We start from the raw sequence: 72,089 nt of genomic DNA on the forward strand, positions 1-72,089 counted from the left end.
GCAGGCCTTCAAATCAGCTATAGCGGGCTATTTATGAAGACGGTCGTTTAGCAGCACCCTGCTGAAAAGGCTATAGTGGAGCTATAGCTATAGCCGGCTATTTAAAACTATGACTAGTATGCACTATGAAGGTAGTATCATACAATAGTATCATATGCATGATACTAGTATATGACACTCCCCACTATGAGTAGCCTAATGAGGAGAGAGGTGTTTAGGGTAACATACCACTATGCATGTGCTACAAAATAATTTTAGTGGATGATGACGTGACATATTTGATGATATGAAAGGTTGCATGTTGAAAAAATTAGAGTTAACAGGGATCAACTATTTAAGTATTGGAGATTATAGATCATATAGCACAGCCCAAAGCTCATTGGTAGGGTCGCATAGTTGCATGAAATAAAACTAGAAACCCGTACAGGCTTCCCCACGTGATTCGTCTAACAATATTGTTTTTGGGTTAAAGATAGTTAAACAAAGGGATCTATAATTCAGAGCAATACGGCTCTATTCCTCAAATGATAGATGTGTCATTTACAAGTAAATAAGAAATAATGTCAGGGATCGAGGTGTTCCAAAAGCTAGAGGATCTAGTATAGGAAACTTTCACAAAATCATGGGTAAGATGATTGCATTCCATGGTGGTTGCTACCTCCGTTCCATGGTATACATCCCGATGCTGTATAGACTCGACAGGAAACTGTAATTTGATAGCAATCAACTCGACAAAATGAGTTCAAAAAAAAAAATCGACAAAATGAGCACTCAAATAAGGTAAGAACCATGTTGTTGCCGCTATGAAATTCATTCGATCGTCGCGAGCAATAGTACCAGTTGCGCCATCAAGAGTCTCCGAATAGAATGAAGCATCCATATTGATTTTGACTACCTCGTCTCAACCTATTCCGCATCAGATTACTCATTCGATCAGAACTTTTAGGTGTTGAGGCTTGGATAAAATTGCTCGCTAGAGCCTTGATTGAAAGTGTCGTTCTGTCAGGCGTTTGGATTTTCTCAAAATTGAGAGTAAATTGCATAAAATCTTCACTTTAAAGGCTAAGTTTGCAAAAAATACTAGGATACAGTTTCTTTGCAGAAAGCATCACGTTTTGCATAATTCTTTTGCAAAAACCACTAATCGGCGGATCGGGTCGCGTTAAGTCAGTTTATGACAGTTGGAGCCCATTTTTTTGCCTACGTGCAATAACATTTCATGTCAGATCAGTGTTATTCCAAATTTACAAATTGAGTCCTTAGATTTTACACAGACACCCCTAAATAAAAAAACATAAACGCAATCCCCTTCCCAGGTGCATCAACCCCGATGCCGGCCCTCCCCCCCCCCCCTCCTGCGCCTTCTCGCGCTCGGCGGCGAGCGACGACGACCATGCCTCACCGCCATCCCCTCCCCAGGCGCACCAACCCCGACGCCGTCCCTCCATCCCGCCTCCCTGCTTCCTCGCGCTGGGCCGCGAGCGCCTCACCACCGGGAGCTTCAGCGAGCCAAAGACGATGACCACCAGGACCCCGGGCCACCAGATCCAGCCGTCCTCTGCCGCCCTTGCTCGTTCCTGGCCGGATCCCGCTGGTAGAGCCCCGTCCCTGCTGCCTCCTCTACATTGGCCGCCACCTATGGCCTTCTCTGCCTCGTCCTGTTCTGGATCAAGGAGAGCGACGACCCGATCCATCGTCCTGTTCTGGGGCCGCGCCGATGGAGGCTTGGGGCGGCAGATGAACCTCGCCGGCGTCGAGGTCGAACTGCTCCTCGGCCAGCAGGCGGCAAGGGGAGGGCCATGGGAGGCGTCCTCTGCCTCGGTGCAGCAACGGCGACGGCGGCCTCTGCCTCGTCTGGGGTCAGGATGGGGGCTGCCAAGGTTGGAACGGGTGGTGGCCGTGGTCGGGAGGGGCGACGGCGGTCGGGGTCGGGTTGGGGGCCGCTGAGGTTGGAATGGGTGGTGGCCGGGGTCGGGAGGGGCGATGGTGGTTGGGGTCGGGATGGGCCTGCGACAAATTCTTTCGGCAAGGAGAGAAATTTGGGTGCTTTTTTGCATGAAACTTAAACTGTTATGCCACGTAAGCGAAAAAAGAGCCCCAATTGTCATAAACTCACTTAACACGGCCCGATTCGCCGATCAGTGATTTTTGTAAAAGAATTACGCAAGACGTGGTGCTTTTTGCAGAGAAACTATATCCTAGTGTTTTTCGCAAACCTAGCCCTCAAAGTGATGGTTTTATACAATTTACTCCAAAATTGATGGCGCTGCGACCAAGTATACCAGGCAGCCACAATTGCAAATTCTGGTACCAATATTTCACCGGAGCCCGGTTCCAGCTTTGACAGGATGTCCATTGTAATAGAACCCGATCTAACTTGCATCATAGCTTATGGAATAACATCGATCAAGCCCAGCTCGGTCCATACATCCTGCGCTCGATGGCGGAGAAAGAAGCATGGTTGAATGTCCTCCACACCAATCGAGGCATTGGGGAGTGCATAGAATGTGTCGACCTGGAAGTATTCCATAGCAGGGGAGAGCACCTCGCACCACCTTCCAAAGGAAGTGTTTGATCTTTCTTGGGAGCCTCAAGTTCTGGCTGTTCTTATAGACGGGATTTAAGTGTGCATTCCCCTGTCCATCGTCACTCACTAGTCTAAGCCCATAATGATGTTCGAGCTTCCGATGATACACTAAACGAACAGAGAAGGTCCCAGATTGGGTACTCATCAAAACCTTCAACATTAAGTGGAATTTCTAAAATTCTTTGAATATCCACCGGAGAGAAAATATCTCGCATAAGAACCTCATCCCATTGTCTTTAGTACGGGTCTATTAATTTTTCTACCTTTGTCAACATGGTTGCACCTCTTGGTGTGAGGACTTTGCATGATAATAATGGTTGGAATCCAAGGAGATACATCTGTATTTAGACAAATTTAACACAAGAATTTTGAGACGAAGGAAGTATTAATTTGTGGTCCAGTCCCAACTCGCCAAATGCAGCCCCTCCGAAAAGTTTCAATCCCGGCGACTATGCTTAAGCTTTCTCAAGTGTATGAGGATCCCTTTTTCAGTCATGATTTCAAGATATTGCCATTTGGATAACATTTTATACACTCAACACATGTGCACACAGAGAGTCATGGTTCTAGATTAGTCGTCATCACTACTTCACTAACATAGCAAGTTTAAAACTGTGAAGGTCCCTAAACACCAACCCCCTTCCTTCTTCAGAATGCATAACTACCACGAAGAAAATCAATGCATCTTCTTTTTATTTCCCCACCAAAACCAGCAATTTCATCAATAATTAACTTGCAAACTCTCTTTGATAGTTTGAACACTGACATGGCATCACTGTTTTAAATAGCCCGTTATAGCTCCGCTATAGCACGCTATAGCATTTACAGAAGGTCTTGTGCTAAGAGACTTTGATCCAAACAAATGAACAAACGTTTTAAATAGCTCGCTATAGCATTTAGAAAAGGTCCGCCGCTAAGAGGCTTAGCGCGCTATTTAAAACTATGCATGGCATACGATGGAATTTCTTGAGAAATAGATTTAATCAAAATCTCCTTTATTTCCATAGGGAGGATCTTTTTTCTTTCCAACCCTTCAGCCGCTGACATACTCTATCAATAAGATGTTGAAAGCAACACTCCTGTCGACCCGTACCATAGTAGGAAGTCCCAACTACTCCCTCCGCCCGTGAATAAGTGTACATCTCTCTTTTGTCTTAAGTCAAAGTTTTAAAATTTAGACCAACTTTCTAGGGAAAAGTAGGAGCATTTATGATACTAAGTTAGTATCACTAGATCCGTTTTCAAATGTACTTTTACAATATACCCATTTAATGTCATATACGTTACTATTATTTTTTGTTAAGTTGGTCAAAGTGTTAAAACTTTGACTTAGAATAAAACTAGATGTACACTTATTCGCGGAGGGAGTAAGTGTCAGAGAGAGCTTCCATGACAAAGTTCAATTTCTGCACACATTTTCTCTGACACAGACATTAATTAGAATTAGGGATGAAAAAATGCTAGACTTAGCGGTACTCACAAGTTGCCCAGAGCTAGTGCAATATGTGTCGAGCATCCGTTTCAGAGTGCTTGCATTATGAGCCTTTACTTTCATAAAGATCAGAGAGTCATCTACAAATAAAAGATGAGAAATAGATGGTGAGATTCTGCATACTCGATACCTGCTACTCCACCCACCTCCTCTCCATGAGCCAAAGTACTAGCAGAAAGAGATATGGGGATAGCAGGTAGCCCTGTCGAAGACCTATAGAGGGTGACCTTCTCGGTCAGTATCATTAAATCGAACTCTGTAGTTGGATAAGGATACACATTCCATGATCAATTCAACACACTACAAATTGAAGCCATCTTTAGAATCATCAACTTTAGATTATCCCCACTCAACATGATCATAAGCTTTGTTCATATCCATTTTAACTTCGCAGTAACCATAAGACCCACGGGGAGTTCCCTCCCTTGACTTTGTGTTCTTAGGTTGGTGGGGAGTTTCCGCAAAAGAAAAGGCTGGTGGGGGGTCTCAAGCACATGTTGTTTAACTAGAAAATATGATGCAAGAATCTAATTCCACCAGTTTATTAATAGGGGTACGCACTGAGAAGTGGGTGATGATTGTTTGAGAGAATATCTCAACCTCTTACCATAAGTCCCGTTATCATCCTTTTAGGTAATCCTAATGAATTTATGCTAATCGAACAAATGAATAAACTTCTCTATCAGTTCTTAGACATAATACTCATTAAAAACAAATAGAGAATTGTGACTAAAATTCGACATCCCATATCTATTCTCTCTATAACTACCTTCTCTAAACACCTATTCCTCTCCCCAATAGTGACAAAATGTATTGTAGGGTTAACCTGAAATGACATTTTTAGATCCTGAAAACACGCTTTCCGTTGGGCCAACTTGAAGTGTTGGAACATGTCTATAATTCATAATATATAATATTTTTGGGAAACGTAGCATGCAATTTCAAAAAATTTCCTACGATCACGCAAGATCTATCTAGGAGATACATAGCAACGAGAGGGGAGAGTGTGTCCACATACCCTCATAGAACGAAAGCGGAAGCGTTAGATTAACGCGGTTGATGTAGTCGAATGTCTTCACGATCCAGCCGATCCAAATACCGAACGTACAGCACCTCCGTGTTCAGCACACGTTCAGCTCGATGACGTCCCTCAAACTCTTGATCCAGTAGAGGGTCGAGGGACAGTTCCGTCAGCACGACAGCGTGGAAACGGTGATGGTGATGTGATCCGCGCAGGGCTTCGCCTAAGCACTACGACGCTATGATCGGAGGAGTAAACTATGGAGGGGGGCACTGCACACAGCTAAGAGAAGTCTTGGTGTGCCTTTGGGGTGCCCCCCTGCCCACGTATATAAAGGAGGGGGGAGAGAGGCCAGCGGCCAGGAGGGGTGCGCCATGGAGGGAGTCCTACTTGGACTCCTAGTCCAAGTAGGATTCGCCCCCCCCCCTTTCCTTTCTTCACCGGAGGGAATAGGAAGGAGAGGGAGAGGGAAAGGGAAGGGGGACGCCACCCCCTCCTCCTTGTCCTATTCGGACTCCCTAGGAGGGGGGCGCGCGGCCACCCCCCACGGGCTTCCCTCTCTCTCCCTTAGGCCCATGTTGGCCCAACACTTCCCCGGGGGGTTGCGGTAACCCCTTGGTACTCCGGTAAAATACTCGAATCACTCGGAACCATTCCGATGTCCGAATATAACCTTCAAATATATGAATCTTTACCTCTCGACCATTTTCGAGACTCCTCGTCATGTACGTGATCTCAGCTGGGACTCCGAACAAACTTTGCTCACCAAAACACATAACTCATAATACAAATCATCATCGAATGTTAAGATTGCGGACCCTATAGGTTCGAGAACTATGTAGACATGACCGAGACATATCTCCAGTCAATCTCCAATAGTGGAACCTAGATGCTCATATTGGTTCTTACATATTCTATGAAGATCTTTATCGGTCAAACTGCATAACAACATACGTCACTCCCTTTGTCATCGGTATGTTACTTGCGCGAGATTCGATCGTCGGTATCCTCATACCTAGTTCAATCTCGTTACTAGCAAGTCTTTTTACTCGTTCCATAATGCATCATCCCATAACTAACTCATTAGTTACATTGCTTGCAAGGCTTATAGTGATGTGCATTACCAAGAGGGCCCAGAGATACCTCTCTCCGATACACGGAGTGACAAATCCTAATCTTGACCTATGCCAACTCAACAAACACCTTCGTAGACACATGTAGAGAATTTTTATAATCACGCAGTTACGTTGTGACATTTTATAGCGCACAAGGTGTTCCTCTGGTATTCGAGAGTTGCATAATCTCATAGTCAGAGGAATATGTATAAGTCATGAAGAAAGCAATAGCAATAAAACTAAACGATCATAATGCTAAGCTAACGGATGCGTCTTGTCCATCACATCATTCTCTAATGATGTGATCCCGTTCATCAAATGAAAACACATGTCTATGGTAAGGAAACTTAACAATTTTAGATTAACGAGCTAGTCAAGTAGAGGCATACTAGGGACACTCTGTTTGTCTATGTATTCAAACATGTACTAAGTTTTCGGTTAATACAATTCTAGCATGAATAATAAACATTTATCATGATATAAGGAAATATAAATAACAACTTTATTATTGCCTCTAGGGCATATTTCCTTCAGTCTCCCACTTGCACTAGAGTCAGTAGTCTAGATTACGTTGTAATGATTCTAACACCCATGGAGTATTGATGCTGATCATGTTTTGCTCGTGGAAGAGGCTTAGTCAACGGGTCTGCAACATTCAGATCCGTATGTATTTTGCAAATCTCTATGTCTCCCTCCTTGACTTGATCGCAGATGGAATTGAAGTATCTCTTGATGTGTTTGGTTTCTTGTGAAATCTGGATTCCTTCGCCAAGGAAATTGCTCCAGTATTGTCACAAAAGATTTTCATTGGACCCGATGTCGGTGTCAAAACCGGATGATCTCGGGTAGGGGGTCCTGAATTGTGCGTCTGAGGATCGAAGATAACAGGACGCAGGGGACACGATGTTTACCCAGGTTCGTGCCCTTGTAATGGAGGTAATACCCTACTTCCTACTTGATTGACTTTGATGAGTATAGGGGTTACAAGAGTTGATCTACCTCGAGATCGTAATGGCTAAACCATAGATGTCTAGCCTATATGATTATGATTGCCTCTACGGACTAAACCCCCCAGTTTATATAGACACCGGAGGGGGGCGAGGGTTCTACAAAGTCGGTTTACAGAGAAAGGAAACTAAGCGACTAGCCGCCAAGCTTGCCATCCATGCCAAGGAGAGTCCCATCCGGACACGGAGAAAAGCCTTCATCTTGTACCTTCACGACCCATTAGTCCGGCCCATGTCACATAGCCCGACCATCCGAGGACCCCTTAATCTAGGACTCCCTCAGTATCCCCCGAACTTGCCTTCAATGACGATGTAGTATCCGGCTTATGTCTTCGGCTTTGCAAGGCGGGTTCTCCATTGTACTCCTGACTGACGATAGTTCGGCCGCACATTAAATACCATTTTCTATCGTTTCTTTGCTACCGTTGCCTTGGCTTCCACGTGTCAAGCGAATGTGAATAGTCTAGGTGTTTCTTTACAAATAACCCCTTGACCATGCGGGAAAGGCACCTATTTAAAGAGATTAGATTTCAGAAACCATTCCCCACCCCACAGAAATCCTTAGAACTCGCCATAGGAAATCGCCTAAACATGGCTAGTGCTCCTAGCTCTTCCTCACGCCCCAATGGCCCTCAAAAAGGCGGCTGGGAAAGTTGTTCGGTATCACATGCCCATCTGAGAAAACTTCAGACGCAGGGATACCTTCCGCCCGCAGATCTAGTCTCCGTTCAGGCTAGATTAACTTCCATTGACGGCGAAGCCCTGGAGGAAAATTTCCCCAATCTTTCTAAAGAGGATCGGGTGTGCTTCGTCTCCTTCCTCTTGAGAGGCGTACGATTTCCTATTCATCCTTTCCTCAGAGGTCTACTGGAGTATTATGGCCTTCAACTGCACAATCTGACACCGGGCTCCATTCTGCATATTGCTGGTTTCGTTGCTCTCTACGAGCTGTTCCTGGGCGGCGAGGCCCATTTCAAGCTATGGCGGAAATTTTTCTGCCTCATCCCTCGCTCCCAAGAGGGATCCATATTTGAGGTGGGCGGCGCCGAAGTATGGCACATAGCCGGGACTGGATACCCGTCCGACACTCCGAAGAAGGCATCCGAAGAGTGGCACTCGGAGTGGTTTTATATTGAAGACGTCATTCTTCCGGACCCATCCAGCGTGGTCTTCCCGAATTCTCCAGTGCTCCTTTAAATAAGCGCGCCAGCTGGCGTCCCCGAAGCCTCGAAGAAGAAGATAGTGCAGAAGTTTCGAGACTAGCAAGTAAGACCAGAGTACTTGCCAACTCTGGGCTATCAATAATTGAGGTAATGGCAATTTCAATAATGCGATGCGTTCAGCCGCTCCAATCTAGGGGTTTTCCCATGTGGCATTACAACGGGGAGGATGATGCATCCCATTGTTTACGCAAGGGTCTGGACAACTTTGCCGCCCTGGCCAGCATCTTAGCTGATCTTTTCAAAGGGGAGAAGGAAGACTTCACTTGCTTGAAGTGCTGGGAAGGTTTTTCCATGTACAATCCCATCGACTGGGTAAGTTTTTGATGATCGGCTTTACTTAACCCTTTTCCAGAGTTACGCTAGTTGAATTTAATTTGGCTTCTTCTAATAGGAATGGAGAAAGATCGTCGAGGGGATCTACAGCCCTGCTCTGCAGCCAGAGGATCATAATCTGGACCTAGATCCTGGATATGAAGAGATCCGGACATATACTCAATTCATCTATGAAGGTCAGAAAATAACGATACCCGCCGCGAGCTTCAACACTCATCGGACTGCATACATCAATATGTATTATTTCCAATAAGTCAGTTGCTCGCTCCATTGTTCCGGAGAACGGAATCTTATTAGTCATCTTGCCCATGAGGCATGGTTCGCAAGCATCAAGTGATTCATAATCAAGTGATTCCAAAAGCCCATCAGCATGAGGTTTCTTTATGCGCTTTACACCAATATGATCTAAACAGCAGTGCCACAAATAAGTTGCACTTTCATTATTAACTTTGCATCTTTTGGCTTCAATATTATGAATATGTGTATCACTATAATCGAGATGCAACAAAAATAGACCACTCATCAAGGGTGCATGACCATAAAAGATATTACTCATATAAATAGAACAACCATTATTCTCTGATTTAAATGAATAACCATCTCACATCAAACAAGATCCAGATATAATGTTCATTCTCAACACTGGCACTAAATAACAATTATTCAGGTCTAAAACTAATCCCGACGGTAGATGTAGAGGTAGCGTGCCGACGGCGATCACGTTGACTTTTGGAACCATTTCCCACGTGCATCGTCACCTCGTCCTTAGCCAATCTTCGTTTAATCCGTAGCCCCTGTTTTGAGTTGCAAATATGAGCAACAGAACCAGTATCAAATACCCAGGCACTACTACGAGCATTAGTAAGGTACACATCAATAACACGTATATCAAATATACCTTTCACTTTGCCATCCTTCTTATCCGCCAAATACTTGGGGCAGTTTCGCATCTAGTGACAAGTTCCTTTACAGTAGAAGCACTCAGTCTCGGGCTTAGGTCCAGACTTGGGATTCTTCCCTTGAGCAGCAACTTGCTTGATGTTCTTCTTGAAGTTCCCCTTCTTCCTTTTGCCCTTTTTATTGAAATTAGTGGTCTTGTTAACCATCAACACTTGATGCTCCTTCTTGATTTCTACCTCCGCAGCCTTTAGCATCGCAAGCTTGAGAATTCTCTTTCCCATCCCTTTCATATTATAGTTCATCACGAAGCCTTTATAGCTTGGTGGCAGTGATTGAAGAACTATGTCAATGACACTATCATCAGGAAGATTAACTCTTAGCTGAGTCAAGTGGTTATGATACTCAGACATTTTGAGTATATGTTCACTAACATAACTATTCCCCTCCATCTTGCAACTATAGAACTTGTTGGAGACTTCATATCTCTCAACTCGGGCATTTGCTTGAAATATTAACTTCAACTCCTGGAACATCTCATATGCTCCATGACGTTCAAAATGTCTTTGAAGTCCCGATTCTAAGCCGTAAAGCATGGCACACTGAACTATCGAGTAGTCATCAGCTTTGCTCTGCCAGACGTTCATAACGTCCGGAGTTGCTCCTGCAGCGGGTCTTGCACCTAGAGGTGCTTCCAGGACATAATTCTTCTATGCAGCAATGAGGATAATCCTCAAGTTACGGACCCAGTCCGTGTAGTTGCTACCATCATCTTTCAACTTAGCTTTCTCTAGGAACGCATTAAAAATCGAGGGAACGGTAGCACGGGCCATTGATCTATAACAACACAGATATGCAAAAACTATCACGTACTAAATTCATGATAAATTAAAGTTAAATTAATCAGATTACTTAAGAACTCCCACTTAGATAGACATCCCTCTAGTCATCTAAATGATCACGTGATCCATATCAACTAAACCATGTCTGATCATCACGTGAGATGGAGTAGTTTTCAATGGTGAACATCACTATGTTGATCATATCTACTATATGATTCACGTTTGACCTTTCGGTCTCAGTGTTCCAAGGTCATATCTGCATATGCTAGGCTCGTCAAGTTTAACCTGAGTATTCTGCACGTGCAAAACTGGCTTGCACCCGTTGTATGTGAACATAGAGCTTATCACACCCGATCATCACGTGGTGTCTCGGCATGACGAACTGTTGCAATGGTGCATACTCTAGGAGAACACTTATACCTTGAAATTTAGTGAGGGATCATCTTATAATGCTACCACCGTACTAAGCAAAATAAGATGCATAAAGGATAAACATCACATCAATCAAAATATGTGACATGACATGGCCATCATCATCTTGTGCCTTTGATCTCCATCTCCAAAGCACCGTCATGATCTCCATTGTCACCGGCTTGACACCTTGATCTCCAATCGTAGCGTCGTTGTCGTCTCACCGACTATTGCTTCTACGACTATCGCTATCGCTTATTGATAAAGTAAAGCAATTACATGGCGATTGCATTTCATACAATAAAGCGACAACCATAAGGCTCCTGCCAGTTGTAGTTAACTTTTTATAAAACATGATCATCTCATACAACAATTTATATCTCATCACGTCTTGACCATATCACATCATAACATGCCCTGCAAAAACAAGGTAGACGTCCTCTACTTTGTTGTTGCAAGTTTTACGTGGCTGCTACGGGCTTCTAGCAAGAGCCGTTCTTACCTGCGCATCAAAACCACAACGATTTTTCGTCAAGTGTGTTATTTTAACCTTCAACAAGGACCGGCCGTAGTCAAACTCGATTCAACTAAAGTTGGAGAAACAGACACCCGCTAGCCACCTGTGTGCGAAGCACGTCAGCAGAACCAGTCTCATGAACGCAGTCATGTAATGTCGGTCTGGGCTGCTTCATCCAACAATGCCGCCGAATCAAAGTAAGACGTTGGTGGTAAGCAGTATGGCTATTATCGCCCACAACTCTTTGTGTTCTACCCATGCATATCATCTACGCATAGACCTGGCTCGGATGCCATTATTGGGGAACGTAGCATGCAATTTCAAAAAAATTCCTACGATCACGCAAGATCTATCTAGGAGATGCATAGCAATGAGAGGGGAGAGTGCGTCCACGTACCCTCGTTGACCGAAAGCGGAAGCGTTAGATTAATGCGGTTGATGTAGTCGAACGTCTTCACGATCCAACCGATCCAAGTACCGAACGTACGGCACCTCCATGTTCAGCACACGTTCAGCTTGATGACGTCCCTTAAAATCTTGATTCGGTAGAGGGCCTAAGAGAGTTCTGTCAGCATGACGGTGATGGTGATGTGATCCGCGCACTACAACGCTAAGCACTACGACGCTATGACCAGAGGAATAAACTATGGAGGGGGGCACCGCACACGGTTAAGAGAAGTCTTGGCGTGCCTTTGGGGTGCCCCTGCCCATGTATATAAAGGAGGGGGGAGAGAGGCCGGCGGCCAGGAGGAGGGGCGCACCATGGGGGGAGTCGTACTTGGCCTCCTAGTCCAACTAGGATTCGTCCCCCCTTTTCCTTTCTCCACCGGAGGGAATAGGAAGGAGAGGGAGAGGGAGAGGGAAGGGGGGCGCCGCCCCCTCCTCCTTGTCCTATTCGGACTCCCTAGGAGGGGGGCGCGCGACCACCCCCTGCGGCTTCCCTCTCTGTCTCTCGCTTAGGCCCATGTTGGCCCAACACTTCCCCGGGGGGTTCCGGTAACCCCTCGGTACTCCGGTAAAATATCCAAATCACTCGGAACCATTCCGATGTCCGAATATAACCTTCCAATATATGAATCTTTACCTCTCGACCATTTCGAGACTCCTCGTTGTGTCCGTGATCTCATCCGGGACTCTGAACAAACTTCGGTCACCAAAACACATAACTCATAATACAAATCGTCATCGAACGTTAAGCGTGTGGACCCTACGGATTCGAGAACTATGTAGACATGACCGAGATATGTCTTTGGTCAATAACCAATAGCGGAACCTGGATGCTCATCTTGGTTCCTACATATTCTACAAATATCTTTATCGGTCAAACCGCATAACAACATACGTCATTCCTTTTGTCATCGGTATGTTACTTGCCCGAGATTCGATCGTCGGTATCCTCATACCTAGTTCAATCTCGTTATCGGCAAGTCTCTTTACTCATACTTTAATGCATCATCTCGTAACTAACTCATTAGTTACATTGCTTGCAAGGCTTACAGTGATCTGCATTACCGAGAGTGCCCAGAGATACCTCTCTGATATGCGGAGTGACAAATCCTAATGTTGATCTATGCCAACTCAACAAACACCTTCGTAGACACCTGTAGAGCATCTTTATAATCATCCAGTTACGTTGTGACGTTTGATAGCACACAAGGTGTTCCTCCGGTATTCGGGAGTTGCGTAATCTCATAGTCAGAGGAATATGTATATAAGTCATGAAGAAAGCAACCGCAATAAAACTAAACGGTCATAATGCTAAGCTAATGGATGGGTCTTGTCCATCACATCATTCTCTAATGATGTGATCCCGTTCATCAAATGAAAACACATGTCTATGGTCAGGAAACTTAACCATCTTTGATTAACAAGCTAGTCAAGTAGAGGCATACTAGGGACACTCTGTTTGTCTATGTATTCACAAATGTACTAAGTTTCCGGTTAATAAAATTCTAGCATAAATAATAAACATTTATCATGATATAAGGAAATATAAATAACAACTTTATTATTGCCTCTAGGGCATATTTTTTTTCAAATATTTCATTTATATGGAAAGCGAAATGCTTGAATAGAGCATGTAATCTTAGTTGTGTTGTTTTAAGCAAAAATGCAACAATAATTCAGATGCATGATACACATGAGCATCATATACACACAAGAGGTCATCCGCACTATCTTATGCAACCTATCCACCTCAGCAAGTCTGCCACATCAACATTTCGTCACCGGCTTACGGATGGGCCCGTCAAGCACAACACCCCTGCCAAATCACTATCCGCTATCGTTTGACCAACAAATAGAATGGACCTCTCTCTCCTTCAATAGCCCTCTCGCGAGTTGCAACCCATCCCTCCTTTCTACAGAAATATTTCCCATGGCTACAGTAGAGTGCAATGGTTGGGATCCATCTCTGCGTGAGGCCACCCCCTCTGGCACCACTGTCTGTCCGACTCCCCTCCATATCACGATTTCCCATCAATGACAGAATCAACAAACTGTGTGGGCCGGAATCTGCAACCATCGATGGCTGCGCGGCGGGGGCACAAGCTGGCAGTGCGGTGAGGTTAGATCTATCAGCCAGAGGATGCTGCAACTGGCCACCAACATGCTACTACGGGCTCCACAAGGAGCTGCAACCAGCCACCGAGTGTGCTATGAGGATGGCGCGAGCTACGAATGGTCATCGCCGACGCACATTTTGGGCGATGTTGTGCCCAGCGGCCGGCGATGCTACGACACCCATCACCTGCTTCTGCAAGGTGCGTGGCGAGGATGACAGGGTGCTACGACAATCATGATCAATACCGCGACTGTTGCGGCCACAGGGTCTGCGACGAGAGTCTGCGAACAGCGGCGCAGGATGCTATGTTCGACGAGAAGGTGCGGCTCGCTCAAAGTCAACGTTGTGCTCCTCTTGTCTCTGTTTTGGACGAAGCGAGTGAAAAGATGATCATACGGAAGAGATCAAATGGTTTTAATTGGGCCCATCGGACGTCACACGTGCGACCAGCCAGACGGTCGCCCCGATCGGCCAGTTTTTCTGGACGATTCTCCTAGAATCGTCCCCCTTCATAGCTTCTTTCAGAATTGTCACTTCATTTTTTTTCTTCATAATCCTAACAAATTAGATCTTAACTAGATAGGTTTGTAAAAAAAATGAAGTGACGATTCTAGAAGAAACTGGGGAGGGGGTGGGGGGGGGGGTGATTTGGGAGAATCACCCAAAAGAACTGGATGTCTCAATCGGCAAGACATAAACCGGCAATCTCCAGTGAATAGTAGGCGCAGACAGATCGAATGGTTTTAATTGGCCCAATCTTACTACATGCGTGCGACCTGCTATACGCTCGTGCCGGTCGCCAACCAAGAAATAAACCGGCAAGCTCCAGCGAACAGTAGCCGCAGATGCTCCAAGCGGACTCCGCCGTGTGGCCGTAACCAAACCAGATTTTTATATTCGGAAAACTCTGCCTATCTTTCTACCAACAAACCGACGAGGATACCCAGTTCTAACCCTAATGTTTCTAGATTCTGGAAAAGGGTTAGATCTATCATCACTGATAGATCAGTCAATCTAGTTTTACACAGAAAGAAAGTTGTAAACATTTTTCAAAATTCTCCAACTGAACAAATGAATTTGAATTAAAGCAGTGCCGATCAGGCTCCTTTATTTCCAGAGCCTGCAGCAGTTCCGCTCCTACTTCCAAAGGGTAAACAGGAGTGCACCGGCACAGAGTTGCCCTGCGTGCTATCGCTTGGCACCAGTATATGCTTCGCCCCGGGAGTGAGCTTCACCAGTCCTGATCTCTCCTGCACACCCCGACCACTCGATGAATTGTTGGAAACTTCTTGAATTACATGGCCTGGATGGCTGAGTGTATAACTCACGGAGTTAAGAACGCAAACAGACGAGCTTGTTGAATCTACAATATGTTGCCGAGGCAAATTGGCATGGCAAACTGAAGATGGTGCCCCATGCTGTCCGGTTATAGGCAAGAATGGTGCTGCCAGTGGTTCTTCCCCAGGGATAGGATCAGAGAAATAACCGCGAGAAGGCGGCGAATTCAGCTGATAGAATGCTGCACCATAACTGGGAGGAGGTGGACACCCCAATAGAAAAGGCTGATTGGTCTGCAAGTTTGGAAAATCACCATACCTGTTTTCATATGACAGTTGATCTCCAGAAGATACATGTGCTGTAGGAAACAGGCTACTGGAATCATGTGGAGTCATGTATTCAAACTGTGCCTGGCTTGTGCTTGAATGATATGTTGAAGCTTGAATTGTACTGGTAGAATTTACTGCAAAATCGGGAAACTTTGAGCTTGTAAAGAGAAAAAAAGGCTGTCCTTATCGCAAGAACACATTTGTCTTTATTTACATATAATAAAGCCGGGCGGAAGCCTGTTTCGAAAAGTACCTTTATGTTTCTGTGCAGTCTCGGTAAACGATTCACCTCTGGTCATGCAAACTTCGAGATCTTTGCCCATCAAACGAACTGTCTGTCTCGTAGAAGGACTAGTCTCACCGAGTTCTCTTAAGCTCAGTGGTGGACCAACAACATCCGCGTCATAAGCTTTGTTTGCCTCTCCATGCAAAAATGTGTCTGCCGATCTTGAACTCCTTATTCTTTCCATGTCAACAGCAGGTGGCTGGTTTTCCGGTTTCTGTGAACTGGAAGACAAATTCATCCAGTTTTCTCTGCGATCAAGCAATTCAGCCTCTGAATTAAAAGTTTCACCATGTGTATTTTCAAGATTGGGCACCTCCAAATTCGAATCATAGGTGCAGTCCAAATAAGTACATTCCGGTGGTGCCATATTCAGATCAATCAATGGAGCAGACATCTCTTTGTTACTAAGCTCAGCAGAGTCATCATGATCGTCTCGCTTATTTGCTTCATTAGTTTTGGTGAATGCTTCCTTGGGCATATGTGAAGTACTACTTTCTATAGCTACACATTTTTCTTCTCCCATAGATGTGGATGAAGAAGTAGCATCCGACAACAGTTTGCACAGACTTTGCTGTTGAGGTAGCTCACAACTATGCATCTTACTGCCAAGTACACCATCTGCTTCCGAGAAGTTGACATGGTTCAGTGATTTGCGACAGAGTTCTAGTACCTCCTTCTCCTTCGAATTGCCATGTTTGCGCCTTGTGTACGTTAGAATGCACTTTTTATTATTATCAATGCACTTTTGTGTGTCAGCCTTCTTCGCATCATTGATCTCCTCAGATATATTTTCTGTCTCTTTTCTGTGATGCTGTGAAGTCTCAGGTTTCTGTGATCGATGAGTATCCAGTCCATCAGGCAAGTTTGGACTTTCAAGTGTGTCCTATGTACATAATTGAGCAGCGTTATTTCAAAACATAAGATACATATTAACCGTGAGTACGAAAAATAAATACTATGAAAGTGGACATAACACATCACATTTGCACATGTATACCTTCAAACAAATCATCAGGAAGGCAGAACGAAAAGTCATTGAACATATCTTGTTATTTTTTCTGTTCTTCTTAAATTTGGCTCACGGAAATTTAGCACAAGTGTGTTATAAAGAATTCAGCTGGTCTTGCATATTTTTTTTAGAGAAAAGGCATACGCCCGACTTTATAAATAAAGCCACCAGGCAGAGTTCTGGTCTTGCATATTTGCAGCTAGTAGGTGAAACATTCATTTACACGCACTGCAAAACTAACAAACTCAGATGTTCTTCTCTAAATACAACTTGTTAGCTAGTGTCAGCCTCGGATGTCATCACCATGTTTAGGAAATACTCCCTCCATTCCTAAATATTTGTCTTTTTAGAGATTTCAAATGGACTAGCACATACGGATGTATATAGACATATTTAGAGGGTAGATTCATTCATTTTGCTTCGTATGTAGTCATCTGTTGAAATCTCTAGAAAGACAAATATTTAGGAACGGAGGGAGTATATAGCTTTTAAGTTCCTAGTAACGTAACATTTCTTGTAACCTAATGATAGACACACACACACGTGCATATATAGGTGCTCTAATAAATGACTAACATGTCTCTAACACTTTGCGTAAGAATAAATGTTTGATCCATTTTGATGCTGGAAACAATTGATATGGACACATGCACTAGTGGACTTAAAGGTGAATTAGATGAATATGCGTGTGTGTGCGTGTGTGTGTGTGCGTGTGCGTGTGCGTGTGCGTGTGCGTGTGCGTGTGCATGTGTGTGTGTGTGTGTGTGTGTGTGTGTGTGTGTGTGTGCGATCAAATATCCATATGGATTATTTAATTGTCAGTTTGAATTTTGGACAGTGAATAGTAGAATCTCCTGTTGGACACATAGTAATGGATTCATACAGACTAACTCATACACCAGATTGGACAGCTCTACATAATCAAGTCCAGTTGAATAGACCAAGAACATTGCAGAAATAATATGCAAAAAAAATAACATATCTTCCATTTATGCAACAGCTAAAGATATGCAGAATTCAAACGGTAAAATGAATGCAATAATAGAACATTTGTGTAGTTTATTATTATTATTATTATTATTATTATTATTATTATTATTATTATTATTATTATTATTATTATTATTATTATTATTATTATTATTATTAGTAGTAGTAGTAGTAGTAGTAGTAGTAGTAGTAGTAGTAGTGTATATATATCATCACATAAGATAAACAATTTAAGGAATGAGTACTGTGCGCAAACTACGGAGTTTTCTAAATCTTTCCTCATGGTACATGAAAATTCTGCCAAAAGTGTATTTACTGTACACAACACAGACATAAACCACACCGGAGACGAGGTACAAGAAGTCCAGGACGAAATCTAGGAATAAATTGCCAAGATGTAGACACACAAATATCCTTAAAATGAACTGGTATGTGCACATGTCAGATGATTTGGGCCCAAATGTCAAAGCAAAGGTTGGGTTATGTAAAAGTAACAACCAGGTGAAAGCAATTCTTTTTATAGAATAATCCAATCTTACATGCACAAATTCACAACCATGTTAGTTTACGCAGCTAAAATCACATACGACAACATGTCGTCACTCAAAAGATACTTCATGGGATGGATAAATATACTTCATGCACATACCTAGTATCATGTTTAATACGAATTCAAATCATGAAAAAAAATTCAAATACAACCGCAAATAAATAATCACTAAATTTCTAGTCAAGTAGAAAACACAAAGAAACGTGTTCTCGTCCATTTCTAGACAAAGGATGGAAAAACAATGGTGGTTACTGTTGGTTCTATAGTTTTCCACCCCTAGTTCATTGGTCTATACCTTCCCAGCTTTTCGATCTCTCAAATACATCTTCTACTTAGATAAGAATTTGTAATGCATGTTCCAAAGTACAAACATCATGATTGAAATTTTATCAGAAACAAGAGAAGAAAATAGAGACATTTAGAAAACCCTTTTCTACCAATGCAAATTAAATGTATATATAGGCTAGTTTTCTATATTGTGATCGGAATGGTCAAACTGTAGATGTATATAGTACCCGAACACGAACCATCGGATGGACCAAGATTTGGGTGCACCAGTGATCCCAAGCTTGGTGCAGACTGTAATATTTCTTATATTTTCTATTGTTCCCTAAGTTTGTGGAAGCGTTTTTATTATGGTTCTTTCGTTACATTTAGAACTTTCTATCACACTAGCTTAAGAATGAAAATTGGTACACTACAATGATTGCAAATAAGCACCTACTTCAAATGCATAGCGAGAATGCAACTCTCCCATTCAAGAATTGAGCCCATGTGCAGGCTTGTAAAAGTATACATTATATCTAGCTATCAATACATCGTGGCTGAAATTATCGTGTTTTCTTGAGAGAGAAGACCCTACCATGCGATGTAGTTGTTTTGTTCAATAAAAAGATCACATCCATGGTATTATAAAAAGTATTATTTTAACAAATATCTTATATGGTGATGATAAACCAATCATATTAACTTCCAAGTTATGGTAATTTATGAATATGCATGCCCAATTTTATCCAACATAGTGTGCACAATGTGCAAGTCCACCTTAAACGCAATCCATATATTAATTAATATACATCTATTTTATTAAGACATGCCCAAGTAAGAATTTGTATACCCAAAAACTAACGACAAAAAGATAGTAAAATATATATACAGAGAACATAATGTCTAGCTTGTTGTGTGGCTCTTGATACATATTACATTAATAATCTTGGAATAAGTTAGGAAATACATCGGTGCACGCATATAACAAACTCAAAAAAGGTGAGACAAAACACAACCAGAACACACAACTGTCAGAACCAAGACAAAACACAGCATTTCCTTTACGAGGCAAAACTTTAGTTTGCTTTTTAATTACATATGTTCAACACACCTGCTGGCCCATTGCACCTGGGGAAAAGAATACAAATAATCCAGCACTAACAAACAATGTCATCACATCCAGATAATCAATGGTCTAGCATACTGCCATCAATACCATGGTTGGAATGATGACGGCAATAGATGTGGCAACAGCAATCAAATATAGGAATTTGGGATGATTAGTTTCCCTCTTAGGTTAAGTATAGTTATTTCCTTCTCTTTCTAAGCTATCGTATTACACATCTTTTCAAGCAGTATAGGCACACACACCTCTACATAAGATGAACCAGCATTTTGATCATCAAGCAAGGAGTAGTGATAGATCCCTCTCTCTACTATGTACCCTCTTCTTTCAAGCAGCTGTGCCATCTGGCATTCTTTCACAGTACTCACCCATTGGTCAAACTATCAAAGTTCATAACATGAACGAGGAAAACAAGCTATCAAACTAAATCGGGACAGTGGTTATTGGGGATACTTGTTGTAGAACATAGCGATAACAGTTTTTGAAGAAAAGTAACATGTTTTGTGACCAAGCTGCTGATAGAACTATGTAATCAAGTGATATAATTTTAAAGAACAAATTCATAATCTAGTCCTTAGAGAGCAAATAAATGGGCTATTAAATCTTAAAAGGTGCATCACATGATGAGCCTTGTATGCAGGCATGTACTATGGGTGTATGCATATTACGAGCATTATCTCTATGTGAAATGTTAATGATTTATACAATGCATAAATTTTTTAAGCACTATATATCAGATGTGAAGAAATGAGGCTTACATTCCCACACACTTGAAACTTAGGTACAAGTTTGGAACCTAGGTGTGGATGGGTTTGCCCCATCGACATCGTACATGTTAAATTTCTATCCTATTCACTACAGGAAAAACACACTACGCTGGGTGTAGAAATCACCCGGCGAAGGATGAATCTACCTCGGCGTACCGTATGCCATGTGCGCCACTCGGCATCAATTACTCGGTGTACAGTTCATCGGTATACAACCATAAGCCGAGCGTATTATGTCGGAGTCCTGACGTACGGATAGGCCGAGGCAAAAACAGCAGCACACGGCCAAAAAAAAAAGCAACTAACGGCCAGGTCGTTGTGGTGTACCACACGGTCAGTTCACGGCGTAGAGGCATGTAAGCCATGTGGCCGATATAAAACTCTTGGCGTACTGGAAAACACAAGGCAAAAGATGACTTCCTTGTAGTGATTAATCTCCTCAACTAGCTAATTATTGGAACTCCATAATAGAGTACAAACAGCAGACCATGCATCATGCCAAACATATGGTGACAGGCTGACTGTTACATATTGGAAAGTGCCACGCGTACACCATCTTCAAAACATTGTTCCTATGCATGCCTAAGGTGTCTTGAAACATTTCCACACCAGCTATCATCACATAGATTCACATATTAAACACAACTCACCATGTAGTACAAGGTGTGAGAAAAAGGCAACACGATAGACCATGCCATATACTAATAATACTATAAGGCCATCTACAATGGGGGCGCTAAGACTGGGCGCCAGGGTTATTTTCCTGGACATTAAGTGTGATTCCCGTCCCAAACTAAGATATTGCTAGTGCATGCATATCTAACGAGTTCCAACGATCACACATGGTCTAATCAGACGGGAATATCAATATGCAAACTAGGATATTGATAGTGCGATGGTACAACTCTAGTTAGATTATTACCACTCATCAGTTAAGCAAAGCAACCAAAAACCGACCAGCAGATCAAAAGTAAAAAAAAACAGGGCAAAATAACGTAAGGATAACAACAGATGACATCATTGGGTTGACAGACAGGCAGAGGTGGGTTGTGATAGCGATGGACTGGATCACGTACCTTTGTAGCCGCGAAATTCCCCTCAGTCTCTCGCCCTCCGGTGTTCTCCGGCGTTGCAGTCGCGGCCGCCTCCTCCCCCAGCCGTCTCCGCTTCCACTTCTCCTCCTTTGCCTGCCTCACGATGGTGCACAGCGCCTCGTCGCCGTCCACCTGCGTTTGCTCCTTGCATCCGCTATCACCGCCGGGAGGCACGTCCAACGCTGGCGCTGGGTCAAAGAGGTCAGAGATGGACCGCTTTTTCGGCGGCTTAGCCGCAGCAGCAGCAGCCACGGTGGAGGCGAGCTCGTCCGCCCACCACGAGAACCTCGGCGCCTTGATAGGCGGCAGATCCTCGATGTACAAGGGAGGACGACCCTCCGCCGCTCCCTCGACCCTCATGCTCTCCGCGTACCTCCTTCGGATAAATCACAGCGGATAGATCACAAACCTCAACACAAGTATTTGTATTAATCCACAACTACCCACTAGCATGACTCTAATATCAACATCTTTATATCGCAAAACTATTGCAAGGAATCAAACATATCATATTCAGTGATCTACAAGTTTTAGGATTTTATGACTAACCATGTGAATGACTAATTCCTGTCATCTCTCTAAATAGATATAAGTGAAGCAAGAGAGTTTAGTTCTTTCTACAAAATATATTCCCATGCTCTAACAAGTATAAGTGAAGCAAAAGAGCATTATTCTACAAATGGCGGTTTTCTATGTAAAGAGAAACATGCAATCCAAGCTTCAAATGATATAAGTGAAGCACATGAAGCATACTATAAAGCCATACTCAAAAGATATAAGTGAAGTGCAAAGAGCATTCTATAAATCAACCACGGACCATCTCATACCAGCATGGTGCATAAAATAAAAAAAGAAAACTAAACACAAAAGACTCTCCAAGATTCCACATATCGCATGAACGAAACGAATCCGAAAACACACCGATACTTCTTGAAGAAAGAGGGGATGCCTTCTTGGGGTGCCTTGGGCATCCCCAATCTTGAGCTCTTTCCTCTCTTCCTTCTTCTCACATCGAGACCTTCTCGATCATCGACCACTTCATCCACAAGAAACTTCAACAGAAAACTCGGTAAGATCCGTTAGTATAATAAAACAAATCACTACTCTAAGTACTGTTGCAAACCAATTAATATTTTGTTTTTGCATTGTGTCTACTGTAATATAACTTTTTCATGGTTTAATCCACTGATATAAATTGATAGTTTCATCAAAACAAGCAAACTATGCATGAAAAACAGAATCTGTCTAAAACAGAATAGTCTGTAATAATCTGAATATTCACCATAATTCTGATACTTCAAAAATTCTACCAAAATTAGGAAAAATAAACAATTTGTATATAAAGACAGTGCAAACAGAATCAGAACCATTTGACGTTCCAGCTAAAAATGTAAAATCGTGCACTACAGCCAAAGTTTCTGTCCTGCACTGTACAAACCATCAAGCAAATGTAGACATCCTAAAGGAAAACATTGGCACATTATTTTTATAATACAATTGAATTGTACAAGGGGATAATTATTTTCATTGAAAAGTTTCTGTAATCAAGATTCACAAAGTTGCCGTGAGCATGAGCAAAGTTCAAGGAGCTCTCCCACTTCAACAATGCTTGTCTCTCTCACTTTCACTTTCCTTTTTGAAAAAGTTTTGGGTTTCCCTCTTTATTTTTGTTGTTTTTAAACTACATGAAAGCACTCAACAGAAATAATGACTCTCTAAAACTTCTAGGTTGTCTCCCAGGCAGCGCTTTTTAAAGCCATTAAGCTAGGCATATAGTGCTCAAGTAATGGATCCACCCGGATCCCAAGGTATATCAAAGCCAATTTTAATTAACAATGATTTGTAATTTAGTAGTGAGCACAAAGTAACATATATCATGCAACAACGAAGTCTAACTCTCTTCCTATGCATCGGCATGTCATAAAAGAACAATTCATGCACACAAAGTAAAGGCCAATGCATAGTATAAACAGTTTCTTGCAATTTTATCATGTGGGAAACATAGAGAGGTGGAGATATAGTTCCTTTCTCATAATAATTGCAAGTAGGAGCAGCAAGCACATGCATATTATATCTATCAAAATCATCATGTGTAATAGTAAAACGCAACCCATCAATGTAATCCTTAATAAGTGCAAACTTCTCTGATATAGTGTAGTCGGGAGAATTCAAAAAGATAATAGGGCTATCGCATGGGTGCAATAGCAACAATTTCATGTTTAACATAAGGAACTATAGCAAGTTCATCTCCATAAGCATAATTCATATTGGCATCTTGGCCACAAGCATAGCAAGCATCATCAAAAAGGGATATTTCAACAAAATCAACGGGATCATAGCAATTATCATAGCATTCATCCTTCGGTAAGCACGCAGGGGAATTAAACAATGTATGAGTTGAACAGTTACTCTCATTAGAAGGTGGTCACGGGTGATCAATCCGCTCTTCCTCCTTTTGTTCTTCGCTCTCTTCCTCATCTTTTTCATCCAATGATCTCACAGTTTCATCAACTTCTTCTTCCATAGATTCCTGCAAAATATTAGTCTCTTCTTCGACAGCGGAGACTTTCTCAATAAGCGCATTAATTTCATAATTGTATTCATAATTCTCATAACAATATTTCAGGATAGCTAAATTTTCAGGTCTATAAACCGAATCATCAAAATCTTCAAACTCTTTAAACATAGATTCAATTTCATAAGCACCCATAAAAGCAACAAAGTCTTCTATTTGTTCCACATCATAGTAATCATATATACCATTAGCATAAGAAGCTAAGGTTTTGTTATCATTAAATTCGCATAAAAAGGGAAGGTATGGAGCCTTCATCCTAGAGCAACAAGTATAATCATATCTCAAGCATAGTTGCCTAGCATACCAATTCAATATATGAATTTGATCCCATAATAGTTTCCCTTTTTGTGTAAAGCGGTAATCCCTAAAGTATTCACGTTGATCCAACGTTACTCCCATTACATAATTGAATGGGGTTTTCTTAGGATTATTAAAGTAGTACATAATATCTTTCACATAACCAGCATCGGGAGTTTTAGAAGGTTCCCCATCTCCATGAGCAGAAAGTACACCTAATTGTTTTGGTATTTCGTGTTCCATATCCATAACTAAAGATAAAGAACAACTAAGAACAGCAAATGAAAATTACTTAGTGATAAAGCAAACAAGCACACACGAGAATATTCACCCCACGCTATTGCTCCCCGGTAACGGCGCCAGAAAAAGGTCTTGATAACCCACATGTATAGGGGGTCGCAACAGTTTTCGATAAGTAGGAGTGTCGAACCCAACGAGGAGCTAAAGGCAGAACAAATATTTCCTCAAGTTCTATCGACCACCAATACAACTCTACGCACGCTTGATGTTCGGTTTACCTAGAACAAGTATGAAACTAGAAGTACTTTGTAGGTGTTGTTGGATAGGTTTGCAAGATAATAAAGGTTACGTAAATGAAAAGTAGGGGCTGTTTAGGTAAAGACACAACTAAATTAGTTTTAGTAAAGAGCTTTTTGTTACGAGAAAGTTATTTGTCCCTAGGCAATCGATAACTAGAGCGGTAATCACTATTGCAATTTTCTATGAGGGAGAGGCATAAGTTAACATACTTTCTCTACTTGAATCATATGCACTTATGATTGGAACTCTAGCAAGCATCCGCAACTACTAAATATCATTAAGGTAAAACCCAACCATAGCATTAAAGCATCAAGTCCTCTTTATCCCATACACAACAACCCCCTTACTCGGGTTTGTGTTTTAGTCACTCACGCAACCCACTATAAGCGAATCATGAACGTATTGCAACACCCTACAGTGGGGATCCCTCACGCTTGCGCGACACGGAGAACACCATAGGACAACACCAATAATAAAACATGCAACTCAAACCAATCTTGATCATCAAATAGCCCATAGGACAAAACGGATCTACTCAAAATCATAGGATAGCCATACATCATTGGGAAATAATATATAGCGTTGAGCACCATGTTTAAGTAGAGATTACAACGGGTAAGAGAGAGGTTACACCGCTGCATAGAGGGGGGAAGAGTTGGTGATGATGGCGGTGAAGTTGTTGGTGAAGATTGCGGTGATGATGATGGCCCCCGATGGCACTCCGGTGCCACCGGAAGCGAGGGGAAGAGAGCCCCCCTTCTTCTTCTTCTTCTTCTTCTTACTTGACCTCCTCCCTAGATGGGAGAAGGGTTTCCCCTCTGGTCCATGGCCTCCATGGCGTGGGAGGGGCGAGAGCCCCTCCGAGATTGGATATGTCTCTCTGTCTCTCTCTGTTTCTGCGTTCCCAGATTCTTCCCTTTCACCGTTTCTTATATTCCCGGAGATCCGTAAATCCGATTGGGCTAAAATTTTAACACGATCTCTATCCGGAAATTAGCTTTCTTGCAGCGAAAGAAGGGCATAAACTGCCTTACGGGGTGGCCACGAGGGCCAGGGGCGCGCCCCCTGCCTCGTGGCCCCCTCGGGCACTGTCTAGCGTGGATTTCTCTTCCCAAAAATCATATATATTCCAAAAAAAATATTTGTCAGTTTTTATCTCGTTTGGACTCCGTTTGATATGGACATTCTGCGAAACAAAAAACATGCAACAAACAGGAACTGGCATTGGGTCAATATGTTAGTCCCAAAAATAGTATAAAAAGTTGCCAAAAGTATATGAAAGTTGTAGAATATTGACATGGAACAATAAAAAATTATAGATACAACGGAGACGTATCAATGAACACTGTTGGAAAAGATTTGAGAAGCTCAGAAAGATGACAAAGATATCACTGAGATAAAGGAGAAGATGAGTGAAGGGAAAGCCAAAGGGTTTCGTGAGGATGAGCACGACACCTTGTGGTTTGAGGACCGTATATATATGTGCCCAATAATGTAGAGATCAGGAAGTTGATATTACAGGGAGCTCATGACTCGCCATACTCGATACACCCCGGAAACACCAAGATGTATTTGAATTTGAAGGAGCGTTTCTGGTGGACTGGTATGAAGAAGGATATTGCCGAGTATGTAGCCGTCTGTGATGTATGTCAGAGAGTGAAGGAAGAACATCAGAAGCCAGTAGGATTGCTATAGCCTATGCCAATACCTGAATGGAAGTGGGATAAGCTTGGCATGGATTTTATCACCGGATTGCCCAGGACCAAATCAGGATATGATTCTATATGGGTAGTAGTTGAACGCTTGACGAAAGTGGCTCACTTTATCCCTATAAAAACCACGTATACAAGTGCGAAGTTGGCCAAGATATACATGACCAGGATCGTATGTCTGCATGGAGTTCCGAGGACCAACGTGTCGGATAGAGGAACGTAGTTTACTTCAAAATTTTGGCATCAGTTGCACCAGACCTTGGGTACCAGACTGGAGTTCAGTACAGCTTTTTATCCGCAGACAGATGGACAGACTGAGAGAGTCAATCAGATTATGGAGGACATGTTGAGAGCTTGTGCATTAGACTAAGTATTTAGTTGGGACGATAATTTGCCCTACGCAGAGTTCTCATACAACAACAACTACCAGGCCAGTTTGAAGATGGCACCGTTCGAAGCATTGTATGGGAGAAGATGCCAAACACCGTTGATATGGGATGAAGTTGAAGACCGCCAGTTGTTTGTACCAGATTTGATTTAGGAATCAGAAGGGAAGGTTAAACTAATTCGAGATAGACTGAAGGTAGCTCAGTCCCGACAGAAGAATTATGCAGATTCAAAACGCAAGGAGGTAGTCTATGAAATCGGAGACAGAGCGTATCTGTGAGTGTCACCTCTTCGAGGTGTTAAACATTTTGGTGTTAAGGGGAAATTAGCCCCGAGATTTGTGGGACCGTACCATGTTTTGGAACGCATGGGAGAAGTTGCCTACAAGTTGGAGTTACCCGAAGGACTGTCAGGAGTACATGATGTGTTTCATGTTTCCCAGTTGAAGAAGTGTCATGCGGGGATGGTCGATATTCCTCTAAGAGATATGGTGCCCCTGGAAGCAATTCAGTTGAAAAGTGATTTGACGTATGAGGAGAAGCCTGTCAAGATTCTAGAGTTTGCTAGCCGAGTTACTCGCAGCAAGGTTATCAAATTTTGCAAAGTTTAGTGGAGCCACCATACCAAGGATTAAGCCACCTTGGAATGAGAGGATGATCTTCGCAAAGACCACCCACACCTATTTCCTAGCCAACATGAATCTCGAGGGCGAGATTCATCTTAAGGGGGGTAGGTTTGTAACATCCCAAATATTCAATTTGGAATGTTATACGTAGGTCATTCATGCATATCATATTCTATTTGATTTTCGTTTCGCGATCCTCGAAATTCTAAGCAACTCAAGGACCCTCGGAGAGAGTTGAGGATTTCACGCTTTTCATATTTGAATTTTATCAAATATCGAAACGAGGATCAGTTGTTTTATTATTTTTCTCTCCAAAAATATTTCATATTAAAATATATGAGAGGAGATAATATGATTTCTCCAAAATAAACGAAATATTGGAGGAAAAATATTAAAATCAACCTTTTGATTTTATTTGGATTTTATTGCTATTTTTATTTGATACGAAAAATATGCATTTTTCAAAAATTGCATTTTAGGCTAAGAAAATGTTTACCTTGTTCTAAATATTCTATTTAGACTGTGAAAATTTGTTTTGTTATTTTTAGATTTTTTAATTTTTTAGGATTTCTTTTCGGCGGAATATGCTAAAGAAAAAGAGGAAGCCCGCCGGACTGAACTGGGCCGCGGCCCAGCTGGCCTAGCCAGCCCCGCGCCGCCATCGTCTCCGAGCCGGACTCCTCGAGGGAGTCCGAGCCGCCGCCGCCATGGCCTCGCCCCCTCCCGCAAGCCGCCTCCCCTCTCCCTTTAAAAGCCGGACCCGGCGCCCCCTTGGAGCCCCAAGCTGCCACCGCCGCCCGCCCCCGCAGGCCGCGCCGCCAGCCCCGCCGCCGCTCACCACCTGCTGCTGCGCCGCCGCCAAGCCTTTGCCGCGCCGCCCTCCGCCGCCCCACGCTGCACCCCGCCGTCGCCCGCGCCGCCGCCCGCTCGTCGGAAGCCGCCAGAGCCGCGCCGAAGTTCGAATCACCCTAGTTACGTTTTTTAGACCGAATTGTTGGTTTTCTCGATTTAGTTTATTCAGCAAACATTCCTCCGTACGTTCGTTTTAACGAACGGTTTTCGCCCGTTAGTCACAGACAACGAACGTTCATTCGTTAGCCTGTTCGTCGTTTTTCTTTTTCTTGGGTTTTTCGAGATTATTTTTTATCACGATTTCTGATCCGATTTTCGTTTTAGTTTTTCTTTTCGCTCGTTTATCGAAATAAGGCGATTCAAGCGCCTAGATCTTCGTCTCGAAGCCCTCTTTCCGTTTAACCAACTTGAACAAGATTTTGGTACTATAAAATTAGACTTTAGTCCAGATTAGTAATCGGATCTTGTTTCTTTCGCAGTTTGTGTTTCGTTGCTCCGTTTGATTTGATTCTTTTTGCAAACCGGAGTTCTTAAGTTGAACTTTCTGGTTAGATCTTCTTATTTGAGTTTTACCTGTGCATCTTTGTTTGATTGTTTATGTATGCTATTGTTTGTCTGCGATAGAATACCCGGAGTGCGAAGCGTGCTACTACGAGTCTCTAGGTTTCACGGATCATCAGCAAGGCAAGTAACACTTTGATCATACCCCTTTATTACCCAGTTTTTATGCATTAGTTCCAATCCTCAAACACTGCATGATTAGGATGTGATTAACTTGTGCGTTTGGGAAGTAGATGATGAGGTAGAACCTATTACCTGTTTTATTATCAAACCCTCGGGAGTTACCTCTAGTTGCTTATATTGCTATGCTATGCTCGTAGACGTGGATCGGGTTTGAATGTATCCATGACAGATGTGAGATTGTTAATTAACGGTTCAACTTAAGGTGGCTACTTTAATATACATCTGGGTGGATTGCTTGTTTTGGCACCTGGAGAATCCAGTGTTGTCCTAGGATATCCCAGAGTACCCGTGTGATCATCCTACGGTCCGCCACCCAAGCTCAAAGGGATCTTAAGATTATTCATGCTAGAAACTTCCGTGTGCAGCCACAAAGCCATTATGGGCTCTGGCATAGTATGAGTAAGCTATGTGACCTCTTTCAGTGATGGGCTAGCAGATGTAGAGGGAAAGTAGGTGTAACTGTCCACCCAGAGTAAAGAGTAAATGCTTCTGAAAGACTGTGTCTCGGTCATCCGTTTCTCAAACATCATGTAGTGCGAGAAATCCAACGGAGGAGATCGAGTCTTGCGGGAAAAGTGCACAAACCTCTGCAGAGTGTACAATCTAATCATGGTTAGTCGTGCCCCCGGTTATGGACATCTTGAGTATCTAGTACTTGAATTTTCCTTTTGTATCTCATCACTCTAAATTAATTTGTTGGGTTAATGAACTACTTTAAATGGGATTGAGTTAGAGGAACCTTCTCAGTGATGTTTCAACTACCATGATAGTTAAAATAAAACTTATTCTTTTGTTGTAGAAAAAAATTGGCTTTTCGCAATAACATTATAACCATACAGCCTCCACCAGCAAGATATGCATATAGTGTTAGCATTATTTCTGTTCATTGCTCTATTATGTTACATTGCCAGTATATTCCATGTGCTGACCCATTTTCCGGCAGCAACATATCACGTTGCAGACTTTTCAAACGAGGACTAAGGTTCGCTAGGTCGTTGCCGTGCAGCTCAGCTATGTCGTTGGAGTTGATGGACTCACTTTATCTTCGGAGCCTTCCGCTGTTATTGTATTAGATGGCCTTAAGCCATATTTATTGTAATAAGTTCTCTTTTGAAGACATTCGACGTAATAAGTGTGTGATTGCTATACTGTTATAAATCCTTCGAGTACTGTGTGTGTCAGCATTACCGATCCAGGGATGACACTGAAGTACAGAGACTTGACCGTTTGAGGTCGGGTCGCTGCACGGAGTTCGGGTGGAGAACACCCTACGAGTGTGGGCGATCTCGAGGTGGAGGGGGGCAAGGGGGCTGACCGAGTACTTCCTCTCCGCCGGCTACCGCCACCTCCCGAGGGGCACTCCGGTCATGTTCCGAGTCGAATAGGTCAGTAACAACGGCTATCCTATCGGGCTCATCTAGTAACATCCATGTTTTTTCTGTTAACAATATAATTTTGTCACAAAGTAAAAAACCAACAGGTAAACTATCATGGGTTAAACTGGGCAGCAGCAAAAGCCGGTCGAAGGTTGTCTCATCCCATGTGCAAATTGTTCGGAGTTGCCTGCAAGTGGGTTGATGATATGCAAGCGGACAGCGGGTTGCGGTTTAAAAAAAAAGAAATGAAAAGTGCACAGTGGGCCATCCGTGATGGTACCAGGACCTTGCTGTCGGCTAGCCTAGCGGGTGGCCACTTGGATCAGTAAGTAGCTGTCTGGGCCCTCTCTCTATCTCCTCTTTTTCCTCAATTCACTTGTCTGTTCTCCTCTCTACCCACCGGACCTGGCCCTGCCCCACCCTCTGCATGTGACTTCGATCGAGTGCTTTTCTGCTTTTCTCGTGTGCTGCTTCCTGGTTTGAGATTCTCGTGTCGTGCATGTGACTGGGTGGGCACGCAAGATGAGATCTTGCACGGACGTGCTGTCTGCTGATTAGGCAGTACTACTAGTAGTAAGTGTTCTGCGTAGAAAGCTCTAGTCGTAATACTATAATTTAATTACCACAAGAATGGTACTATAATTTAATTAGCACATGTGATTTGGTAGCTTGCCGTAGTTGTTTGAGTTATACAAGTGATAATTCATTAATTATAGGTGATAGTGTGAGTCTGTTCTAGCAGGTTAGTGCTGACAGCTGCTCTCTATGTTGTTACTATATTTTCTTTTTGCGGGGGAGGTTGTGAATATATTTGATAGTGTGATAATTCAGGCAGGCGTATACATAGGTATATATAGAAGACTAGTGCGAGTCATCCCTTGTGTGGAGGTTTCCCTTGCTGCGTATGCGTTTATTGTACCAATAGTTCGGAAATAAAAGAGAAAAGAAGATCAAGTCAAGCGTCCTTGGCCAAGAGTTTTATTTTCACCTGTTGTTCACGGTAACATTGTTGTGATCAGTTTTTAGGGTGAAACCCAACATGTGGTGTCAGAGAAAGGCTAAGATTTGAAGCCACCCTTTAACCTAGAGAGATAGACGGTCATGCTAGCGCCTCAGCACCGACAACCCTCATTTAGGAAAATGGCAAGGAGACGACAGTGAGAACGTTGTTGTCAAGCAAGCAACATGGCAATCGCACATGTTGGCCGAGGTGCCAAAGAGAGGCACCAAAAAGACCATCGAGATCGTCTTTGGGGGACCAAGGAGGCGATAGCAGTTGCAAGCGGCCGTCAATGTGTGCACTTGAGGGCTAGAACACTTTGTTGCTTGGAGTTTTGGAAAAGTCAGCTTATGTTGAAGAAAGAATATAAGAAGATAGAGAGTTCTGAGTATACTACCAGACCACTGTACTCTCTATCTTCATCTTCCAATGTGGGGACACATGAGTATTAATTTTTTATGTAGATAAGTGGTTTCTGAAAGGATGCATGCAATTAACCGTACTACGCGCGATCAGCAGAATTGTTGACAGCTTATGTCTTAGGCTAGTCATAGTGAAAGTAACTTAGCTAGTAACATAACACATCCGAAGACAAATTTGCTTGTGCCAATTAGCTAAGGCTGACCATAGTGGTAGTATTTTAGCCGGTATCATGCACTCAGGAATAGTAAACACGCTGATGTGGCAGAGAATTAAAGAAGAGAGAGAGGGTTAGAGTATTCCCTCTCTCCCAGTTTACAGAGCGTGCGCGTACCCCTAGATCGTTAATTTGACTAACCTAATACAAGTCATATATTACAAAAAATATACCAATATAAACTTCAGATGTTCTATTTTCAAAAGATATAATTTTGTGGTATATAGTTTATATTAGGCTGATAAAATTGGTAACCTAGGTATACGCGTATGACTTGTAAACTGTGATGGAGGAAGTAACATAGATTGATATCATATCATATTAAATGCTATACTACTTTGTGTCATGCACGGAAATAAATATGATCATTTATGATACTACTCTATGATACTAGTATCAATGTTTTAAATAGTGGGCTATGGAAAATAGCGGCAGGCCTCCAAATCAACTATAGCGGGTTATTTATGAAGACGGTCGTTTAGCAGCACCCTGCTGAAAAGGCTATAGTGGGGCTATAGCTATAGCCGGCTATTTAAAACTATGACTAGTATGCACTATGAAGGTAGTATCATACAATAGTATCATATGCATGATACTAGTATATGACACTCCCCACTATGAGTAGCCTAATGAGGAGAGAGGTGTTTAGGGTAACATACCACTATGCATGTGCTACAAAATAATTTTAGTGGATGATGACGTGACATATTTGATGATATGAAAGGTTGCATGTTGAAAAAATTAGAGTTAACAGGGATCAACTATTTAAGTATTGGAGATTATAGATCATATAGCACAGCCCAAAGCTCATTGGTAGGGTCGCATAGTTGCATGAAATAAAACTAGAAACCCGTACAGGCTTCCCCACGTGATTCGTCTAACAATATTGTTTTTGGGTTAAAGATAGTTAAACAAAGGGATCTATAATTCAGAGCAATACGGCTCTATTCCTCAAATGATAGATGTGTCATTTACAAGTAAATAAGAAATAATGTCAGGGATCGAGGTGTTCCAAAAGCTAGAGGATCTAGTATAGGAAACTTTCACAAAATCATGGGTAAGATGATTGCATTCCATGGTGGTTGCTACCTCCGTGCCTTGGTATACATCCCGATGCTGTATAGACTCGACAGGAAACTGTAATTTGATAGCAATCAACTCGACAAAATGAGTTCAAAAAAAAAAAACTCAACAAAATGAGCACTCAAATAAGGTAAGAACCATGTTGTTGCCGCTATGAAATTCATTCGATCGTCGCGAGCAATAGTACCAGTTGCGCCATCAAGAGTCTCCGAATAGAATGAAACATCCATATTGATTTTGACTACCTCGTCTCAACCTATTCCGCATCAGATTACTCATTCGATCAGAACTTTTAGGTGTTGAGGCTTGGATAAAATTGCTCGCTAGAGCCTTGATTGAAAGTGTCGTTCTGTCAGGCGTTTGGATTTTCTCAAAATTGAGAGTAAATTGCATAAAATCATCACTTTGAAGGCTAAGTTTGCAAAAAATACTAGGATACAGTTTCTTTGCAGAAAGCACCACGTTTTGCATAATTCTTTTGCAAAAACCACTAATCGGCGGATCGGGTCGCGTTAAGTCAGTTTATGACAGTTGGAGCCCATTTTTTTGCCTACGTGGCATAACATTTCGTGTCAGATCAGTGTTATTCCAAATTTACAAATGAGTCCTTAGATTTTACACAGACACCCCTAAATAAAAAAACATAAACGCAATCCCCTTCCCAGGTGCATCAACCCCGACGCCGGCCCTCCCCCCTCCTGCGCCTTCTCGCGCTCGCCGGCGAGCGACGACGACCATGCCTCACTGCCATCCCCTCCCCAGGCGCACCAACCCCGACGCCGTCCCTCCATCCCGCCTCCCTGCTTCCTCGTGCTGGGCCGCGAGCGCCTCACCACCGGGAGCTTCAGCGAGCCAAAGGCGATGACCACCAGGATCCTGGGCCACCAGATCCAGCCGTCCTCCGCCGCCCTTGCTCGTTCCTGGCCGGATCCCGCTGGTAGAGCCCCGTCCCTGCTGCCTCCTCTACATTGGCCGCCGCCTATGGCCTTCTCTGCCTCGTCCTGTTCTGGATCGAGGAGAGCGACGACCCGATCCATCGTCCTGTTCTGGGGCCGCGCCCATGGAGGCTTGGGGCGGCAGATGAACCTCGCCGGCGTCGAGGTCGAACTGCTCCTCGGCCAGCAGGCGGCAAGGGGAGGGCCATGGGAGGCGTCCTCTGCCTCGGTGCAGCAATGGCGACGGCGGCCTCTGCCTCGTCTGGGGTCAGGATGGGGGCTGCCAAGGTTGGAACGGGTGGTGGCCGTGGTCGGGAGGGGCGACGGCGGTCGGGGTCGGGATGGGGGCCGCTGAGGTTGGAATGGGTGGTGGCCGGGGTCGGGAGGGGCGATGGTGGTTGGGGTCGGGATGGGCCTGCGACAAATTCTTTTGGTAAGGAGAGAAATTTGGGTGCTTTTTTGCATGAAACCTAAACTGTTATGCCACGTAAGCGAAAAAAGAGCCCCAACTGTCATAAACTCACTTAACGCGGCCCGATTCGCCGATCAGTGATTTTTGTAAAAGAATTACGCAAGACGTGGTGCTTTTTGCAGAGAAACTATATCCTAGTGTTTTTCGCAAATTCTGGTACCAATATTTCACCGGAGCCCGGTTCCAGCTTTGACAGGATGTCCATTGTAATAGAACCCGATCTAGCTTGCATCATAGCTTATGGAATAACATCGATCAAGCCCAGCTCGGTCCATACATCCTGCGCTCGATGGCGGATAAAGAAGCATGGTTGAATGTCCTCCACACCAATCGAGGCATTGGGGAGTGCATAGAATGTGTCGACCTGGAAGTATTCCATAGCAGGGGAGAGCACCTCGCACCACCTTCCAAAGGAAGTGTTTGATCTTTCTTGGGAGCCTCAAGTTCTGGCTGTTCTTATAGACGGAATTTAACTGTGCATTCCCCTGTCCATCGTCACTCACTAGTCTAAGCCCATAATGATGTTCGAGCTTCCGATGATACACTAAACGAACAGAGAAGGTCCCAGATTGGGTACTGTTTCAAGCAACAAAATCATCAAAACCTTCAACATTAAGTGGAATTTGTAAAATTCTTTGAATATCCACCGGAGAGAAAATATCTCGCATAAGAACCTCATCCCATTGTCTTTAGTACGGGTCTATTAATTTTTCTACCTTTGTCAACATGGTTGCACCTCTTGGTGTGAGGACTTTGCATGATAATAATGGTTGGAATCCAAGGAGATATATCTGTATTTAGACAAATTTAACACAAGAATTTTGGGACGAAGGAAGTATTAATTTGTGGTCCAGTCCCAACTCGCCAAATGCAGCCCCTCCGAAAAGTTTCAATCCCGGCGACTATGCTTAAGCTTTCTCAAGTGTATGAGGATCCCTTTTTCAGTCATGATTTCAAGATATTGCCATTTGGATAACATTTTATACACTCAACACATGTGCACACAGAGAGTCATGGTTCTAGATTAGTCGTCATCACTACTTCACTAACATAGCAAGTTTAAAACTGTGAAGGTCCCTAAACACCAACCCCCTTCCTTCTTCAGAATGCATAACTACCACGAAGAAAATCAATGCATCTTCTTTTTATTTCCCCACCAAAACCAGAAATTTCATCAATAATTAACTTGCAAACTCTCTTTGATAGTTTGAACACTGACATGGCATCACTGTTTTAAATAGCCCGTTATAGCTCCGCTATAGCACGCTATAGCATTTACAGAAGGTCTTGTGCTAAGAGACTTTGATCCAAACAAATGAACAAACGTTTTAAATAGCTCGCTATAGCATTTAGAAAAGGTCCGCCGCTAAGAGGCTTAGCGCGCTATTTAAAACTATGCATGGCATACGATGGAATTTCTTGAGAAATAGATTTAATCAAAATCTCCTTTATTTCCATAGGGAGGATCTTTTTTCTTTCCAACCCTTCAGCCGCTGACATACTCTATCAATAAGATGTTGAAAGCAACACTCCTGTCGACCCGTACCATAGTAGGAAGTCCCAACTACTCCCTCCGCCCGTGAATAAGTGTACATCTATCTTTTGTCTTAAGTAAAAGTTTTAAAATTTAGACCAACTTTCTAGAGAAAAGTAGGAGCATTTATGATACTAAGTTAGTATCACTAGATCCGTTTTCAAATGTACTTTTACAATATACCCATTTAATGTCATATACGTTACTATTATTTTTTGTTAAGTTGGTCAAAGTGTTAAAACTTTGACTTAGAATAAAACTAGATGTACACTTATTCGTGGAGGGAGTAAGTGTCAGAGAGAGCTTCCATGACAAAGTTCAATTTCTGCACACATTTTCTCTGACACAGACATTAATTAGAATTAGGGATGAAAAAATGCTAGACTTAGCGGTACTCACAAGTTGCCCAGAGCTAGTGCAATATGTGTCGAGCATCCATTTCAGAGTGCTTGCATTATGAGCCTTTACTTTCATAAAGATCAGAGAGTCATCTACAAATAAAAGATGAGAAATAGATGGTGAGATTCTGCATACTCGATACCTGCTACTCCACCCACCTCCTCTCCATGAGCCAAAGTACTAGCAGAAAGAGATATGGGGATAGCAGGTAGCCCTGTCGAAGACCTATAGAGGGTGACCTTCTCGGTCAGTATCATTAAATCGAACTCTGTAGTTGGATAAGGATACACATTCCATGATCAATTCAACACACTACAAATTGAAGCCATCTTTAGAATCATCAACTTTAGATTATCCCCACTCAACATGATCATAAGCTTTGTTCATATCCATTTTAACTTCGCAGTAACCATAAGACCCACGGGGAGTTCCCTCCCTTGACTTTGTGTTCTTAGGTTGGTGGGGAGTTTCCGCAAAACAAAAGGCTGGTGGGGGGGGGGGGGTCTCAAGCACATGTTGTTTAACTAGAAAATATGATGCAAGAATCTAATTCCACCAGTTTATTAATAGGGGTACGCACTGAGAAGTGGGTGATGATTGTTTGAGAGAATATCTCAACCTCTTACCATAAGTCCCGTTATCATCCTTTTAGGTAATCCTAATGAATTTATGCTAATCAAACAAATGAATAAACTTCTCTATCAGTTCTTAGACATAATACTCATTAAATACAAATAGAGAATTGTGACTAAAATTCGACATCCCATATCTATTCTCTCTATAACTACCTTCTCTAAACACCTATTCCTCTCCCCAATAGTGACAAAATGTATTGTAGGGTTAACCTGAAATGACATTTTTAGATCCTGAAAACACGCTTTCCGTTGGGCCAACTTGAAGTGTTGGAACATGTCTATAATTCATAATATATAATATTGTTGGGAAACGTAGCATGCAATTTTAAAAAATTTCCTACGATCACGCAAGATCTATCTAGGAGATACATAGCAACGAGAGGGGAGAGTGTGTCCACATACCCTCATAGAACGAAAGCGGAAGCGTTAGATTAACGCGGTTGATGTAGTCGAATGTCTTCACGATCCAGCCGATCCAAATACCGAACGTACGGCACCTCCGTGTTCAGCACACGTTCAGCTCGATGACGTCCCTCAAACTCTTGATCCAGTAGAGGGTCGAGGGACAGTTCCGTCAGCACGACAGCGTGGAAACGGTGATGGTGATGTGATCCGCGCAGGGCTTCGCCTAAGCACTACGACGCTATGATCGGAGGAGTAAACTATGGATGGGGGCACTGCACACAGCTAAGAGAAGTCTTGGTGTGCCTTTGGGGTGCCCCCCTGCCCACGTATATAAAGGAGGGGGGAGAGAGGCCAGCGGCCAGGAGGGGTGCGCCATGGAGGGAGTCCTACTTGGACTCCTAGTCCAAGTAGGATTCGCCCCCCCCCCTTTCCTTTCTTCACCGGAGGGAATAGGAAGGAGAGGGAGAGGGAAAGGGAAGGGGGACGCCGCCCCCTCCTCCTTGTCCTATTCGGACTCCCTAGGAGGGGGGCGCGCGGCCACCCCCCACGGGCTTCCCTCTCTCTCCCTTAGGCCCATGTTGGCCCAACACTTCCCCGGGGGGTTGCGGTAACCCCTTGGTACTCCGGTAAAATATCCGAATCACTCGGAACCATTCCGATGTCCGAATATAACCTTCAAATATATGAATCTTTACCTCGAGACTCCTCGTCATGTACGTGATCTCAGCCGGGACTCCGAACAAACTTTGGTCACCAAAACACATAACTCATAATACAAATCATCATCGAATGTTAAGATTGTGGACCCTATGGGTTCGAGAACTATGTAGACATGACCGAGACATATCTCCAGTCAATCTCCAATAGCGGAACCTAGATGCTCATATTGGTTCTTACATATTCTATGAAGATCTTTATCGGTCAAACTGCATAACAACATACGTCACTCCCTTTGTCATCGGTATGTTACTTGCGCGAGATTCGATCGTCGGTATCCTCTTACCTAGTTCAATCTCGTTATTGGCAAGTCTTTTTACTCGTTCCATAATGCATCATCCCATAACTAACTCATTAGTTACATTGCTTGCAAGGCTTATAGTGATGTGCATTACCGAGAGGGCCCAGAGATACCTCTCTCCGATACACGGAGTGACAAATCCTAATCTTGACCCATGCCAACTCAACAAACACCTTCGTAGACACATGTAGAGAATTTTTATAATCACGCAGTTACGTTGTGACATTTTATAGCGCACAAGGTGTTCCTCTGGTATTCGAGAGTTGCATAATCTCATAGTCAGAGGAATATGTATAAGTCATGAAGAAAGCAATAGCAATAAAACTAAACGATCATAATGCTAAGATAACGGATGCGTCTTGTCCATCACATCATTCTCTAATGATGTGATCCCGTTCATCAAATGAAAACACATGTCTATGGTAAGGAAACTTAACAATTTTAGATTAACGAGCTAGTCAAGTAGAGGCATACTAGGGACACTCTGTTTGTCTATGTATTCAAACATGTACTAAGTTTTCGGTTAATACAATTCTAGCATGAATAATAAACATTTATCATGATATAAGGAAATATAAATAACAACTTTATTATTGCCTCTAGGGCATATTTCCTTCAGTCTCCCACTTGCACTAGAGTCAGTAGTCTAGATTACGTTGTAATGATTCTAACACCCATGGAGTATTGATGCTGATCATGTTTTGCTCGTGGAAGAGGCTTAGTCAACGGGTCTGCAACATTCAGATCCGTATGTATTTTGCAAATCTCTATGTCTCCCTCCTTGACTTGATCGCAGATGGAATTAAAGTATCTCTTGATGTGTTTGGTTTCTTGTGAAATCTGGATTCCTTCGCCAAGGAAATTGCTCCATATTGTCACAAAAGATTTTCATTGGACCCGATGTCGGTGTCAAAACCGGATGATCTCGGGTAGGGGGTCCTGAATTGTGCGTCTGAGGATCGAAGATAACAGGACGCAGGGGACACGATGTTTACCCAGGTTCGTGCCCTTGTAATGGAGGTAATACCCTACTTCCTACTTGATTGACTTTGATGAGTATAGGGGTTACAAGAGTTGATCTACCTCGAGATCGTAATGGCTAAACCATAGATGTCTAGCCTATATGATTATGATTGCCTCTACGGACTAAACCCCCCAGTTTATATAGACACCGGAGGGGGGCGAGGGTTCTACAAAGTCGGTTTACAGAGAAAGGAAACTATGCGACTAGACGCCAAGCTTGCCATCCATGCCAAGGAGAGTCCCATCCGGACACGGGGAAAAGCCTTCATCTTGTACCTTCACGACCCATTAGTCCGGCCCATGTCACATAGCCCGACCATCCGAGGAGCCCTTAATCCAGGACTCCCTCAGTATCCCCCGAACTTGCCTTCAATGACGATGTAGTATCCGGCTTATGTCTTCGTCTTTGCAAGGCGGGTTCTCCATTGTACTCCTGACTAACGATAGTTCGGCCGCACATTAAATACCATTTTCTATCGTTTCTTTGCTACCGTCGCCTTGGCTTCCACGTGTCAAGCGAATGTGAATAGTCTAGGTGTTTCTTTACAAATAACCCCTTGACCATGCGGGAAAGGCACCTATTTAAAGAGATTAGATTTCAGAGACCATTCCCCACCCCACAGAAATCCTTAGAACTCACCATAGGAAATCGCCTAAACATGGCTAGTGCTCCTAGCTCTTCCTCACGCCCCAATGGCCCTCAAAAAGGCAGCTGGGAAAGTTGTTCGGTATCCCATGCCCATCTGAGAAAACTTCAGACTCAGGGATACCTTCTGCCCGCAGATCTAGTCTCCGTTCAGGTTAGATTAACTTCCATTGACGGCGAAGCCCTGGCGGAAAATTTCCCCAATCCTTCTAAAGAGGATCGGGTGTGCTTCGTCTCATTCCTCTTGAGAGGCGTAGGATTTCCTATTCATCCTTTCCTCAGAGGTCTACTGGAGTATTATGGCCTTCAACTGCACAATCTGACGCCGGGCTCCATTCTGCATATTGCGGGTTTCGTTGCTCTCTACGAGCTGTTCCTGGGCGGCGAGGCCCATTTCAAGCTATGGCGGAAATTTTTCTGCCTCATCCCTCGCTCCCAAAAGGGATCCATATTTGAGGTGGGCGGCGCCGAAGTATGGCACATAGCCGGGACTGGATACCCGTCCGACACTCCGAAGAAGGCATCTGAAGAGTGGCCCTCGGAGTGGTTTTATATTGAAGACGTCATTCTTCTGGACCCATCCAGCGTGGTCTTCCCGAATTCTCCAGTGCTCCTTTAAATAAGCGCGCCAGCTGGCGTCCCCGAAGCCTCGAAGAAGAAGATAGTGCAGAAGTTTCGAGACTAGCAAGTAAGACCAGAGTACTTGCCAACTCTGGGCTATCAATAATTGAGGTAATGGCAATTTCAATAATGCGATGCGTTCAGCCGCTCCAATCTAGGGGTTTTCCCATGTGGCATTACAACGGGGAGGATGATGCATCCCATTGTTTACGCAAGGGTTTGGACAACTTTGCCGCCCTGGCCAGCATCTTAGCTGATCTTTTCAAAGGGGAGAAGGAAGACTTCACTTGCTTGAAGTGCCGGGAAGGTTTTTCCATGTACAACCCCATCGACTGGGTAAGTTTTTGATGATCGGCTTTACTTAACCCTTTTCCAGAGTTACGCTAGTTGAATTTAATCTGGCTTCTTCTAATAGGAATGGAGAAAGATCGTCGAGGGGATCTACAGCCCTGCTCCGCAGCCAGAGGATCATAATTTGGACCTAGATCCTGGATATGAAGAGATCCGGACATATTTATATCTACTCAATTCATCTATGAAGGTCAGAAAATAACGATACCCGCCGCGAGCTTCAACACTCATCGGACTGCATACATCAATATGTATTATTTCCAATAAGTCAGTTGCTCGCTCCATTGTTCCGGAGAACGGAATCTTATTAGTCATCTTGCCCATGAGGCATGGTTCGCAAGCATCAAGTGATTCATAATCAAGTGATTCCAAAAGCCCATCAGCATGAGGTTTCTTTATGCGCTTTACACCAATATGACCTAAACAGCAGTGCCACAAATAAGTTGCACTTTCATTATTAACTTTGCATCTTTTGGCTTCAATATTATGAATATGTGTATCACTATAATCGAGATTCAACAAAAATAGACCACTCATCAAGGGTGCATGACCATAAAAGATATTACTCATATAAATAGAACAACCATTATTCTCTGATTTAAATGAATAACCATCTCACGTCAAACAAGATCCAGATATAATGTTCATTCTCAACACTGGCACTAAATAACAATTATTCAGGTCTAAAACTAATCCCGACGGTAGATGTAGAGGTAGCGTGCCGACGGCGATCACGTTGACTTTTGGAACCATTTCCCACGTGCATCCTCACCTCGTCCTTAGCCAATCTTCGTTTAATCCGTAGCCCCTGTTTCGAGTTGCAAATATGAGCAACAGAACCAGTATCAAATACCCAGGCACTACTACGAGCATTAGTAAGGTACACATCAATAACATGTATATCAAATATACCTTTCACTTTGCCATCCTTCTTATCCGCCAAATACTTGGGGCAGTTTCGCATCTAGTGACAAGTTTCTTTACAGTAGAAGCACTCAGTCTCGGGCTTAGGTCCAGACTTGGGATTCTTCCCTTGAGCAGCAACTTGCTTGATGTTCTTCTTGAAGTTCCCCTTCTTCCTTTTGCCCTTTTTATTGAAATTAGTGGTCTTGTTAACCATCAACACTTGATGCTCCTTCTTGATTTCTACCTCCGCAGCCTTTAGCATCGCAAGCTTGAGAATTCTCTTTCCCATCCCTTTCATATTATAGTTCATCACGAAGCCTTTATAGCTTGGTGGCAGTGATTGAAGAACTATGTCAATGACACTATCATCAGGAAGATTAACTCTCAGCTGAGTCAAGTGGTTATGATACCCAGACATTTTGAGTATATGTTCACTAACATAACTATTCCCCTCCATCTTGCAACTATAGAACTTGTTGGAGACTTCATATCTCTCAACTCGGGCATTTGCTTGAAATATTAACTTCAACTCCTGGAACATCTCATATGCTCCATGACGTTCAAAATGTCTTTGAAGTCCCGATTCTAAGCCGTAAAGCATGGCACACTGAACTATCGAGTAGTCATCAGCTTTGCTCTGCCAGATGTTCATAACGTCCGGAGTTGCTCTTGCAGCGGGTCTTGCACCTAGAGGTGCTTCCAGGACGTAATTCTTCTGTGCAGCAATGAGGATAATCCTCAAGTTACGGACCCAGTCCGTGTAGTTGCTACCATCATCTTTCAACTTAGCTTTCTCTAGGAACGCATTAAAAATCGAGGGAACGGTAGCACGGGCCATTGATCTATAAGAACACGTACTAAATTCATGATAAATTAAAGTTAAATTAATCAGATTACTTAAGAACTCCCACTTAGATAGACATCTCTCTAGTCATCTAAATGATCATGTGATCCATAGCAACTAAACCATGTCCGATCATCACGTGAGATTGAGTAGTTTTCAATGGTGAACATCACTATGTTGATCATATCTACTATATGATTCACGGTTGACCTTTCGGTCTCAGTGTTCCAAGGTCATATCTGCATATGCTAGGCTCGTCAAGTTTAACCTGAGTATTCTGCACGTGCAAAACTGGCTTGCACCCGTTGTATGTGAACATAGAGCTTATCACACCCGATCATCACGTGGTGTTTCGGCATGACGAACTGTTGCAATGGTGCATACTCCGGGAGAACACTTATACCTTGAAATTTAGTGAGGGATCATCTTATAATGCTACCATCGTACTAAGCAAAATAAGATGCATAAAGGATAAACATCACATCAATCAAAATATGTGACATGACATGGCCATCATCATCTTGTGCCTTTGATCTCCATCTCCAAAGCACCGTCATGATCTCCATTGTCACCGGCTTGACACCTTGATCTCCAATCGTAGCGTCGTTGTCGTCTCACCGACTATTGCTTCTACGACTATCGCTATCGCTTAGTGATAAAATAAAGCAATTACATGGCGATTGCATTTCATACAATAAAGCGACAACCATAAGGCTCCTGCCAGTTGCAGTTAACTTTTTATAAAACATGATCATCTCATACAACAATTTATATCTCATCACGTCTTGACCATATCACATCACAACATGCCCTGCAAAAACAAGGTAGACGTCCTCTACTTTGTTGTTGCAAGTTTTACGTGGCTGCTACGGGCTTCTAGCAAGAGCCGTTCTTACTGCGCATCAAAACCACAACGATTTTTCGTCAAGTGTGTTATTTTGACCTTCAACAAGGACCGGCCGTAGTCAAACTCGATTCAACTAAAGTTAGAGAAACAGACACCCGCTAGCCACCTGTGTGCGAAGCAGGTCAGCAGAACCAGTCTCATGAACGCAGTCATGTAATGTCGGTCTGGGCCTCTTCATCCAACAATGCCGCCGAATCAAAGTAAGACGTTGGTGGTAAGCAGTATGGCTATTATCGCCCACAACGCTTTGTGTTCTACCCATGCATATCATCTACGCATAGACCTGGCTCGGATGCCATTATTGGGGAATGTAGCATGCAATTTCAAAAAATTTCCTACGACCACGCAAGATCTATCTAGGAGATGCATAGCAATGAGAGGGGAGAGTGCATCCACGTACCCTCGTTGACCGAAACTGGAAGCGTTAGATTAATGCGGTTGATGTAGTCGAACGTCTTCACGATCCAACCGATCCAAATACCGAACGTACGGCACCTCCATGTTCAGCACACGTTCAGCTTGATGACGTCCCTTAAAATCTTGATTCGGTAGAGGGCCGAAGAGAGTTCTGTCAGCATGACGGTGATGGTGATGTGATCCGCGCACTACAACGCTAAGCACTATGGCGCTATGACCAGAGAAATAAACTATGGAGGGGGGCACCGCACACGGTTAAGAGAAGTCTTGGCGTGCCTTTGGGGTGCCCCTGCCCATGTATATAAAGGAGGGGGGAGAGAGGCCTGCGGCCAAGAGGAGGGGCGTACCATGGGGGGAGTCGTACTTGGCCTCCTAGTCCAAGTAGGATTCGGCCCCCCTTTTCCTTTCTCCACCGGAGGGAATAGGAAGGAGAGGGAGAGGGAGAGGGAAGGGGGGCGCCGCCCCCTCCTCCTTGTCCTATTCGGACTCCCTAGGAGGGGGGCGCGCGACCACCCCCTGCGGCTTCCCTCTCTGTCTCTCGCTTAGGCCCATGTTGGCCCAACACTTCCCCGGGGGGTTCCGGTAACCCCTCGGTACTCCGGTAAAATATCCAAATCACTCGGAACCAATCCGATGTCCGAATATAACCTTCCAATATATGAATCTTTACCTCTCGACCATTTCGAGACTCCTCGTTGTGTCCGTGATCTTATCCGGGACTCTGAACAAACTTCGGTCACCAAAACACATAACTCATAATACAAATCGTCATCGAACGTTAAGCGCGCGGACCCTATGGGTTCGAGAACTATGTAGACATGATCGAGACATGTCTTTGGTCAATAACCAATAGCGGAACCTGGATGCTCATCTTGGTTCCTACATATTCTACGAATATCTTTATCGGTCAAACCGCATAACAATATACGTCATTCCTTTTGTCATCGGTATGTTACTTGCCCGAGATTCGATCGTCGGTATCCTCATACCTAGTTTAATCTCGTTACCGGCAAGTCTCTTTACTCATACTTTAATGCATCATCTCGTAACTAACTCATTAGTTACATTGCTTGCAAGGCTTACAGTGATCTGCATTACCGAGAGGGCCCAGAGATGCCTCTCTGATATGCGGAGTGACAAATCCTAATGTTGATCTATGCCAACTCAACAAACACCTTCATAGACACCTGTAGAGCATCTTTATAATCACCCAGTTACGTTGTGACGTTTGATAGCACACAAGGTGTTCCTCCGGTATTCGGGAGTTGCGTAATCTCATAGTCAGAGGAATATGTATATAAGTCATGAAGAAAGCAACCGCAATAAAAGTAAACGATCATAATGCTAAGCTAATGGATGGGTCTTGTCCATCACATCATTCTCTAATGATGTGATCCCGTTCATCAAATGAAAACACATGTCTATGGTCAAGAAACTTAACCATCTTTGATTAACGAGCTAGTCAAGTAGAGACATACTAGGGACACTCTGTTTGTCTATGTATTCACAAATGTACTAAGTTTCCGGTTAATAAAATTCTAGCATAAATAATAAACATTTATCATGATATAAGGAAATATAAATAACAACTTTATTATTGCCTCTAGGGCATATATTTTTTCAAATATTTCATTTATATGGAAAGCGAAATGCTTGAATAGAGCATGTAATCTTAGTTGTGTTGTTTTAAGCAAAAATGCAACAATAATTTAGATGCATGATACACATGAGCATCATATACACACAAGAGGTCATCCGCACTATCTTATGCAACCTATCCACCTCAGCAAGTCTGCCACATCAACATTTCGTCACCGGCTTACGGATGGGCCCGTCAAGCACAACACCCCTGCCAAATCACTATCCGCTACCGTTTGACCAGCAAATAGAATGGACCTCTCTCTCCTTCAATAGCCCTCTCGCGAGTTGCAACCCATCCCTCCTTTCTACAGAAATATTTCCCATGGCTACAGTAGAGTGCAATGATTGGGATCCATCTCTGCGTGAGGCCACCCCCTCTGGCACCACTGTCTGTCCGACTCCCCTCCATATCACGATTTCCCATCAATGACAGAATCAACAAATTGTGTGGGCCGGAATCTGCAACCATCGATGGCTGCGCGGCGGGGGCACAAGCTGGCAGTGCGGTGAGGTTAGATCTATCAGCCAGAGGATGCTGCAACTGGCCACCAACATGCTACCACGGGCTCCACAAGGAGCTACAACCAGCCACCGAGTGTGCTATGAGGATGGCGCGAGCTACGAATTGTCATCGCCGACGCACATTTTGGGCGATGTTGTGCCCAGCGGCCGGCGATGCTACGACACCCATCACCTGCTTCTGCAAGGTGCGTGGCGAGGATGACAGGGTGCTACGACAATCATGATCAATACCGCGACTGTTGCGGCCACAGGGTCTGCGACGAGAGTCTGCGAACAGCGGCGCATGATGCTATGTTCGACGAGAAGGTGCGGCTCGCTCAAAGTCAATGTTGTGCTCCTCTTGTCTCTGTTTTGGACGAAGCGAGTGAAAAGATGATCATACGGAAGAGATCAAATGGTTTTAATTGGGCCCATCGGACGTCACACGTGCGACCAGCCAGGCGGTCGCCCCGATCGGCCAGTTTTTCTGGACGATTCTCCTAAAATCGCCCCCTTCATAGATTCTTTCAGAATTGTCACTTCATTTTTTTTCTTCATAATCCTAACTAATTAGATCTTAACTAGATAGGTTTGTAAAAAAAATGAAGTGACGATTGTAGGAGAAACTGGGGAGGGGGTGGGGGGGGGGGGTGATTTGGGAGAATCACCCAAAAGAACTGGATGTCTCAATCGGCAAGACATAAACCGGCAATCTCCAGTGAATAGTAGGCGCAGACAGATCGAATGGTTTTAATTGGCCCAATCTTACTACATGCGTGCGACCTGCTATACGCTCGTGCCGGTCGCCAACCAAGAAATAAACCGGCAAGCTCCAGCGAACAGTAGCCGCAGATGCTCCAAGCGGACTCCGCCGTGTGGCCGTAACCAAACCAGATTTTTATATTCGGAAAACTCTACCTATCTTTCTACCAACAAACCGACGAGGATACCCAGTTCTAACCCTAATGTTTCTAGATTCTGGAAAAGGGTTAGATCTATCATCACTGATAGATCAGTCAATCTAGTTTTACACAGAAAGAAAGTTGTAAACATTTTTCAAAATTCTCCAACTGAACAAATGAATTTGAATTAAAGCAGTGCCGATCAGGCTCCTTTATTTCCAGAGCCTGCAGCATTTCCGCTCCTACTTCCAAAGGGTAAACAGGAGTGCACCGGCACAGAGTTGCCCTGCGTGCTATCGCTTGGCACCAGTATATGCTTCGCCCCGGGAGTGAGCTTCACCAGTCCTGATCTCTCCTGCACACCCCGACCACTCGATGAATTGTTGGGAACTTCTTGAATTACATGGCCTGGATGGCTGAGTGTATAACTCACGGAGTTAAGAACGCAAACAGACGAGCTTGTTGAATCTACAATATGTTGCCGAGGCAAATTGGCATGGCAAACTGAAGATGGTGCCCCATGCTGTCCGGTTATAGGCAAGAATGGTGCTGCCAGTGGTTCTGCCCCAGGGATAGGATCAGAGAAATAACCGCGAGAAGGCGGCGAATTCAGCTGATAGAATGCTGCACCATAACTGGGAGGAGGTGGACACCCCAATAGAAAAGGCTGATTGGTCTGCAAGTTTGGAAAATCACCATACCTGTTTTCATATGATAGTTGATCTCCAGAAGATACATGTGCTGTAGGAAACAGGCTACTGGAATCATGTGGAGTCATGTATTCAAACTGTGCCTGGCTTGTGCTTGAATGATATGTTGAAGCTTGAATTGTACCGGTAGAATTTACTGCAAAATCGGGAAACTTTGAGCTTGTAAAGAGAAAAAAAGGCTGTCCTTATCGCAAGAACACATTTGTCTTTATTTACATATAATAAAGCCGGGCGGAAGCCTGTTTCGAAAAGTACCTTTATGTTTCTGTGCAGTCTCAGTAAACGGTTCACCTCTGGTCATGCAAACTTCGAGATCTTTGCCCATCAAACAAACTGTCTGTCTCGTAGAAGGACTAGTCTCACCGAGTTCTCTTAAGCTCAGTGGTGGACCAACAACATCCGCGTCATAAGCTTTGTTTGCCTCTCCATGCAAAAATGTGTCTGCCGATCTTGAACTCCTTACTCTTTCCATGTCAACAGCACGTGGCTGGTTTTCCGGTTTCTGTGAATTGGAAGACAAATTCATCCAGTTTTCTCTGCGATCAAGCAATTCAGCCTCTGAATTAAAAGTTTCACCATGTGTATTTTCAAGATTGGGCACCTCCAAATTCGAATCATAGGTGCAGTCCAAATAAGTACATTCCGGTGGTGCCATATTCAGATCAATCAATGGAGCAGACATCTCTTTGTTACTAAGCTCAGCAGAGTCATCATGATCGTCTCGCTTATTTGCTTCATTAGTTTTGGTGAATGCTTCCTTGGGCATATGTGAAGTACTACTTTCTATAGCTACACATTTTTCTTCTCCCATAGATGTGGATGAAGAAGTAGCATCCGACAACAGTTTGCACAGACTTTGCTGTTGAGGTAGCTCACAACTATGCATCTTACTGCCAAGTACACCATCTGCTTCCGAGAAGTTGACATGGTTCAGTGATTTGCGACAGAGTTCTAGTACCTCCTTCTCCTTCGAATTGCCATGTTTGCGCCTTGTGTACGTTAGAATGCACTTTTTATTATTATCAATGCACTTTTGTGTGTCAGCCTTCTTCGCATCATTGATCTCCTCAGATATATTTTCTGTCTCTTTTCTGTGATGCTGTGAAGTCTCAGGTTTCTGTGATCGATGAGTATCCAGTCCATCAGGCAAGTTTGGACTTTCAAGTGTGTCCTATGTACATAATTGAGCAGCGTTATTTCAAAACATAAGATACATATTAACCGTGAGTACGAAAAATAAATACTATGAAAGTGGACATAACACATCACATTTGCACATGTATACCTTCAAACAAATCATCAGGAAGGCAGAACGAAAAGTCATTGAACATATCTTGTTATTTTTTCTGTTCTTCTTAAATTTGGCTCACGGAAATTTAGCACAAGTGTGTTATAAAGAATTCAGCTGGTCTTGCATATTTTTTTTAGAGAAAAGGCATACGCTCGACTTTATAAATAAAGCCACCAGGCAGAGTTCTGGTCTTGCATATTTGCAGCTAGTAGGTGAAACATTCATTTACACGCACTGCAAAACTAACAAACTCAGATGTTCTTCTCTAAATACAACTTGTTAGCTAGTGTCAGCCTCGGATGTCATCACCATGTTTAGGAAATACTCCCTCCATTCCTAAATATTTGTCTTTTTAGAGATTTCAAATGGACTAGCACATACGGATGTATATAGACATATTTAGAGGGTAGATTCATTCATTTTGCTTCGTATGTAGTCATCTGTTGAAATCTCTAGAAAGACAAATATTTAGGAACGGAGGGAGTATATAGCTTTTAAGTTCCTAGTAACGTAACATTTCTTGTAACCTAATGATAGACACACACACACGTGCATATATAGGTGCTCTAATAAATGACTAACATGTCTCTAACACTTTGCGTAAGAATAAATGTTTGATCCATTTTGATGCTGGAAACAATTGATATGGACACATGCACTAGTGGACTTAAAGGTGAATTAGATGAATATGCGTGTGTGTGCGTGTGTGTGTGTGCGTGTGCGTGTGCGTGTGCGTGTGCGTGTGCGTGTGCATGTGTGTGTGTGTGTGTGTGTGTGTGTGTGTGTGTGTGTGTGTGTGTGCGATCAAATATCCATATGGATTATTTAATTGTCAGTTTGAATTTTGGACAGTGAATAGTAGAATCTCCTGTTGGACACATAGTAATGGATTCATACAGACTAACTCATACACCAGATTGGACAGCTCTACATAATCAAGTCCAGTTGAATAGACCAAGAACATTGCAGAAATAATATGCAAAAAAAATAACATATCTTACATTTATGCAACAGCTAAAGATATGCAGAATTCAAACGGTAAAATGAATGCAATAATAGAACATTTGTGTAGTTTATTATTATTATTATTATTATTATTATTATTATTATTATTATTATTATTATTATTATTATTATTATTATTATTATTATTATTATTATTATTAGTAGTAGTAGTAGTAGTAGTAGTAGTAGTAGTAGTAGTAGTAGTAGTAGTGTATATATATCATCACATAAGATAAACAATTTAAGGAATGAGTACTGTGCGCAAACTACGGAGTTTTCTAAATCTTTCCTCATGGTACATGAAAATTCTGCCAAAAGTGTATTTACTGTACACAACACAGACATAAACCACACCGGAGACGAGGTACAAGAAGTCCAGGACGAAATCTAGGAATAAATTGCCAAGATGTAGACACACAAATATCCTTAAAATGAACTGGTATGTGCACATGTCAGATGATTTGGGCCCAAATGTCAAAGCAAAGGTTGGGTTATGTAAAAGTAACAACCAGGTGAAAAGCAATTCTTTTTATAGAATAATCCAATCTTACATGCACAAATTCACAACCATGTTAGTTTACGCAGCTAAAATCACATACGACAACATGTCGTCACTCAAAAGATACTTCATGGGATGGATAAATATACTTCATGCACATACCTAGTATTATGTTTAATACGAATTCAAATCATGAAAAAAATTCAAATACAACCGCAAATAAATAATCACTAAATTTCTAGTCAAGTAGAAAACACAAAGAAACGTGTTCTCGTCCATTTCTAGACAAAGGATGGAAAAACATGGTGGTTACTGTTGGTTCTATAGTTTTCCACCCCTAGTTCATTGGTCTATACCTTCCCAGCTTTTCGATCTCTCAAATACATCTTCTACTTAGATAAGAATTTGTAATGCATGTTCCAAAGTACAAACATCATGATTGAAATTTTATCAGAAACAAGAGAAGAAAATAGAGACATTTAGAAAACCCTTTTCTACCAATGCAAATTAAATGTATATATAGGCTAGTTTTCTATATTGTGATCGGAATGGTCAAACTGTAGATGTATATAGTACCCGAACACGAACCATCGGATGGACCAAGATTTGGGTGCACCGGTGATCCCAAGCCTGGTGCAGACTGTAATATTTCTTATATTTTCTATTGTTCCCTAAGTTTGTGGAAGCGTTTTTATTATGGTTCTTTCGTTACATTTAGAACTTTCTATCACACTAGCTTAAGAATGAAAATTGGTACACTACAATGAATGCAAATAAGCACCTACTTCAAATGCATAGCGAGAATGCAACTCTCCCATTCAAGAATTGAGCCCATGTGCAGGCTTGTAAAAGTATACATTATATCTAGCTATCAATACATCGTGGCTGAAATTATCGTGTTTTCTTGAGAGAGAAGACCCTACCATGCGATGTAGTTGTTTTGTTCAATAAAAAGTTCACATCCATGGTATTATAAAAAATATTATTTTAACAAATATCTTATATGGTGATGATAAACCAATCATATTAACTTCCAACTTATGGTAATTTATGAATATGCATGCCCAATTTTATCCAACATAGTGTGCACAATGTGCAAGACCACCTTAAACGCAATCCATATATTAATTAATATACATCTATTTTATTAAGACATGCCCAAGTAAGAATTTGTATACCCAAAAACTAACGACAAAAAGATAGTAAAATATATATACAGAGAACATAATGTCTAGCTTGTTGTGTGGCTCTTGATACATATTACATTAATAATCTTGGAATAAGTTAGGAAATACATCGGTGCACGCATATAACAAACTCAAAAAAGGTGAGACAAAACACAACCAGAACACACAACTGTCAGAACCAAGACAAAACACAGCATTTCCTTTACGAGGCAAAACTTTAGTTTGCTTTTTAATTACATATGTTCAACACACCTGCTGGCCCATTGCACCTGGGGAAAAGAATACAAATAATCCAGCACTAACAAACAATGTCATCACATCCAGATAATCAATGGTCTAGCATACTGCCATCAATACCATGGTTGGAATGATGACGGCAATAGATGTGGCAACAGCAATCAAATATAGGAATTTGGGATGATTAGTTTCCCTCTTAGGTTAAGTATAGTTATTTCCTTCTCTTTCTAAGCTATCGTATTACACATCTTTTCAAGCAGTATAGGCACACACACCTCTACATAAGATGAACCAGCATTTTGATCATCAAGCAAGGAGTAGTGATAGATCCCTCTCTCTACTATGTACCCTCTTCTTTCAAGCAGCTGTGCCATCTGGCATTCTTTCACAGTACTCGCCCATTGGTCAAACTATCAAAGTTCATAACATGAACGAGGAAAACAAGCTATCAAACTAAATCGGGACAGTGGTTATTGGGGATACTTGTTGTTGTAGAACATAGCGATAACAGTTTTTGAAGAAAAGTAACATGTTTTGTGACCAAGCTGCTGATAGAACTATGTAATCAAGTGATATAATTTTAAAGAACAAATTCATAATCTAGTCCTTAGAGAGCAAATAAATGGGCTATTAAATCTTAAAAGGTGCATCACATGATGAGCCTTGTATGCAGGCATGTACTATGGGTGTATGCATATTACGAGCATTATCTCTATGTGAAATGTTAATGATTTATACAATGCATAAATTTTTTAAGCACTATATATCAGATGTGAAGAAATGAGGCTTACATTCCCACACACTTGAAACTTAGGTACAAGTTTGGAACCTAGGTGTGGATGGGTTTACCCCATCGACATCATACATGTTAAATTTCTATCCTATTCACTACAGGAAAAACACACTACGCTGGGTGTAGAAATCACCCGGCGAAGGATGAATCTACCTCCGCGTACCGTATGCCGTGTGCGCCACTCGGCATCAATTACTCGGTGTACAGTTCATCGGTATACAACCATAAGCCGAGCGTATTATGTCGGAGTCCTGACGTACGGATAGGCCGAGGCAAAAACAGCAGCACACGGCCAAAAAAAAAAGCAACTAACGGCCAGGTCGTTGTGGTGTACCACACGGTCAGTTCACGGCGTAGAGGCATGTAAGCCATGTGGCCGATATAAAACTCTTGGCGTACTGGAAAACACAAGGCAAAAGATGACTTCCTTGTAGTGATTAATCTCCTCAACTAGCTAATTATTGGAACTCCATAATAGAGTACAAACAGCAGACCATGCATCATGCCAAACATATGGTGACAGGCTGACTGTTACATATTGGAAAGTGCCACGCGTACACCATCTTCAAAACATTGTTCCTATGCATGCCTAAGGTGTCTTGAAACATTTCCACACCAGCTATCATCACATAGATTCACATATTAAACACAACTCACCATGTAGTACAAGGTGTGAGAAAAAGGCAACACGATAGACCATGCCATATACTAATAATACTATAAGGCCATCTACAATGGGGGCGCTAAGACTGGGCGCCAGGGTTATTTTCCTGGACATTAAGTGTGATTCCCGTCCCAAACTAAGATATTGCTAGTGCATGCATATCTAACGAGTTCCAACGATCACACATGGTCTAATCAGACGGGAATATCAATATGCAAACTAGGATATTGATAGTGCGATGGTACAACTCTAGTTAGATTATTACCACTCATCAGTTAAGCAAAGCAACCAAAAACTGACCAGCAGATCAAAAGTAAAAAAAAACAGGGCAAAATAACGTAAGGATAACAACAGATGACATCATTGCGTTGACAGACAGGCAGAGGTGGGTTGCGATAACGATGGACTGGATCACGTACCTTTGTAGCCGCGAAATTCCCCTCAGGCTCTCGCCCTCCGGTGTTCTCCGGCGTTGCAGTCGCGGCCGCCTCCTCCCCCAGCCGTCTCCGCTTCCACTTCTCCTCCTTTGCCTGCCTCACGATGGTGCACAGCGCCTCGTCGCCGTCCACCTGCGTTTGCTCCTTGCATCCGCTATCACCGCCGGGAGGCACGTCCAACGCTGGCGCTGGGTCAAAGAGGTCAGAGATGGACCGCTTTTTCGGCGGCTTAGCCGCAGCAGCAGCAGCCACGGCGGAGGCGAGCTCGTCCGCCCACCACGAGAACCTCGGCGCCTTGATAGGCGGCAGATCCTCGATGTACAAGGGAGGACGACCCTCCGCCGCTCCCTCGACCCTCATGCTCTCCGCGTACCTCCTTCGGATAAATCACAGCGAATAGATCAGAAAAAGAAAACACGCACACATGAAGACGACAACCATAAAATAAAATCGACAAAACCAGGCGGCGCATCGACACCAACCTGATGGAGAACGCGGCGGAGGCCATAGATGCGATGTTGAAGCACTCCCTCGGCGCAAATCTACCTGCGATTTCTGAACGGATTTGGTGCTTTGGGGAGATATAAGGAGGCGTACATATATTATTATTTAATGATAAATTACAGTATATAATGTGGCAAGGTTTTGATAGCATGGAGGCGAATAATTTACGCCAGTGTTTTAGGGGTCGATCGGCCAGGCAATCGGATCGGCCGAACGGCCACTCCACCTGCCGTGCCGCGTCCGATTAGACCACGTGTAATCACTAGAACTCGTGATCCACGTCATCCTTTCCGTACTTTTGATACTCCGAGCATGGTTAATAATATGGCCAGCTGATGGCTATATAAAACTGTCATGTCATTTATAGCCATCATCTATATGCACTCATACAATAATGTGGGCTAGCTACACTATCAAAACAGGGCCCGGTGCCGACAGCCATATATATGCCGACGCCCCCCGTCGGCCTAGTCCAGGATATGCCGACAGCCGGATCCAGGCCGTCGGGCTATCACGAGCTATCCCGTCGGCACAGATGAGCCGTCGGATTAGGCCAGCCTACGCCTACAGCGGCTGTCAGCATAGTTGCTGGCCCGGCGGCCCCGCTCGTGACATGCGGCTAACGGTGTCCGATCTATGTCGACGGCCGAGACGGACGGCCGTCGGCATAGATGCGTGTGCCACGTCATCGATCCGAGGCGCATCGACCATCATCTATGCCGACGGTTGCCGTCGGCATAGATGCCACGTCATCGATCCGCGTCGCGCCGTCCATATCTGCCCCTGGCCTCAGCTATGCCGACGGCAGCCCCTTTTTCTTTTTGCATTTCATATAGAATTTTTTATGTTTTTACGTATTATTATTTGATTAACTTACATGTAGCATGTGTTAATATAAGCATGAATACCATACTTTTCGATTCTATACGGAGGGGTGTAACTTGCCTCACGGATGGCGCAACTGCCGGCCGACACCTGGAGGGGGGAAACAGCCGCATCGGGTCTATACGGAGGGGACGTTGCACCCAAGTGTTTATATGGGATGACCTACCACAACCGGGTGGTGTGGTGGCATGTCTGAAGAGGCGGCACACATCTCGGGGGTGTAGGCCCCTCACGCACGGCGCTGCCGCCGGCACCTGGAGGGGGGAAACGGCCGCGCCGGGTCTACACGGGCGGGATCTTGCTGTGGGTTTGGTCAGGATCTTGCTCCCAAGTGTTCCTATGGACCGACCTAACATAATCGGGTGGAGAGGTCCACTGGTTAAAGCCCGCCCATGGAAAGTCAAAGGGCTAGATCTCGTGGTCAACCGCTCCAGGGTTAGGCAGGACGGGAGCCCTCGGGGGTAGCAATGCCACCGGAGTGTCACACATGCCCCCATACATGCGGGGTGGTGTGGTGGCATTTCTGAAGAGGCGGAACGCGTCTCCGGGGTGTGGCCCCCCTCACGGACGGTGCCACCGCCAGCACCTGGAGGGGGGAAACGAATGCGTCGGGTCTAACGGAGGGGATGTTGCTGTGGGTTTGGCCCGGATGTTGCTCCCAGGTGGCCCTATGGGCTGACCTAACACAACCGGGTGGAGAGGTCCACTGGTAAAAGCCCGTCCATGGAAAGTCAAAGGGCTAGATCTCTTTGTCAACTACTCCAGGGTTAGGCGGGACGGGGACCTTGGGGGGGGGGGTAGCAATGCCACCGGAGCATCGCACCGGGCCCTCATACATGCGGGACGGGATGGTGTGGTGACATGCCTGAAGAGGCGACACGCGTCTCCGGGGTGTGCCCCCCTCACGGATGGCGCCGCCGCCGGCACCTGGAGGGGGAAACGGACACGTCGGGTCTACACGGAGGGGATCTTGCTGTGGGTATGGCCCGGATGCTGCTCCCAGGTGTTCTTATGGGCTGACCTAACACAATCGGGTGGAGAGGTCCACTGGTCAAAGCCCGTCCGTGGAAAGTCAAAGGGCTAGATCTCATGGTCAACCGCCCCGGCGTTAGGCGGGACGGGGGCCATGGGGGTAGCAATGCCACCGGAGTGTCGCACCGGGCCCTCATACATGCCGGGAGGTGAGTTGGCATGTCTGAAGAGGTGGCACGTGTCTCCGGGGTGTGGCCCCCCTAACGGACGGCGATGACACGGTAATAGACGTTCTGCGATAATGGTGCGGGCGTGAATATTATTAAATAATTGGAGCATGATAAAATCATGAGTTTTTTACATGACGTGGGCACATGTGCTATAGGACTGATGGTAATTTTTCATAATTTTTGGTGATGGAGAAGTATCTGAAAACTTCCCACTACACGGATTGCCCTTCGCGTGTCTACGACTATGGCCGTCGGCCTCCGGGGGCTAGCATGGCGCCAAATCTTTCGTAGGCGGCCTCTCACAAGTCTGGAAGTGTTGTGGTGGTTGCAAACTCCCGGCACGCATCTTTGGGGTGTGGCCCCCCTCAAGGACGGCGGCGCCGCCGGCACCTGGAGGGGGAAACGGACGCGTCGGGTCTACACGAGGGGATGTTTCTGTGGGTTTGGCCCGGATGTTGCTCCTAGGTGTCCGTATGGGCTGACCTCACACAACCGGGTGGATAGGTCCACTGGTCAAAGCCTGTCTGTGGAAAGTCAAAGGGCTAGATCTTGTGGTCAACCGCTCCAGGGTTAGGCGGGACAGGGGCCCTAGGGGGGGTAGCAATGCCACCGGAGCATCGCACCAGGCCCTCATACATGCGGGGTGGTGTGGTGGCATGTCTGAAGAGCGGCACGCGTCTCCGGGGTGTGGCCCCTGATGTAGGGTATCTTTCACAAAAGTAGCGGATCCCGTGATGAACACAAAGAACATGAGGGGAAACACGAGAGAATCACTAAACCAACAAGAAATAGTCACACATATGCTAGATCCTTGAGTACATAAGAGATCACACGATCCACGGTAAACAAAGGTAGCCGGTCTTCTCTGTGAGGAGGTCTTGAGGTTCTTCCCGTAAGGGGGTCTTGAATCCGCTTGGGGGATCTTCTCCGAGGAGGCGCTATCTCCGAGGAGAAGGTAACCAAGGGGATGAGCAAAGCTCTCACACGAAATATGAGCTAATCCATTGCTAACCCTAGCTAGGAGGAATAGGAGGTCTATTTATAGTCTTAGTGCAAATGGGGGCGAATGGAGGGGGTACATGGGACTCGGGCTCGAATCCTGTGCACAGACAGGTACCGGACATCCGCTGGGGGCCGGTCGTCCGGTGGCTCACGGGCGGCCGGACCTTCGGTAGTCGTCGGTCGTTCGCTTGTTCTGGCTCGGATGTTGAAGTAGAGGATTTACGGAAGTGGCCGGTCGTCCGGTTGCCGGACGTCCGGTGGCGTCGGACTTCCGCTCGTTTGGCTCGTGTCCGGGGTCGCCGGTCGTCCGGTCCTGGCCGGGTGTCCGCTCGCTGTAGCTCTGCTGGGGCTTCAGGCTCCGGACGTCCGGTCTCGACTGGTCGTCTGGTGGCTGGGGCTTTGTCCGCAGCTCTTCTTCTTCTCCGTCTTCGCACCCATCTTCCTCTTCTGATTCTCCTTGCTCCTTAGCTTCTTCATGGCCAACTCCTTGATACCTGAGTATGCAAAATGTCTCCGTTTGAGGTAGTAGCCATGTTTCATGTGCATCGAGGTGGAATTGTGAGAGGAGAGATGTCACCTCGGTTCCGAGAGCTCTTGCACGTGCTTGTGTCATGGGTCCACTAGGAACTTGGTGAGACGATGGTAGGTCCATGGGGATGACCTTGGGATGCTCCGCATCATCTCCCCTCCCTTGGGGAAGATCCGACCTTGGATCAAATTCTTCATCACCATGGTAGGGCGAGAGGTCCTTGACATTGAAGATGTTGTTCACGTTGTACTTGTCGCGCGGGAGGTCGATCTTGTAAGCGTTGTTGTTGTAGCGTGCAAGAATCTTGAAGGGTCCATCCGCTCGAGGTAGAAGCTTGGACTTGCGTTCAGTGGGGAAGCGGTCTTTCCAAAGGTGTAGCCACACAAGATCACCAATGTTGAATACCATGGGTTGCTTGTTGATGTTGTGCTTGGTCGCAAGTCGTTGTACTTGGCGCTCGATGGTGTGCCTTGTATCTTCATGCACCTTCTTGAGATGGGTCACACGTGCACTTGCATCCATATTGATGCGCTCTTGTAGTGGTAGAGGAAGGATGTCCAATGGGGACAATGGGTTGAATCCGTAGACGACCTCGAAGGGGGACTTGCCGGTTGTTGAGTGTCTTGCGCGGTTGTAGGTGAACTCGGCAATAGGTAGACACTCCTCCCACTCCTTGATGTTCTTCTTGATGAGCACGCGAAGTAGAGCTGAGAGTGTGCGGTTGGTCACCTCCGTTTGGCCATCGGTTTGTGGATGATACGCCATGGAGAAGAGTAGCTTGATTCCGAGCTTGGCGCATAGGGTCTTCCAAAAGTAGCTTAGGAACTTGACGTCGTGGTCCGAGACGATCGTCTTTGGCACTCCATGTAGACACAATATTTCCCTACAAAAGAGATTGGCAACATGTGAAGCATCATCTATCTTGTTGCAAGAAATGAAATGTGCCATCTTAGAGAAACGGTCCACAACGACTAATACCGAATCCTTTCCATTTCTAGTCCTAGGCAAGCCAAGTAAAAAATCCATGCTAATATCTTCCCATGGTTGATAAGGAATAGGGAGAGGCATGTAAAGGCCATGGGAATGGGATTTAGACTTGGCTTTGTGACATGTAGATCATCGGTTGGTGAAGCGGTTGACGTCGCGAAACATCTTTGGCCAATAGTAGTTCTTGGAAAGCGTAGCAAAAGTCTTGTCGCGTCCAAAATGTCCCATTAGTCCTCCTCCATGAGATTCCTGCAAAAGCAACAAACGAAGAGAAGACTCGAGGATGCAAAGCTTGTTAGCTCTGATAAGATATCCATTTTTGATGTAATAGCGTTCCCAAGAGGTATGCGTCAAACACTTGGCATAAGGAGTAGCAAAAGTAGGATCATAACCATACAACTCTTTTATGTGTTGAAAGCCAATGACATCCAATTCAAGTTGAGTAACAAGCATGCATATGCGGGAAAGGGCATCCTCCACAGTATTTTCCTTACCTTTAATGTACTTGATGATATAAGGAAACGACTCAATAAATTCACTCCATTTTGCATGACGCTTGTTCAACTTGGTTTGACCTTTAAGATAATTGAGTGTTTCATGGTCGGTATGAATGATGAATTCATGAGGGCGAAGATAGTGTTCCCATTCATGCAAAACCCGCACTAATGCATAGAGCTCTTTGTCATATATGGGGTAATTGAGTTGCGCTCCGGAAAGTTTCTCACTAAAGTTAGCTATGGGGCGCTTCTCTTGCGTTAACACACCTCCTATGCCATTACCACTAGGATCACAATGAATCTCAAATGGTTTGTCAAAGTTGGGTAATGCAAGCACGGGAGCATGAGTAAGAAAATTCTTAAGCTCATTGAAAGCGGTATCTTGGGATGGTCCCCAAACAAAAGGCGCATTTTTCTTGCTCAAAGCATGCAAAGGTGAAGCAATGGTGCTAAAGTCCTTCACAAATCTATGGTAGAAACCGGCTAAACCAAGGAAGCTACGCACTTGATGCAAGTTGGTTGGTTGTCGCCAAGTTTTAATAGCATTGATCTTAGAGTCATCAACATGAACACCCTTATAGGAAACAACAAAACCCAAGAAAATGAGCTTATCAATGCCGAAAAGGCACTTTTCCATGTTAGCACAGAGACGCTCTTTTTGAAGAGTTTGCAAAACGGTGCGAACATGGGTGACATGATCTTGAAGACATTTGCTATAAACAAGGATATCATTGAAGTAGACCACAACAAACACACCAATGTAAGGGCGAAAGACATGATTCATAAGACGCATGAAAGTACCCGGTGCCTCCGATAAACCCATAGGCATGACTAACCACTCATACAAACCAAACTTTGTTTTGAAAGTGGTTTTCCATTCATCACCCTCTTGTATGTGGATTTGATAGTAACCACTTTTAAGATCAATTTTTGAAAAGATAGTGGCACCACTAAGTTCATCAAGCATATCATCAAGGCGTGGAATGGGATACCAATAGCGAACTGTGATAGCATTGATAGGTCTACAATCGGAGCACATGCGAAAGATACCGTCTCGTTTTGGCACAAGAATGACCGAAATGGCAGAAGGACTCAAACTTTCACGCACATGTCCATGGTCTATGAGATGCTTTACTTGCCTTTGTATTTCTTTGGTTTCTTCGGGGTTGACGCGGTAGGGAGCTTTGTTCGAAAGAGGTGCTCCGGGGATGAGGTCGATGCGGTGCTCGATGCCTCGTAGTGGAGGTAGTCCCGGAGGTAGCTCGTCGGGGAAACACCTTGGAATTCCTTCAAAAGAGAAGACAACACTAAAGGTAGAGCGTGAGAGGTGTTAATGTTTGGTGCGTCGTCCTTGCACAAAAGGACATAGTGTAGGACACTAGATGGGTTCTCACACACTCCTCTTATCTCACTTTTGGTGGCAAAGAGAACTAAGTTCTTCTTGTCGCTCATCGTGGATGCACTCGATTTGGGCTTGTGGCGCTCACTCTCTTTTTGCTGGCTCGCTCTCTCACTATTCTCTCCATGATGGTTGGCTTGTGTGTCGGCGATCACTTGGCTTGGAGACATAGGCGAAGTACATACTCCTTTCCCTTCATCTTGAGGATGTAGTGGTTCGTTCGGTCGTTGTGGATGACACCTCTATCAAATTGCCATGGGAGTCCAAGAACAAGGTGGAAAACGGTCATTGGAACAACGTCACACTCCAAAGTGTCTTCGTAGGTGCCAATTTTTAAGGAGACTTGTACTCGTTGCTCGACTTGGATAGTGCCGGAGTCGCTAAGCCATTGAACTTTGTAGGGATGTGGGTGCTTCGTCTTGGGCAATTGGAGCTTGGAGCAAAGTTCTTCACTTGCGAGGTTATGACAACTCCCTCCATCGATGATGACCTTGACGGATCTTCCATTGATGCCGGGCTTGGTGTGGAATATGTGGCACCTTTGGTCTTCTTCTTGTTGATGTTGAAGAGTCAAGACCTTGGAGACAACAAGGGCGGGACTTGAATCTTCATCGCAAAAGACTTGTTTCGTGTCTTCTTTGTTCACTTGCCAGTGTATGGCCACTTGCTCAAGGGCTTCCATTTGTCCTTCACTCATTGAGTCATAAGTGCCGTCGTCGTTAAGGGTTATGGTCCGCTTGTTGGTGCCCTCGTAGGACTTATGGCCTCGGCTGCCGCATGTGAAGCATTTGAAGGAACTCGTCTTGACGGTCTCATCGGTTGGGGTAGATGATGATGAAGCTCTCGGATTGAAGTTGCTCGTTGTAGGAGGATGACTTGGAGTTGGCGAAGCTTTCTTGGAACTCGACTTGTCGATGTTGCTTGTAAAAGGCTTGGTAGATGGTGTTGGAGTCGTTGAAGCTTGGGTGTTGTAGAAGCCGTATCTCTTGGATGAGAACTTGGCATACTTGTAATCATCTTGTACTTGGCGTTCCGCTTTGGTAGCTTGATGCACTAGCTCGATGAGGTTCGACTATGGTTGGAAGTCGATGATCTTCTTGATGGGATGATTGAGTCCATTCAAGAAACGTGCCATTATTTGTTCATCATCTTCCGTGACGTTGGCTCTTATCATGGCAATCTCCATTTCCTTGTAGTATTCTTCAATGCTCTTGGTTCCTTGCTTGAGTAGTTGAAGTTTCTTGAAGAGGTCGCAGTTGTAGTAGGTAGGCACGAAGCGTGCTCTCATGACATCCTTCATTTGCGCCCAAGTAGTGATGGGTGGTTCACCTCTTGCCTCACGGCACTCGATGACTTGTTCCCACCAAATGAGGACATAGTCTTGGAACTCAAGGGATTCCATCGCGATCTTCTTCTCTTCTTCATAGTTTTGCAAGCGGAAGATTTTGTCGACCTTCAATGCCCATGAAAGGTACTCTTCGGGATCGTTGCTTCCATTGAACTTGGGCATGGTGAACTTTAGCTTGCCGTAGCTTTGCTCTTCATTGTGTTGGGGTCGAGGATGATGACGCCCATGTTGTTGATGATTGTCAAACTCGTGTTGCTCTTGGTGAGGAGGGTTGTCAACTTCATGTTGCTCTTGTCGTGGAGGATTTCCATTGTATTAATGCTCTTGGTGAACTTGGGGTTCTTGGGGTTCTTGAGGAGCTTGTGGAGGGGCTTGTCGAGCTCGATGATGAACTTTAGGAACTTGACGATGCACACGTGATTGGTAAATCCTCTCTTGAACTTCTTCGCAAAGTGCTTCTTCTTGTTCACGCCGATGGGGATTGCGTGTGGCGACGGTGTGACTTGAATTTCGAAGGGCACGTTGCGCCTCAAGTGTTTGAGCTTCACGGAGTTGTTGTTCTTGGCATTGTGCCTCTACATCTTGTGCATCTTGGTGTAGACGCGCTTGCTCTTCCTCTTCATGTTGGCGTTGTCGTTGCCGTTCTCGTGCTTGTGCAAAGGCAGCTTGGTTTTGACGGTGTCGGTGCTCTTGAGAGTCGGTGTCGCGTAGGGGATTGAGGCTTGACGATCATTGCGCGTGACACGTCGAAGAGTGTTCAATGTCGGTGTACTTGAGCCGGAGAGGGTAAAGTCGGAGTGTCAACTTGAGCGGCTCCGTCTTGATGAGGACGAAGTGGAAGAAGAGCGGTTGAGCAACAAAGCATGAATCTCGTCCATTCTTGCGTCGTTCTCTTGCTTGTGATTGTCGAGCTTGTGGTCGAAGTAGTCCCTTATACGTTGCTCGGAGAGTCGCAAGTCGGCGGCGAGGTTGTCGATGCGTTCACTCATTGCTTGTTGCTCTTGATGCAAAGCACATTTTGCACCAAAGAGGTGGCTCTTGGTGACGTAGGAGTTCATGTCGTCATCGTGCTCAATGAAGAGTGGGTTGGTAGAAGTACTTGGCCTATCCATCATTCCAAGAGAAAAAATGTGAGTGGTAGAAATATAAGAACGTATACCAAATGTACCTTGACCGAAGTTGAAGGTGGATCAATGATCACTGCAATGTGGAATAAGGAAATAACACAATTGGTACCAATTCTTGTCAGTTTCTCACACCTACACAAGTAAAAGCTTATGGTGGAGCTTGGTTAGGATGGTGGCACAAAATTTGATGCAATTGTTAGTGAGCTTCAATAATGTTGGAAAAGATTTGCAAGTTTGCAATGCAACAAGTAGACCAAGCAAGATAAGGTACACGTAAACACACACGCAAAAAGATAAGTGGGGTTGTGCAACCAAGGATGAGCCAAAATGTGGAATCCACGAAAATGCTCTTGTTACACAACACTAGAGAGACACTAGCACGATTGCACAATAGGCGGATACAAAGACTTGTGCACAACCTACTAAGCAAAAATGCAACGACTTCTATCCCAAGTATGCTCTATGTATGTTGTTTCGATGCTATGATCCAAGATGATCTAGTATGACAATATTAATGTTGTATGATGCTATTGGTCTTGCTTAAAAGCTCTTTGCTTATCTTTCCCTTTTGCTTAAAAGCTTATTTGGCTCTTTGTTGTTTGAGCTCTTTTCTCATGCAATGCTTCATGAACCAAGATAGCAATTCTGTATGCGATGACAACCTTGTGACACAAGAGGTGATACCAAGATATGCACCAATGATGTATGTATGCTATGGGAAGTATGATCACTAATGTGCACAAGTCTCATTGCCGGCAATACTCAAAAGCTAGTCTCGATGGTAAGCGACACAAAGGATTAAGGCTATGATGGCTATCAATGTGATGGCAAGAATGATGTATCCAATACCAAGATGATGTTACCGTTTCTTGCATACAGTATGGTGTCAAATTGTTGGCACGAATACCAAGATGTAGTCGAGGTAGTCGTTGTTGATGACGCATCCGTGGCGAAGATGAGCGGCGGTGATGTTGATGTCAGACCGTACCTAAATAGCCGAAACACAATAGGACACGAAACCGCAACTCAAATTCTCAAAGCTCGAAGTGGAAAAACGTGTCGGAGTGCGATACGGGTAAGCAATGGTGGTGGTATGCGGAAGTGATGATGGTGTATAGGTGGTGGGAGTGCGTATGCGGAAGTGGGGCGGTGGTGGTGACTAAACTGAAAAAAATTCAGTTTCCTCAGGGAACGTCGGACGTCCGGGATGGGCCAATCGTCCGGTCGTCGGACGTCCAGAGGCGGTCAGACGTCTGGTGCCTGGGCAATTTTCGGGCACGGGTTGAACAACTCGTGGACGTGGTGGAGAGGTTAAAATTCATCGAATCCGGTCGATTTCATGGAAGGAAAAGGTGGGGAAAGGTGGAAAATCTAGATCCAATCAAGGCAAAGCAAATCCACGGATCAAATTGTAACGCCCCGGATACAACTTTCCATATTTGTAACACTGACTCTTGCCTTTTCCGGAGATGTGATATGATTTTCCCTTCGTGGTTGGGTTTTGTCTTTCGTTTTGCATTTTGTTCATGTCATGCATTTCATATCATGTCATCATGGGCATCTCTTTTGCATATGTGTTCGTCTCTTGCATCCGAGCATTTTCCTTGTTGACCATTTTGCATTCTGACACTCCTACGTGCACCGGTGTGCCTCTTTTGTCTCTTTTCGTGTGCAGGTGTTAAACATTCTCGGAATGGACCGAGATTTGCCAAGCGGCCTTGGTACACCACCGGTAGACCGTCTGTCAAATTTCGTGTCATTTGGAGTCCATTTGATACTTCAACGGTTAACCGGGGAACCGTAAAGGCCTTGTGTGTGTTGCAGCCCAACACCCCTCCAAAACGGCCCAATAACCCATCCGAACCTCTCCCATGTCCTCCGCCGTCGGATCACGATCGCGTGGTCGAAAACTACACTCCATTTGGACACTCCTACCTCCTCCTACCTATAAATATGTGCTCTCCCGGTCCAAATCTAGGTCCACACCCTAGCTTCTTCCTCCTCCCGCCGCTGGACATGTCCGTGCCGCCATCGGACGTGTTCGCCACCGCCCTCTGGCCATCCAAATGCGCCACGTCAGCCCCGTGCCCTCTCTCTCTCCTCCCCGCCGCCAGGCCCGCCGGGGCCTGAGGCTGGCCCGCCCCGGGCCGTAGCTGGTCCGTGCCGCCCCGCCCGGGATCTCCGTTGCTGAACCAGCGCCGCCCACCGATGAGCGCCTCTGCCGCCTTCGCCTCGCCACCGCTCGCCTCGCCTCGCCTCGTGCTGCCGCCCTCGTCCGTCGCTCGCCGCGCCGGAGCACACCGCCGCCGTCTATCTACCTCGCCTCACTGTCGCCCCGCCGCCTCCGCGTCGCACCACCGCCCGCCGCCGTCTCCTAGTCGTCCTCGCCATCGCCGGCACCAACTCCGGAGAAATTCCGGCCGGATCCGGATCAGGACCAGATCCACCGGTCCCCGATCCAAACGCCTTCATCCATCCCCGCACCGCTCCGTCCCAGAACGTCTCCGTCCAGGTTTTCGCGCGGTATAATTTTCTCTAAGTCCCTGGATCTGTAACATTTTTAGGCCATGTTCATTGCATCATAACTTCATCACCGTACCTCCGTTTAATGCGGATAATATATCAAAATGTTCACCATGCTGTGCTCTTCATTTCATTCCATTGTGACATGCTTGTTTGAGTCCATCCTGATGCCCAAATCGTTGATAAAAGAGTGCAATAAATTGTTAGGTCTTGTTACTTAGCAGATTATGATGATTTGTCTTTTTTGCCACTTTTGATGGGTGCTTCATATGAACATGAGCTCTACATGTGTTTTGATCTATGTCATGCCTTATTTATATAGGTGTTTGCCATGCATTTTTTTGATCAATGTGGTGACTAGCACAAGCATGCAAAGTAGCCTTCGTGATATTGCTGATTTCAGGGACTTAGGATTTTACTAAGTCTTTCCTCTGCTGTTATTGTTTTGCCATGTAAACATGATGCTACAGTGAGATCCATGCTTGTTTTGAGTTTCTTAAGTAAGAATGATTTGGACATATGGTTGTGCTCTATCCATACATGTCCCTGTTTGCAATTATGGAGTGCCCTAGCATGTCTTAATCTTGCTCTACTTTTGCTATAAAATGTTCCTGGCAGATTGTTTACATATTAATCAATTTTGCCGTGGTTGCTGTAGTTGATTCATGCATGCTATGAACTTGTTCTTGCCATGGTTAGCTTCATGGACATGTCTTCTTGCTGGTAGTATGCTTATCTTGTCATGCAATGCTTTGTGATGAGTGATTTGCGATTGCAAAGATGCCTTCGTAATTCTGTTTATGCCATGCTCTGTTTTCTGCTAAGTCTGAAACTGTAATAAAACTTGCTATGTTTACATGGGTGCCATCTTATCTTCTGTGCCTTTTTGGCTCATGGTCATTAAGGGACTTTTGTTGTATGTATTTAGTAGTTTCATTCCATGCCTTTGTTTACTATGATCTGTTTCTGTAGCATGTTGTTTGCTTGCTCTAAATATGGCTTCCTGATGTTAATTCCTGACATGTTAGTATTTTCACCAAGTTTGTGATGCTGATATCTTTTGCACTTTTGCCATGCTTGTTTGAACCTGTTCTTGTGTGATTTAGCCATAGCTCAGTGTTCATGTTTTGTCAAGAATCTTGAGTAGATCACTGCCATGTGCTTTGTTGTTATGTTGGACTGCAGTAGCTTAGTTTCTTGTTGCGTTCTAGGTGGTATTGTGCTGTTAATCGCAGAATTGTGCTATTCTTGTTTTGCTTGCCATTTGCAAACCGTGCATCCGATTCCAGTGATCTTTATATCAATTTCGACCGAAATCATCTCATCTTTCCAGTGGCACTCTTGGATTGCCAAGTTGATGCCTGGTTCAATCCTCCCCTTCCGAAGCACGCTTATGCATTGCATATCACATCCCGCATGGCATGCCATGTTTTGCATCATGTTGCTTGCGCATTGCACCGTGATTGATTGTTGGGCCTTTGCTTGTGTTCTTGCCTTGGGTAGATCTGGGAGACGAGTACGTGATCGAGGAACCTGTTGAGTATGCTTACAAGGATCAAGTTTTCGTCAACTCTGAGAACATTGCAGACAAGATGACCATACCCTCGAAATCACTTCTATCTTTGCTTGCTAGTTGCTCGCTATATTGCTATGCCGCGATACCCACCACTTGCTTTATCATGCCTCCCGTATTTCCATGTCAAGCCACTAACCCACCTTTCCTAGCAAACCGTTGTTTGGCTATGTTACCGCTTTGCTCAGCCCCTCTTATAGCGTTGCTAGTTGCATGCGAAGATGAAGTTTGTTCCTTGTTTGGAACATGGATTTTAGTTGGGATATCATTATTATATCTTGTTTACTTTAATGCATCTATATACTTGGTAAAGGGTGGAAGGCTTGGCCTTATGCGTGGTGTTTTTTTCCACTCTTGCCGCCCTAGTTTCCGTCATACCGGTGTTATGTTCCTTGATTTTGCGTTCCTTACGCGGTTGGGTGTTATGGGAACCCCTTGACAGTTCGCCTTGAATAAAACTCCTCCAGCAAGGCCCAACCTTGGTTTTACCATTTGCCACCTAAGCCATTTTCCCTTGGGTTTCACGGACTCAAGGGTCATCTTTATTTTTAACCCCCGAGCCAGTGCTCCTCTGAGTGTTGGTCCAAACTGGGCGATGTCCGGCGCCCCCCTGGGCAACTAGGGTTTATGCCAACCCGATGTCTTGCCCATCGGGTGTGCCCTAAGTACGAGATACGTGCGACTCCTATGGGGATTTGTCGGCACATCGGGTGGCTTTGCTGGTCTTGTTTTACCATTGTCGAAATGTCTTGTAACCGGGATTCCGAGTCTGATCGGGTCTTCCTAGGAGAAGGAATATCCTTCGTTGACCGTCAGAGCTTGTGATGGGCTAAGTTGGGACACCCCTGCAGTGTTTTAAACTTTCGAAAGCCGTGCCCGCGGTTATGGGCAGATGGGAATTTGTTAATATCCGGTTGTAGAAAATTTGACACTTAACTTAATTAAAATGAATCAACCGCGTGTGTAGCCGTGATGGTCTCTTTTCAGCGGAGTCCGGGAAGAGAACACGGTCTCGTGTTATGCTTGAACATAAGTAGCTTCAGGATCACTTCTTGATCACTATTAGCTTCTCGACCGTGCTTTGCTTCTCTTCTCGCTCTCTTTTGCGTACGTTAGCCACCATATATGCTTAGTGCTTTGCTGCAGCTCCACCTCACTACCCCTTTCCTACCTTTAAGCTTAAATAGTTTTGATTGCGAGGATGTGAGATTGCTGAGTCGCCGTGACTCACAGATACTTCCAAACAGATGTAGGTGTTGATGATGCCAGTGCAGGGGACGTTACCGAACTCAAGTGGGAGTTCGACGAGGATTCGGGCCGTTACTATGTTTCTTTTCCGGATGATCAGTAGAGGAGCCCAGTTGGGACGATCGGGGATCTAGCATTTGGGGTGGTCTTTCTTTATTTTGGTTCCGTAGTCGGACCTTGATTGTATTCTGGATGACGTATGATATATTTATGTATTGTGTGAAGTGGCAATTGTAAGCCGACTCTTTATCCCTTTCTTATTCAGTACATGGGATGTGTAAAGATTACCCCTCCTGCGACATTCCTACCATGCGGCTATGCCTCTAAGTCATGCCCCGACACGTGGGAGATATAGCTGCATTGTGGGTGTTACAAGTTGGTACAGAGCCTTCCCTGACTTAGGAGCCTCCTTCTTGATCGAATCGCTGACGTTGTTGAGTCTAGTAAAAATGTTTTGAGTCTTAGGATTACATATATCAGAGAGTAGGATTCTTTTTACTTCCCAGTTCCTTCATTGCTCTGGTGAGGCCTCCTGGCGTAGAGTTTTGACTCTTCTCTCCTCAAATTTCACTAAATTTTTTAGGATCACGCGGGTATCTTGGAATCATTCCGATGGTTTTGTGACGAGAACATTGTTCTTGGTTCCTCCTGACATTTAGGGGTTGTGGCAGTGTCCCGGGGAGTTGAGCTCCGAGGTGTTGTTAGCACAATTTTATCGTTGCAGTTTTGGAACACCTGAGTTCGCCGACATCACAAATCTCTTTTATGCAGTTGTTGGTTAGATAACCTTGACACCACCCAGTATTGGGGCGGGAGTTCGGGAGTATTGCCATAACTCGTATAACGGATGCTTTTCGAAGGTTGAGGTAAATGATTTCCGAAGGTTTCTTGGTTATGTGTTGAAGGATGGATACAGCTGGATGTAGGATTTGCTAGTTTTGGGTGAGACATTATGCTTCCCATGTATCCCCAACACCTGATTGCATAACTAGAAAGTTTCGGGAGTTTATAAGTGGGAATTCAAGTATCTCGTAGGATATCTTTCCAACAGACACATGTTATGATATGGGATCTATCATATGTTTGTTTCTGGCTTATTTTGCAAGCCAATCCTTTGTTTGTTTTGAGTTGTGGTATTCGAGTTGCTTCGAAGTCAAATGTTGATTCGATACCTTCCCTAAGTGGTGTTCTCATACTTCTATGTGAATACCAATCCTTCTTGATCATCGAGATTGTCATGTCAATCATTTTCAACCGGCGTGTTTCTCTTCAAGCGGATCCGATCATTTCAACATCCGCAAGATCAATTATTAGTTCTTCTCAACGGTGCTCATTTCTTCCGTCCCAAGCTGCCTTTGTTTTCTCCCCTCCCACCCTTTTCCTTCAAGGATTCAGATTTCTTAATCAACTATCATGTTATTGATGAGAAGTCTCTCCATTCTTTTCCGTCAATGTTCTTACCCGGTGGTTCTCTTGAAGATGCTCTACAAGTTCATCATTATTCGTTCTCTTTCTTCTCCGGTGGATTCAAGCCAAACTCTGTCGATCATATCCTTCTCACGTTTCATATGTTTTCTCATGCCGGTGCACCTCTTATTCGTTCATCTCTCTCTATTCTTATCCGAAGTGCTGAAGATATCTCAGAAGATTCAAGTTTCCATTCTCAATTCGCTCAAGTTCTTTTGAGGATGTTATCTCATTCAAGCCAGTCAATTCAACCGGTGCAATCTCCTTTTCAAGTAATCATTTCAACGGTGTTTCTCTTGAGTGGTCCCTAACCCACAGGTCTTTTCCCAGGATCTTACTTTTCTCTTCTAATTTTTCTCAGAGTTACCCTCAAATTCTTCTCCAAGTTTGACGTAAGAATGACATGTCATCAGTCAAATGCCTTCTCCAAGATCTTTCACATTCTTTTCATCATTGGTTCAACCTTTCTATTTCTTCATTCGGGAGTGTCTCAGCAATTCATGGTGGTGTTTCTCATCGTCATTCTCAACACTTGAAGACCAAATAAGAGTTTCCCTCAAATCTTGGTCTGTCCTCTCGAAGTTGCGTAGTTCAAGTTTGATAACATCCTCTCATAATTGTTTTTGATTGTGAGAATTCTTTTCACCTATCCGGAGCAAATTCAAGATTCTTTTCAGTTTGATTCTCCGAAGGCCAAGATTTTGGGTTTATTCATCCTCAGCTTTTAGCTATTGTTCTCCAAATCTTACAGGTGCATCATTCAAATATTCGCTAATCAGCTCGGGATCTCTTCGTTCACTTGCATCTAAATTCCCTCAAGTATCATCTTTCGTTTTCCAATTCTTCCCGGTAAATTGTGCTTTTGCTATTTTCATGTTCAATTCTTATGGTGGTTCATTCAAGAGTTCTTCTCCTTCGTTAACATACAGATTCGTTCATTCTTTCAAATCCCACCGGTGGATCGTTGAAGACCTTCTCAAGTTTGTGCCATATCTATCTTAATCCTTTCTACGAGAATAAGTAGTATGCCAAATCCATTGTTTGTCATCAATTTAATTGGTGAAGGATGGACATAATGTAATTCTTATTCTTGTTTCATCGAGTAAATTCAATTCCTTATTCTGCAGGTTCATCAAAATTCCTGATTTCATTTGTTCATCTTTCTTTCCGAAGTTCGAAGTTTTCTCGGTTTTATCATCGTGAAGCTTCATCTAATCATTGCAAGGACTCTCCGAGAGTTCTTTTCAACTTTACTTTTCGATTGATAATTCTTTTATTACCAGAGT

General features: G+C 44.1%; 1 protein-coding gene and 1 pseudogene across 2 annotated transcripts; both read right to left on the reverse strand.

Annotated features, from left to right (window-relative positions):
• Positions 1 to 14,948: 14,948 nt before the first annotated feature.
• Positions 14,949 to 34,569, reverse strand: LOC123056845 (uncharacterized; annotated as a pseudogene).
• Positions 34,570 to 47,670: 13,101 nt separating this feature from the next.
• LOC123058094 (uncharacterized) lies at positions 47,671 to 55,235 on the reverse strand. Of its 2 annotated transcripts, XM_044480917.1 has the most exons (5): positions 54,995 to 55,234; positions 54,495 to 54,888; positions 48,655 to 49,570; positions 48,391 to 48,535; positions 47,951 to 48,250 (listed from the first exon to the last, which is right to left on the reverse strand). In XM_044480917.1, exons 1-5 carry the CDS (start codon positions 55,165 to 55,167, stop codon positions 48,127 to 48,129), a joined length of 1,752 nt encoding a protein of 583 aa, XP_044336852.1. In that variant the 5' UTR covers positions 55,168 to 55,234; the 3' UTR covers positions 47,951 to 48,126. The 2 variants fall into 2 exon arrangements, with proteins under 2 accessions (XP_044336851.1, XP_044336852.1); XM_044480916.1 differs by having other exon boundaries at positions 47,671 to 48,535; positions 54,995 to 55,235.
• Positions 55,236 to 72,089: the final 16,854 nt, after the last annotated feature.

This window comes from Triticum aestivum, chromosome 3A (genome assembly GCF_018294505.1).
Source record: "Triticum aestivum cultivar Chinese Spring chromosome 3A, IWGSC CS RefSeq v2.1, whole genome shotgun sequence".
Lineage (NCBI taxonomy): Eukaryota > Viridiplantae > Streptophyta > Magnoliopsida > Poales > Poaceae > Triticum > Triticum aestivum.

Excerpts from the sequence above, each read along its gene's own strand:
- LOC123058094 (XM_044480916.1), bottom strand. The coding sequence starts at position 55,167 with ATGCTATCAAAACCTTGCCACATTATATACTGTAATTTATCATTAAAT. Across the intron at positions 54,889-54,994 it reads TCCGCCGCGTTCTCCATCAG|GAGGTACGCGGAGAGCATGA; the intron begins GTTGGTGTCGAT and ends ATTTATCCGAAG. Across the intron at positions 48,536-48,654 it reads GACTGCACAGAAACATAAAG|TAAATTCTACCGGTACAATT; the intron begins GTACTTTTCGAA and ends CCGATTTTGCAG.